General features: G+C 38.9%; 2 protein-coding genes across 28 annotated transcripts; one reads left to right on the top strand and one right to left on the bottom strand.

Moving 5' to 3' along the window:
• Positions 1-5,611: 5,611 nt before the first annotated feature.
• Positions 5,612-21,031, top strand: RNF146 (ring finger protein 146). Of its 17 annotated transcripts, XM_081141192.1 has the most exons (7): positions 5,653-5,715; positions 7,691-7,801; positions 8,550-8,731; positions 10,879-10,980; positions 14,355-14,555; positions 17,167-17,294; positions 19,292-21,031. In XM_081141192.1, the coding sequence occupies exon 7, from the start codon at positions 19,293-19,295 to the stop codon at positions 20,367-20,369; it is 1,077 nt and encodes a 358-aa protein (XP_080997318.1). In that variant the 5' UTR covers positions 5,653-5,715; positions 7,691-7,801; positions 8,550-8,731; positions 10,879-10,980; positions 14,355-14,555; positions 17,167-17,294; position 19,292; the 3' UTR covers positions 20,370-21,031. The 17 variants fall into 17 exon arrangements, with proteins under 17 accessions (XP_080997315.1, XP_080997330.1, XP_080997324.1 ...); XM_081141193.1 differs by lacking the exon at positions 7,691-7,801 and having other exon boundaries at positions 5,630-5,715; positions 10,874-10,980; XM_081141202.1 differs by lacking the exon at positions 14,355-14,555 and having other exon boundaries at positions 5,651-5,715; positions 10,874-10,980.
• Positions 14,329-41,770, bottom strand: ECHDC1 (ethylmalonyl-CoA decarboxylase 1). 11 transcript variants are annotated; one of them, XM_081141211.1, is made up of 8 exons: positions 41,633-41,770; positions 36,551-36,772; positions 33,387-33,529; positions 28,451-28,503; positions 26,050-26,130; positions 22,787-23,178; positions 22,046-22,097; positions 14,329-15,085 (listed from the first exon to the last, which is right to left on the bottom strand). In XM_081141211.1, the coding sequence occupies exons 2-7, from the start codon at positions 36,768-36,770 to the stop codon at positions 22,087-22,089; spliced, it is 900 nt and encodes a 299-aa protein (XP_080997337.1). In that variant the 5' UTR covers positions 36,771-36,772; positions 41,633-41,770; the 3' UTR covers positions 14,329-15,085; positions 22,046-22,086. The 11 variants fall into 11 exon arrangements, with proteins under 11 accessions (XP_080997337.1, XP_080997339.1, XP_080997336.1 ...); XM_081141212.1 differs by lacking the exons at positions 14,329-15,085; positions 41,633-41,770 and adding exons at positions 36,869-36,931; positions 40,423-40,511 and having other exon boundaries at positions 22,072-22,097; XM_081141214.1 differs by lacking the exons at positions 14,329-15,085; positions 22,046-22,097 and adding exons at positions 40,423-40,513; positions 41,187-41,273 and having other exon boundaries at positions 22,303-23,178; positions 41,633-41,733.
• Positions 41,771-68,868: the final 27,098 nt, after the last annotated feature.

The following is a 68,868-nucleotide window of genomic DNA, read 5'->3' on the forward strand; positions in this document are numbered from 1 at the left end:
CCAGCAGCCTGTGAGTAGGCTTCTGGGCACCCCAGCAAACCTTGCTCCTCATAGGAGAGCTCGTGACTTTCTGCAGTTACTGACATCAGGGCACACCTAGCTTCCCTTTTTTGGCTCCTCCATTTTCTAACACTGTTGCAACCAATTCACTGCAGTAAATTCCTTTTGTTTTAAATACTTAAGGTGGTTTCTGTCTTCTTAAATAGGGCTTGAAAAATATTTCAAGTTTCTAGGTTATAATTGCATTAAACTGGGATAATTAATATGCATATAAGTCCATAAATAAATAAGCCCAAACACGTGTGATTATAAAATCATTTAACATTGTTTTGCTAAATCCTAGCCACTTTGAGGAAAACGTGGCATTGAAGACGTATTTGCTGCCTGTACAACTTTAAGCTTTTTTCTTTATGTACTAGGGTGCACTTTTATTAAAATAATAAAAATAGTAAATTATTGTTAAAAAATAAAATACAGCATTTATTCTTATCTTTCAATATTATGCTCAATGAGAGGTCATATGTAATGAAATAAGCATGGACTTTGAAGATAATACAATAGATAATATTGTCAATATAAGACATCTAAAAATCAAACATATATCATGTATACATATAAAATCAGGGTTAGGAAAGGCATGCTTGACTCTACAGTCAAACTGTAAAATTTGACTCAATGACTATTTTGTGTTGGGCTATTTCCCAGGCATACAATTCTCATAACTCAGTTGTAACTTCTGGGGCTGCAGTAGGACTACTAAGAACTAGTGAAAGAGAGCATTAATTATCACATTAGGTTAAGGAAAAACACAAGGAAAATTACTACACTTATTTACAAATGAATTCTACTAGAAAAGTATATATTACTTGATTACTGTAAGTAGAACAATATCAAATGATAGGACACAGACTCAGCTATATATCAGCTCTTAGAGCAGAATCTTCAACTGAAATGGAAAACTTTGCCTTCCAAACTCCACCTTGGCTTTATTTCTATTCATCTGCTAGCTGTAATGACTGGTACATTCCTGAATCTGGTTTGTTCTGTTTCCAGACATATGAGAAAGTTGTGTCCACAGTTATCAGATGATTGTTGGCATATGGGAAGAAATCTAGCTTAGGGTTGGTACACAAAATAGTCTCAGACCAATGTTCTCCAACTTTTTGGTCTTGGGACTACTTTAAACTCTTAAAAATTATAGAAGAGTCAAAAGAAGTGTTGTTTATATGTGTTAACCTATCAATACTTATCAAAATAGAAGCTAAAACTGGAAATTGTTTAAAATGTTAATTCATTTTAAAATATTAAGCATATTAAGTGTTCACATAAATATTTTCTAAAAAATAACTATATTTTCCAAAACAAAGAGAGGGTGCATTATTTTATGCTTTGTAAAACTCTTTAATGCCTGACAAATTCTAATATCTGCATCTATATTCAGTTTGTTGCTATATCACACATCACATCAGCTGTAGAAAACTCGACTGTACACTGGAGAGAGAGAGTGAGTGAGTGAACAAGGCAGCAAGAGTCTTAATATTATTACTGAAATAATTTTTAAGTGTGGGTCCTTCTGAAAGGATCTCAAGGACCCCAGGGAACAGTAGAAAGCCGTCTGAAAACCTCTGCCCTAGACTAGTTACACCAATAGTTTTCAATACAGTTTCCATCACTATAAAACACATAATTTTCTCATGCATGTTTTCATGGATATCTTCAGATATTAAGAAAACAAAAAGAATATTTTGATCATTAAGCAAAAAAAATAACATCAAACATTTTGGGGTGTTGAGAGGTAGTGGGGGATTGGGGGGGCTGGAGATGTGTGGTATTCAAGAAAGCATTTTATATGCTTGTGGGAAACACATAGTGACTTATGAAACATGAGCAATTCCTAGCAGTCTGTTGGAACTCCTTTATCTTTGATTCGATGAAGCAAAACAGAATGCCAGTGACAGTAGCATTTTTGCAGAGATACCTTAAATCTGCTAGAACTGACTTATTTCTTTAAGTAAATCATTTGAAAGTTTGGGCATATTAACAATTACTGGAAACCAATTACTTTAAAAACACTTCTGACAATGTTGAGAGGTGCTGTCCTGTAATATTCACAGATAGAAACTCATCACTACTCCATACTACTCCATACATCCAAGTCTCCTCTTTACATACAATTGCTGACAAATAACAAGAAGTTTTCATTCACTTATATATTATTTGGTATATAAATGCGTGTGCACATATTCATTGATGTATTCAATGCATAGTTACTGAGAGCCTCTCTAAATGTGTCAGGCAATTTTCTTGGCAGTTGGGATACAAAATCGATTACAAATTCCTGTCCTTGAAAGATTTATGTTCTAGTGTGGAAAGATACACAATAAAGATGAATAAGCAAACTAAATGATCCTTTACGTCATGAAAAGGATTAGAGATAAAAAGTAAAGGAGGAGAATAAGAAATATCGGTAATGGGAGAGGTCATGATTTAAAATAGGGCAGCAGGCAGAGGACTGGCCGAAAATATGGCACTTGAGCGCAGATGCGGGGGGGGGGGGGGGGGCGACATTATGCAAAGAGGGTTCTAAGCAGAGGCAAAGCAACTGCCACGACTAGACGGAGCCTGAGAGCTTGTGTAGAGTCATCTTGAAACACTAAGCTGAGTGTGCAGTTTGCGAGGTCAGAGAGGTAAGGAGCGGAGTCTTAGAGCCGTTAAAGACTTTGGTTTTTCCTTTGTTTTGGGAAACCCGGGAAGACTCTGAACAGAGGGGTGGTAGGATCTGACTTCCTTTTTAATAAGTTTAGTTTGACCTCTGTGTAGGGAACAGACTCAAAAGAAAGCAGGACAGAAGCAAGAAAATCTGTCCCTGGGCTACGGCAATAATCCAAACAAGAGACACAGTAGGTTTTAGCAGAGGTGGTAAGCAGTTGGATTCTGGGTGTGTTTTAAAGGAAGAACCAATAGATTATTTGCAAAATGGATATGAGACATAAAAGAAAGAAGTAAAGATGGGTTTGGACAAGGAAAGATTGACCTAATTAATTGAAATGACTAAGATTATGGGCATGGCTGAGAGGGAGTTGGAAACCTGGACGGGTGTTTTACTGGAATTCCTACTGATTAATTAATTCCTTTCTTGCTTGCAGATGGATAAAGAGACAGAATATAAATTACAATGGTGAGAAATGGTAGGTTTACAGTTGTGAGTACTTGAAATATGGAGCTTATCCTTGTATGATTTTTTAAACAATTATTGTGTTATGTATTTGTATTACAACTGTAAACCTACTTTTCCAACCCTGTTCTAAATATGTGCCTAGAGGAACTGAGGAACTTTGAATAACTTTTCCTAAATTTAAAATATTATGGATCAGGAAACACACTTGTATTCTGATTCTGGTCCTATCTTCAACAAGAAAGTCTTTAATTTTTTTTTTTTTTTAATATATCTTTATTGATTTCAGAGAGAGGAAAGGAGAGGGAGAGAGAGAGATAGAAACATCAATGATGAGAAAGTCATTGATCAAGCCGACAGCCCGGGCATGTGCCCTGACGGGGAATCGAACCCCGATCACCTGGATCCTAGGTGGACGCTCAACAGCTGAGCCACACCCGGCCAGGCAAGAAAGTCTTTAAGCAAGTTATCTTATTATAGCATAGTAAGAAGCTAGGAAAATTCCAGGACAAGCAGAATGGGTAAACTGAGATGGATAAACAGTTTGCAGCTACCTAGTAAATCCTATCTCCCCTAAACCAAGGACACTTAAGGGTAAATGGTTTGCATTTCTCCTCCCAGCCAGAGGGTAGATAGCTTAAATACTCTATTCATAGAGACAGATAACAGAAATCCAATTAGTGCCATTTGCCAACCACGCCCAAGGACAAATTAAGAATAAACCTCATTTTGGAACACCAGCATAAAACTGATGAATATTCAATTGATCCACCTCTAATACCTCCCCTAAATGTCCAGCCTTTAAAACCCCTGAAAATGAACGAACGTCCCAATGTGCCCCCCCAGCACACCAATCAATCTCTAGCATCTTCTCACCTCTGAAGGGACTCCCCACAAGACTTGCAACCAGGGGAGCAACGGGCAGTGGCAGCTCATCTGGGGCTTACCACCTTAACCCGTCTCCAAGGCCCCATTCTCTCTGACTCCCCAGTGAGCCAAAGCACCCAGCCTACGCTCTCCTGTTGCATCTTCTATGCCCGCCCTTGTTTCACTGTCCTAAGTATATTTTTGGTGCAGCCAATAAATTCTTGCTTTCTTTTCTACACTTTGTCTCTTGATTTAAATCTTTCCCTAAAGAAGACAAGAACCGAGTTCTCCTCATTGTCTCCCCAGTAACAATTTAACTGTTATATTTATTTCTTAATAGAAATATGAAGAATTGGACTAGGTGAACTCTTACAGTTGCCGTCTGGATTCAAGTCTAGCTGTGCTGTCTTCTGTAAACTGGGAATAACAATAGCCCCTACATTATAGTTTAATGTGAGCTAATATGCCTAAAGCGCTTAGAACAAGCATATTTCTTCAAGCTGGAATCAAATTTTTGCTTTTATGTGTTCATGGGGTATGTACGGTAAAAAGGTAAAACTGGATGGTTAAGGAAAGCATAAAGAAGGGATTAAGTTTAAAGCTGGAGAACTTGCAACTCAACATCGCTACACTTAAAGAAGTTATAAAAATATTGGTTTGACTTACCTTAGTAAGCATCCCTGAGCTAGATGGCACTCTTCAGGAATTGGTTACATATTGATGTATATGAATAAGAACCTTGAATACATTCATTTCAGAGGAACATAAGAAAATGTACACTACTATATAGTTAAGAACACTGAAAATTTCTCACCTTGAATAAACAGTTAATGAGATCTCAAATGCAACAGCCTTGTAAGAAGGTACTGACACAGAATGTTTCTTTCAAAAGACAAGAAGCATGCTCTTCCACCCTCTTCATTTCACTACCTATTAAAATACCGTCATTTCCATAAAAGATAAAGTATATACTAAAATGAAATGGAGGATACTGCCTACATTTTGATGTTTAAAACCACACGCGTGCAACAAAATAAGCCATTTGTCTAGTTTTTAGATTCTCATGCTACTTCACCTCTTCCTCCAGCTTCCTATGCTCTAGGCTAAGAAAAATGGGTCCAAAAAGATCCTTCCCCCCCCCCCCCCGATTAAATTGCTCAACCTTTCAGAAAAATGAATACATTGGAACGTCCTAGGCGACTTTTTTTTTTAAACGAGAATAAGCAGCATTTCGCCACCGGCTCCCGTCCCCGCGTCCCAGGGCTCCCTCTGGTCCGGACGCGGGGTTTCTGCGCAGCGCCACCTGCTGGTCCTACGAGCGTCTCGCGTCCTCGGGCCCAAATCTCTCCGCGGGACCTGCCCTCTCGCGGAGTCCGCGGCGCCCGGTTACAACTAAAGCAAAATCTAAAGCGGCGAGAAGGCCCCGGGAAGTGAAACGGCGGCTCCGCACGGGCAGGAGAAGGGGTGCCGCCGGCCGCGCGCTGCACGCCACAGGGAACCCGGCGGCGAGGGGCGGGCGCGAACCCCCGGGCGCGCGGCGCGGTTTCCGCCGGGTACGGCCCGCCCCCCGCGACGCGACGGGCGGTCACGTGACGGCCGCGCGCGTCCCCGGCCGCTGCGGGCTCAGGCCGAGGAGAAAAGACTGCGAGGCGGCCGCGGCTGTGGCCGGAGAGGTGGGCGTCGGGCCTAGGTCCTCGCGGGGGCAGGGGGAAAGGGAGCCCCTCGGGGTCCTAACTGGGGGCGAGGCGTGATGGCCCGCGGCGTCCCCTCGGCCGCGACGCGCTGCGGGTCGGCCCTGCGGAGGCGCCGGGCCTGAGAGGGCCGGCGGCGGGGTCAGGGGCCGGTACGTAGCGGGGGACGCCCTTGGGCCGCGGCTGTCCACCGCGAGGCGGGATGGGACGCGGCAGAGCAGCCCTTCCCGCCGCCCCCGCCGTGGCTGCTGCCGCAGGCGACGGGACCGCGAGGACTCCGCGTTGCCGGCCACCGCCGCAGCCCCCGTCCTGGGCGACGGTCGGAGCCGGTCACGGCCGGGGTGCGAAAGGCGGAGCCGCGGCCATTACTGCACAGCCTCTTCCGCCGGGTCCTCGTCGCCGCGCTTGGTGCCAGCCGGGTCCCTCTCGTCTCCCCTCGGCGGTGGTGTCAGGCCTCTGCCCGGGGTCCTTCTGACCTCTAGATACAGGGGCGGCGATGGCTTGGGGGGTGTCCTGCTGCCCGAGTCCCGTGCGGAGGCCTCTGCCCGGGCCTTGGGTCAGATCGCAGCCAGGGCGTCCAGTCCCTGCATTTTGCCTTTTTCCGGAGCGTCTCTGGCTGCTGCTTTCTCCTTCCCCGCCTCCCCCTGCTCAGTGTCGGGGTCTTCCCAGCGCGGAGGGCAGGCCCTCCACCTCGGCCTGCTCAAACCCAGCGCTGCAGAGTCTAAGTTGTTTTGATGATTCTTAAAGCATCGGGACGACGAAGAGCGATCTCAGTACCGGCTGAGCCTCCGAAAAACCTCAGTGCATCTTAAAAGCGGAGGCTGTTGCTTTGTTCTTGTGGTTGCTGGGTGCGGGGTTCTCTCCCCTACCCCCCATCCCGGCCGAAAGGGTTCGGGTCTCCCATTGTTGTCGCTGTTTTATTTTCCATAGGCGTCTAGAGGCAGGCTGCGAAACCGTATTGAGTTTACACACACATTCTGGCAACTAGATCTTTTTTCCCCCTCGGTATCCGTTTTCGTATTTTCTTTTCCCTAAATGCCATTTTAGGGAGCGTTATTTCGCAAGTTTTCGAAAGTACATACATTGTGTTTAATATTTTTGTAATGAAACGAATTGAGGGGACAAGAAGGCCAAGAAATGTTAGAAAACGCTTTGTCTTTGTATGATTGACATTTCAGTTGCTCCCATCCCAGTGTGTTTACTTTTTAAATAGCATGTGAAAGTATAAATTGGCGTTGAAAGTAGTATATAATTACAGAATTTGGAGACTTGAGACTTTTTAATAAATGAATCTATATTTAGATTTTTTTTTTTAAAGACGTGGTGTATATATGTATAGGACACATGAAAAAAATGGCCCGCACAAATAAGACTTAAGATGTTGGCTTTGATGTTTTTGTGACCAGCAAATATTGTTTGTGATGAGTGCCTGGGTGTTCTAAAAACACATGAAAATAGGTCAAGTCAGTCTCATTTTAAAGAGAAAACGGAAGAGTGAAAGCCACTTAGAAATAGGTTTTGGATGTGTTTGGTTTAGCCTTGTGTGTCTTAAATTGGAGCATTTTATTAAGCCCAGTCTTTGATTTAGAACTGTAAGTTGTGGGCAAAATGAAAATAATGGTAGACACTTGAAGGTTTTTGTTGTGTATTGGTTGTTAAAATGGTGGTGGTGGTCTAATCAGGAAAATTATGCTTTAAAAAGCTGGTCATTAGAGAAGATGAAGTAATAAAGAAATGGAGATGTGTCATCTGTCCACCAACTTGAATTCTCAGAAGAATGGGGCAAATTTTTTTTAATAATTCAAAAGTGATTTCCTGACTCATTAGGGGAAAAAGATAGTATTAAATCTTTACTTTTCACGATATTGATGTGTTTAGGCAATAGTATGTATTAGCCATTTACTAGCATGAAACATCTGACACAGGGTTAGTTGGAATTTGAATGTTTTTTTCCCAGTGTAGTAACAGAAGATGGTGAACCTTTTCCATTCTCTTGTCTGGCTTCTGACTGTGCCCAAGTAACCTGAATTTGTGAAACAACATGCTGAATTAGGAGCAATATTTGTGGGTATGAAAACCATCTTGTTAACATTGCAACCACTTGTGCTTATTGTGGACTATTTAGTGTTCATAGCTTATTACCTTTTGGGTTAATTAAAACAAAACCTGTTGTTAAATGACTGTTAATTAAAGTATTTAGAATTTAGAATTACAGAAGTATAGAGTAGGGTGAAATAAGACACGAGAGTTATTACTTGACCAGTGTCTCACAGATAATTAGCAGCAGAGCCTTTATTATTTACAAAATAATTGCAGGCTGTGAAACTTCTGTTTGATATGATTAAAAGACAATATTTGTTCACATTCACATTTCATGTTTTGTTAAAATGCAAAGTTCACATTTTTGGGGTGAAAATGTAAAGGTTTAATGCTTGAGTATGAAGATTGTGAAAGCTGTAGATAGCTATCTAGTAATGTTTTTTAAGGGAATTGCTATGCAATAAGGGAAATAATTCTTTACAATAAAGTATTGGATCCCCATGTAGTTGAAATGAGTTTTCATGCGCCTTCTGTAAGCTGAGTTTTAAGGGGATGAGAGGGAAAGCTAAAAATGGAAACATTAGGGCATTTAGTTACATCTCAGTTTGGGACTCTTAAGAAATACAAAGATGTGTATGCTAAATTACAGCCCATCTTATTCCTTCTTTTACTGGTCCTTGTATTTTTTTGAGTTTGAAGGTTTGAAGTATTTTTCTTTTCTGTCATTGATAGCTTTTATACAGAATATTTCCTGTTTTGTTTTTGTTTTTTTGTAGAAAAGCAAGCAAGAATTTATTGGCCGCAGCAAAAATATACTCAGACAATGAAACAAGGAAGGGCATAGAAGAAGCAACAGGAGAGCCTAGGCTGGGCTGCTCTGGCTCACTGGGAAGTCAGAGAAAAGGGGGGAATGGTGGAGTGTTGGAGACAAGATTCCGGGACCTTGGAGGTTCAGGGGGTAAGCCCGGGCAAGCTGCCGCTGCCCATTGCTCCCCTGTTTGCAGGTCTCATGGGGTCCCCTTGGAGGGGAGAAGGAAAGGGCACTGGCGTGCTCCGGGAGGGAGGGAGTGGGGGAGCGCACATGCATTGGAGGCCTTTATTTTCAGGGGTTTTATAGCCTGGGCATTTAGGGGGAGGCCTTAGGGGAGGATCAGTAGAATATTCATCAGCTTTATGCTGACATATCAAAATGAGGTTTATTCTCTTAACTTCACTTGTCTTTGGGTGTGGTTAGCAAATGGCACTAATTGGATTTCTGCTGTCTCCCTGAGTAGGGTGGTTGAAGCTATCTACCTTCTGGCTGGGGAGGAGAATTGCAAACCCTTCAGTGTCCTTGGTTTAGGGAAGATAGCATTTACTAGGTGGCCACAAACTGCTGTTTAACTATTTGTCTCAGTTTCCCTATTCTGCTTGTTCTGGAGTTTTCCTAGCTTTTACTATGCTGTAACATTCCTTCCTCAGAGACTTCCACCCTTAAAAATCTTTTAGGGTTGAGGGAGGATGGTCTGTCTTCAGTATCTTTTATGTATTTTGAGTAATCAAAGAGTAAAAACTATTTTGTTAAACATTAGCTGTTAGTAATTGGAAAATTGGAGTTCTTTATGTATTCTGGAGATTAAGCCCTTTTCAGAGGCTTGATTGATAAAAATTGTCTCCCATTCTGTAGGTTGTCATTTTACTTGCTTGACAATGTCCTTTGATGCCCAAAAGTTTTAATTCTGATGAAGTTCAATTTATCTATTTTTTCTTTTGTTGCTCATGCTTTTGGTATCACAACTAGAAATCCATTGCCAAATAGAAGATTATGGAGATTTACCCCTATGTTTTCTACTAAGACTTGTATGGTTTTACCTCTTATATTAGGGTTATTGATCCATTTTGAGTTAATTTTGTATATGGTGTGAAGTCTCTTTTTTTTTTTTTTTTGCATGTGGAAATTCACTTGTCCCAGCATTTGTTGAGACAATTCTTTCCCCATTGAAAGTACTTGGCACGCTTTTTGAAAATCAGTTGGCCATAGATAAATGGGTTTGTTTCTGGATTCTCTTTTATTGCTGCATTTGTCTATTGTTAAGCCAATACCACATTGTCTTGATTACTGTAGCTTTGTAGTAAATTTTGAAATCCAGAAATGTGAGTTCTCCAGCTTTGTTGTTCTTTTTCAAGATTGTTTGGCTATTTAGGGCCCCTCACAATTCCATTTGTTTTTTGTTTTGTTTTTTTTTTAAATATGTCTTTATTGATTTCAGAGAGAGGAAAGGAGAGGGAGAGAGAGAGATAGAAACATCAATGATGAGAGAGTCATTGATCGGCTGCAGCCCGCAACCCGGGCATGTGCCCTGACCCGGAATCGAACCGCAATCGCCTGGATCCCAGGTAGACGCTCAACCGCTGAGCCACGCCCGGCCAGGCACAATTCCATTTGAATTTGAAAATTGGCTTTTCCATTTCTGCAAAAAAAAAAGGCTGCTGGAATTTCTATAAGAAAATGTTGAATCTAGACATCATTTTGAGTAGTATTGTCATCTTCATAGTCTTCCAATTCATGAATGCAGGTTATCAGTCCATTTATTAGCTCTTTCATTTCTTCCAGCAGTGTTTTATAGTTGTCATTGTACAAGTCTTTCATCTCCTTGGTGAAGTTGATTCCTGGGTATTTTATTCTTTTGGATATTATTATAAATGGAATTGCTTTCTTGAATTCCTTTTTGAATTGTTGACTGCTAGATATAGAAAGAAAACTTTTTTGTGCCCTGAACTTACAACCTGCTGCTGAATTTGTTTACTAGTTCTAGTAGCTTTCTTGCAGATTCTTTGGGATTTTCTATATAGAGGATAGAGATAGTTTTACTATCTCTGCAAAATAGAAGTAGTTTAACATCTTTCTTAGCAATTTGTATGCCTTTTAATGTCTTTTCAATTCTAATTGCTCCGGCTAGAGCTTCTAGTATGATGTTGAATAGCAGTGGTGAAATCAGGCATCCTTGTCTTGAAATTTTTTCACTTGTAAGATGAAATTTGCCACTGAATTATGTTAAATGAAAGGATCATACGTAATTTAATAATTTGTTGATCGATGTTGAAATTTTTTCTTTTGCAGCACAGGATGAAGCAGCCTTAAAGAGAAAATACTACAAACTGGCTGACCAGTAGTGAAGATGATGTTTCATTTTTGTGGCAAGCATCTGTGAGATCTGTAATAGAAATGTAAGTATGGCATCATGGTTTTTCCAGAGGTACAGTAAATTAAGCATACTGGTGTAGAATGCAATAAATCAAATATCTGTCATTTCTAATTAATACAATATGAGCATTTTATATTGATTTTTAGATGTTTTCTTGAGTTAGTAATTTTATTTACATTAAATTATTGCTAATGTAGATTTCCAAAAATCTCATAGAGGAAAGTCTCCCTAAAAAAGTGAAAGTGAAGAGAAATAATTTGCTCTTAGAAGTCTGAGATCTTGGAAAGATCTTCAGTTTCTTCTAGGTTCTACTTTCTCTTTACATAGCAATTTATTTATTTAAATAACCAAGCTAGGTAGACAGTATCAGCTTTTATAAATAAGAGGGACTTATGAGTCATAAAACATTAGTTACTAAAAACTTGTTTCACTAAATTGAATTTTTTTAAAAGTTGTACATTAATTCATTTTAATTCATATTGAATTCACTCTAATCCCCAGTTTTATAGTTATTTTCCTATCATTTAGTCTCTTCCAATATGATGCTTTGATTATGTATACTCATGAAAAGTGTGACCATATCATTCTTAGTGTTGAGAATTTCATAAAAAATGAAACCAGTAAGCATTTTTTTCTTTATAATTTGGGCAAATATAGTCTTTTATTTAATTCTATTCATATGTTATCTGTCTATTTTTTAATCCTATAATTCAGATAGTCTAGGTGCCGGCTGTCAAGGAACTAGACTATGGTCTAGTAAGTGAGATGCATATAAAATTAAGTATTAAATAGTAGAAGAAATGCCATATTGAGGTAGCAATGAAATGTTTTTGGAACTGAGAGGATTTATTCCATCTGAAGGGTTCAGAGTGAATAGAAGAACTTTTGTCTTGATCTTAAACAATGAATAGAATTTTAACAATTAGAAAATTAGCAAATATTTTTCAAGCCAAGGGAATGAGGAGGGGCACAGTGGCCTAAACATCAAAGCATCTTAGGGAAGTCAGGAAGCAATCCTAAGTGGGAAAGTGGGGTGGAAGAAAAAGACTCTTAAAGTTAGTAAGGGGTATGAGTGTTTGTTTAGTACACTACTATATCGCCAGGTTCGTGCTTGGTATTTTACTTGGATTATTGAATTTGGTCATTGTGAAAGATAGCCTCGTTCACTAATGAAGAAACAGAATTAGGTTATTTGTCAGTGTTTACCAAATTTCTGAGTTAATCCTGTTGGGGCACTTATTAAACAAAACACAGGTTTGTAGACTAACCCAGATGAGTCCAAATTTCCAAATAATTCTTACCTTTAGAGAAGTTTGGGAAATGCTGTTTTGGTCAACATAGTGAGAATAAATGCAGAACCACGATTTTAAGTCAGTCTGTTTTACTCTAAAGGCTGTGTCAGTGTACTTAAGCCAGTGCTTAGGAATTTGGATTAGATTATGTAGGCAATAGAAAACTATTAAAGATTGAGTAGGGAGAAGACATAATTGGAAATTATTGAACTGAGAAAAGATGAGAGGGAGAAAAGGCTGAAGTTAGGGAGGTTAGTATTTTGTACAAGTGTGTGTCCAGGAGCAAAATTTGGGTCACAGGCTTTGGCAGTGAGAAAAACACATTATAAAGAAGTTTCAGTCATAGAAGAGAGAAGTGGCCAAGAAATAAGAAACAATGAGGATGGTTCCAAGTTTTACATAAGGTAAAGATCAAAGGAAGAAGATACAGTATAAGGGAGCAAATCATTTCGTTCTTAGTTACGTTCGATTTCACATGGCTAGAAAATATTGAGGTAGACTTTGAATACAGAATTGAAAATATAGGTCTTAGGTGGAATGGTTCTGCATATTAGATTTTGGGAGTAGTGTAAATATATATATAAGTTTGAAATATACAGTAGATTGCCTGAAATATACAGTAGAATGTAGTGTGAAAACAGGGCCGCCCACAAACCCTTTGTGAGGAATACTGGTATTTAAGGGAAGCTAGAGAAGCTAGAAAAAAATGAAAGAAAGGAGAATTGGGAGAGAGCACCATCATGAAAATGAAGAGTAAAACTTTTAGAAAAAGATTCCATGGTTAATAATATTCACAGCAATATGATCATATAGATTCAGACTGAAAGAGGTCATTAGACTTATCATGTTAGTTGATTTTGAAATATAGGGATAGAGAATATTGCTCAAAATTTTGGAGGAATTGGGATGGTTCTAACACCAGAAATTGAGAGGTTATCTTGGAAAACAACTAGCAGTGCCCTGTCCTGAGCCAAGAGGAATGATGATAAATTAGAGTGAAAATAAAGATAAACTTGAGAATTCATTCTCATCTAATTTCTTAATGATAAGGGAATCCAGGATATCTCTTAACTAAGAAGTTAGAGGAGTTTTGTAATAGCCTGTGTGGGAATAGTTAAAATAATATGTCTTGGCTGAGTAAAAAGTTACTGATAGTAGGCTTCATTGTCTCTGGGAAATCAAAATAGCTAATCAGTATATGGTACTCACAACTTATGCGCCCTATATTTCACTACAGGAGTAGAAATTTTCATGAGTTGAAGAGTAACTTTCATAAGTCCTCTCCTTACTTGATCCTTGTTTGCAAGAGTCTCCCCTGGTGGCGGTGGTCTTTATTCCTGTCCCTCTGTAGCCATCTCTTACATCCTTTGCATTCCGCTTTGCCTCTCACAGATGCTGGGGTGATCCAAGGTTCTGTGATTGGCCCTTTTGTCTACTCTCTACAGGTTTAATTTGGGCATTCATCCATATCCATATCTTCAAGAACCATATATGTATTGGTGACTCATCAGACTTCTTTCAGCTTAGATTTCTTTGGAGTATGTCCAGTAAATTCAGCTTTCATCTTCCTATCTTCATCTGGTGGCTTTATAATTATCTCAGTCATTATATCTAAGACAGAACTCTCTTCAAATTCTGTATCTTAATGGATAGTACTACCACCCATCAGTAACCAAAGGTTTTATTTCCATTTCCTTCGTATTGTTCGTATTCTATGGTTGGAACCTTACATCTGCAACCTCCCTCCCATTATCTTCTACTTGGATTACTATAAGGAATGAGTAATCCAGGTATTTGCACCATGCCACCAACTCTTTCTCCAAACTGCTATCCAAGTGACCTTGATAAATTACTAAAATGACTATCAGTTATAACAGAAAACCTTTCAGTGAATTCCTCTTGCCTCCTTAGGGGTTCTAGTGGACCAGCTTTTATAGATATTCTGGAAACCCTTGAAATTATATGTAAGATTTCATCAAATTCATAATAAGGCTGTGACCTAAAAATGTTTAAGAACCATTGGTATTTAGAATGTTTAAGATATCATAATGTACAAGGTCTTTGCAGCACCTTTTTTTAAAAAATATGTCTTTATTGATTTCAGAGAGAGGAAAGGAGAGGGAGAGAGAGAGAGAGAAACATCAGTGATGAGAGAATCATCGATCAGCTGCCTCCTGCACACTCCCCACTGGGGATCGAGCCCACAACCCAGGCATGTGCCCCGACAGGGAATCGAACGGCAGTCTCCTGGATCATCGGTAGATGCTCAACCGCGGAGCCATGCCGGCTAGGCATGCAGCACTTGGTGCATAGTACACTTCATCCATTCAGAATGTATTTATCCCCTCCCTGCTAGTTACCATTCCTCCTTTTGTGCTGCCTGGTATCTGTTATGCCTGTCATAAAACTAATAAGTAATGCATGTATTCATTAACTTATCTGCCCCTACACTTTAATGGCAAGTGTTATGCATCTCCTTCCTAGTGCCATGGGCATTTTCGATGCTCAAGTACTTTCTCTGTTCAAAATTGTAAGGGAATAAAGAGAAATACTTACAGTGACAGAAGAGCTCTTGAAGCAGGTAATATAAATTTCACTCTTTTATCAGTCTGTGAAATTTCTTAATAACTTTTTGAAGCTTTACCTTTCCTAAAATTATCGATGGTGGTTCTTCTGTTTGGGTAGTCATAATTATTTTGGAGGCCATCTCCGTAGCAGTTAAGAGTGCAGACTGTGAAGTCAGACCACCTGGATTTGAAACTGGCTTGATCATTTAGGAACTGAGTCTGTGGCTTTGAGCTATCACCTGAGCTTTCTGTGTCTCAGTTGCCTTATCTGAAAAATAAGGAAAATATTAGATCCATTTTATAGGAGGGTTAGATGTAAGGTGTTTTAAAAAGTACCTGGCACATATTATACAATAAATGTTAGTAGTTGTACCTTAATAAAAATATGCATCAACAAACACAAAAGATTAAACACAGCATTCCGAGACACTCAACAATATTAAAGTTTTATGTTTAACTTAAACTTCAGACTCTTTATTCTAGGAGGGCTAAAGATTTGAGGAATTTTTTTCTTTGAAAAATAGTCAAAGTTTAGGAAACAATGATAACATTCTTTTTTGATAGCATTGTACTTACCGAAAGGTAGTATGTTAACTTATTCTTTGTTCCCTTTTTGTGTTTATAATTAGATTCTGAGTCCAGACTTTAAAAGTACGGTTTTTAATATTTGAAATTTTTATTGCTGTCTAAAAAGTTCTTCAATACTGTGAAAGCTAAAGACCTTTTTCATTTATAGTTTTACCTTTCTTTTGACTAGATGTCTTCAAGATTGAACAAAATCTGAGTGTTTAGACATTTCCCCTAACTGTCCACATTCCTTTATGTCTTCTTTGGGAAAAAGAAGAATGGGATTTATGCTTAAGTTGTCTCATTATAAATTCAGTTAGTAAAAAAGTCTTTGAAAATGAGTGATGTATTTATTCTGTTCTTTAGCAGAGTTGGATTAACTTTACTCCAATTTCTACATAGTAAATTATTCTTAATTGAGTAACCAGGAAGTAGATTCCCTTTATTGAACAACCTCTCGAGTTTCCTAAGACACTTATTTGTTAGGGAATACCTCTATTTGATTAGCATTAACTCTACCAAACCCTTGCTCTCCAAAAGAGGGGGGCAAAGCATTTATTTACATATTGGTATGACCCTCTGTGCACGGGATCCTCTGACCTATTTGAAGATCATTCAAACTATGTGAAGTAGAGACTTTGTAGGGTAGGTTAAAATGGTAATACGAAGAACTTTGGTATGTCTTATGTTTTATAGGCTGCCTTGTGGTTTGGGTTGCTTTGTCTTGATCTTGTCCTATATCTTAGTTTTATCTTGTCCACTGTTACGTGTCTCATCCAGAATTATGTAAGTGGTATTTACTAAGTTTTCTCTCCATTTCTTAGTTAGATTAACAGTATACTTAGTGGACTAAACAGAATCAGAATTTAAAACCTGCTATGGCAAATTGGTAGCTGCAAGTACTTCAGGTGAAATAATGAAGCTTCAGCTGTCTGCTGTTCGTTTGAAATTTGTCCAACTTAACTTCATTCTAATAAGAATATCTGCCCAAACAGAATTGTTGTGCCTTTCCAAATGTGGTACTTTTACAGTTCATGCCTTCCCCTGGGATGGTTGAAATTGCTTTTTTTAGTTTTTACATGATTATCCATACATATAAGAATAAGGGTCATATAAGACATTGAACATACTAAGCAGAGTAGAGGGTAATGTTTTTAGGTTGAAAACTTTCCTTTTTGTTGATAAGCTAACTATATCTGATAGAAAATTGATTTTGGTGGGTCAATTTTACTTAAAACAAATACAGCAGAGTTTGGGATTATGTATTTTTTAAAAGTATGGCATTTGTCCAAGTTACATGTTAGATGTTTCGTTTACATTTTGCTAGGCTTTACTTTTTTAAATTTTTCAGTCTGGCTTCTGATTACCTTGCAGGTTCATCTCCTGCTGTTGCATTGGTTATTTGACTCAGTGCATTGCACGTGTCCCTGCTTTGAATCTCCTCTACTCCCAGCCTCCTCTGCACCCATCCTGTCATCTTTCTTCTTTCATCATTATTACTTTTAATAAGTATCTAACACATTTTGATTATTGCAAGAATCAAATCATATTGGGAATATCTGCTTGCTTGCATGTATGTTTGCTTATTTTATAGAATGTGTCTTACTCATCTTTAGATCTATCAATACTCAGCATTGTACACAATACGTAGTCGTTGTGTAATAAGTGTTTATCTGAATCAATAAGGCAGAAGTTCCAACTTTCATGCCAGTATTTAAGCTTCATACATCTAGTTTGACAAACCTTGTATTTTTTTTTTTTTTCTCTCTCTTTCCTCTTCAGGGCAACTTCAATATTCATGTCATTTTCTCCCTTGGTCTTACATGATTGTAACATTTGTGGAGCATTAGTGATTACAAAGCATTTTTTTTGGCCACTCTCACCTATGTTTTATAAACTCTGATATGCAGGTAAGGAAATTTAGACGAAGGGTTTGACTGAGTGCCTAAGAGTATATAAGTAATAGACTAACACACTCCGGTTTTTAGATTTATTATCTAGTATTGGTTTCACTGTATAACAGCTGCCTTGATTCAAGTTATCCTTTCTCCCTTGGTCTTCTGCAATTTTTCATTGTATAGTCGTCAGTATGCTGCTTCAGGGCACTGACAGAATTTTTACACATTAAGATATGTATAAGTAAATGCTTTAAAAAGTATTTATCAGTCAACTGGTTTAAATTAATATTTAAAATAAAATAAAACCTCCAAACCTATTTTATAATATGACGTATTCATATTCTTCTTTGGAAAAACATCCTTTTTTCTTAGCAAATATTTGAGCGTTCTGTATCCACCATCTCCTGTGCCAAAAGTGACCTATTCTCTGCCCTTATAAAGCTCACGTACCTATGGGGAAAACTGACGTTAAAAAAATTACAATTCTGGTAAGTGCTAGAATGAGAAGCACATGGGAGTAAGTTAGGATGGTTTGAACTAGTCATGGGGGCTTTGTCAAAAGGGATACAAGATGGGTAGTAGTTTGCCCATGGAGGGCATGAGGCAGGAAGTGAGGAAATGTTCCATATAGAGAAAAGTGATTAGGGAAAGTAGCCAGTGTGGCTGGAAGGCTGGTCCAGCAGAAGTTTCATGTGAAATGAGGCTGGCATGGGAGGTGGGGGCCAGGCCATACAGGGCATATAGATCCTGGTCTTTATCCTAACAACTTGTTAAACAAGGGGCAAGGTTGACCATATTAAAAGACATACACAGTAAAAGAACAGTGTTTACTTGGTAGCTAGGGAAGTGTAGGGATGGATAGTAGATGATTTAGGAGATAAAATTGGTAAGACTTATGTTTTGGATGGGAGAAGGGCAGTTTCAGTTGTGGATTTCTAACTTGAAAAAGCAGGTGGATGGTGGTATTACTGTGGGGGTGTTTTGTTTTTTAAACCTTTATTTTTCAAAGAAAAACGGCAGCAGCCAATTGGAAACCTTATCCTTCAACTCCAATTTTGTTCTCTTTAAATTTAGAAATGACTTACTGATTTACTATTTTAAACAAACCTCCCTCCTTTTGGGGGTGCTTTTAAGGAGTAAATAAGGAGGAAACAGATCTTGAGTTTAGTTTTTGTGCCTTCAAGACTTCCACGAAGAGATCTAAAATTGGCAATTAGGAATATAGATCTAGGCTGAAAAGAGACGTGGGCTGATGATACCAATTTTTGCATCATTTGTATATAGGTAGCCGTTGAAGCCATGAGAATACATGAGGACATCTTGAAAGAGTACAGCAAGAAGAGCATGTAGCTTAGGAAAGGGTCACAAGAACAGAAAGAGGTCATTAAAAGAGTGTTTCATGGATAGGGAATGGAATGACTGGTTTAACCAGTGTCTCCAGATTACAGCAGGGATAGGGAACTTCTGGGATTTCAGCCTTAGTCTTAATTTCATATGGTTTATTTGCCAAGTACCGAAAGTATATTGTCATGGTAGTATTTGCAAAATTGACAGTAACTAAAAGGTTACAAAGTCAACATTTTCTGTAATTGTCATCTGAATTACTTCCAGCCATTTTCTGGTTCTCTACTTTCCAGATTGATTGTCAGTCAGTCTAGAATGGATGGTACATTTTAAAATCTTTGCATGTAGTTCTATCTTACAACGGCTGTGACTGAATAGAATATTTATTTAAAACCTATCTGTACCTTAGTTGTATTTATTTATTTTGGGCTTAATTGTGTGCCTGATTGCCCCACCTCCCCTCCACAAGTAAAAGTCAGTGATGTACAAACCAAAGATTTTTCTACACGTTAGTTTTTTCCTATATTTTCATATTTGTATTCCCATTCATTGTCTAGTATACAACTTGCATATAATAGGTGCTTAATAAGTTTTTTCTGAATTGTTGAATTCAGATAAGACTTAAAACATAATCTTAATGTATGTATTTTCTTTCATTTTCTTAGGATGGCTGGCTGTGGTGAAATTGATCACTCAATAAACATGCTTCCTACAAACAGGAAAGCAAATGAGTCCTGTTCTAATACTGCACCTTCTCTAACTGTCCCTGAATGTGCCATTTGTCTGCAGACGTGTGTTCACCCAGTCAGTCTGCCTTGTAAGCATGTTTTCTGCTATCTGTGTGTAAAGGGAGCTTCGTGGCTTGGAAAGCGATGTGCCCTCTGTCGACAAGAAATTCCTGAGGATTTCCTTGACAAGCCAACCTTACTGTCACCAGAAGAGCTCAAGGCAGCGAGTAGAGGAAATGGTGACTATGCATGGTATTATGAAGGAAGAAACGGGTGGTGGCAGTATGATGAACGCACCAGTAGGGAACTGGAAGATGCTTTTTCCAAAGGTAAAAAGAGCACTGAGATGTTAATTGCCGGGTTTCTGTATGTTGCTGATCTTGAAAATATGGTTCAATATAGGCGAAATGAACATGGACGTCGCAGGAAGATTAAGCGGGATATAATAGATATACCAAAGAAGGGAGTAGCCGGGCTTAGGCTGGACTGTGATGCTAGTACCGTAAACCTAGCGAGAGAGAGCTCTGCTGATGGTGCGGACAATGGATCAGCACAGAGTGGAGCTGCCGTTCAGCCTGTAGTGTCTTCGTCTGTAAGGCCCCTGACGTCAGTGGATGTTCAGTTAACAAGCCCTGCAACACCATCCCCGGATGCAAACACTTCTCTGGAAGACTCTTTTGCTCATTTACAACTCAGTGGAGACAGCCTGACTGAAAGGAGTCATAGGGGGGAAGGAGAAGATCGTGAGTTACCATCTTTAGGCAGGGTACCAGCACCAGACACCTCCACTGAAGAAACTGAATCAGACGCCAGTAGTGAGAGTGAGGATGTATCAGCGCTTGTTGCACAACAGTCCTTGACCCAACAGAGACTTTTGGTTCCCAGTGCAAACCAGACAGTATCTGATCAATCAGATCAGTCAGGAACTGGTGGATCACTAGCAGGGGGTGGAACAGTGAGTGCCAGTGTCAGATCTAGAAGGCCTGATGGACAGTGCACAGTAACTGAAGTTTAAATCAAGTCTTCAGTTCCATGCTCAAGGTTAAAATGGTTATCTGTAAATTTCTGCCCACATAACATACTCATCCCTAGTAGTACATTTTGGGAGTTGGGGTGGGAAAAGGGGTATAGGAAGGATAGACCTGTAATTAAAATGTCTAACATGTCTCTGCTGAGAAATTTATTTAATATAAGGAACTTGGGTGTTAATAGTTGAGAGCTGTTTAATAATAACCCAGTTTTCTTGAGGTCTGTTTATTTTAGAGTTTTAAAAAATTTCTTCTGTTCCTTTGGCCAGCGTGTGTGTATTACCTGTGCATTAATGGTCCCATCTGACTTGGATTTTGTGTTAATTTTCTGCATGGATTGACATAAAACCATTACTAAAATTTGGCACCTATGAGATGTCTGGTATCAATTTTAACAGGAAGCTTAATGTGAGAATACATGTGAATTTGGGATTTTAAAATAAACAAAACTACTTAATAGTAAAGTTACTGAAATGGAAATGTAAAGAAAACACCTAATAACTTATGTTTCATAATCTTGTCTGTAACACATTCATTGCGTTCCCATAGACTTTGCTATGTAGTCCTTGTAGTTTGAAGTTTCTCTTGCTCTGCAGTTTTCTTTGGTTACAAAATTTATAATTTAATAAACACTAGAGTTTATCAAAAATCATTTGTCTCTTGAGTCTGGAAAGGGGAGGGAAACATTTTGACATTTGTAGCCAAAGGTCGCTAAAAGTATGGTTTCAATTGGTGGTATTCAGCTTAATTAAGTCACCTGTTCAAAGGAGTCTGCTTTTTTTCATAGTATTTAAACAGAATCTGCAAGCAGTGTGCATGGAATAAATACATATGGAAATAGAACTAAAGCTGGTGAGATAAATTTCCTCAATAACTGATAGTAGAGACCATAAGTATTTTATATTTGTCTTGCCAGTCTTCATTAGTGGTCTAATACTCATCTGAATTAAATTAAATGGTAGACTTACTTGTAAACAATATTAGTAGACACAAATTTACTTTACAGGAAATGTATAACCTGTGGCAAGGTAGGAAGTAAGTCTATTAGTGGGGTAATCATGAGTTTGAATTGTGTAGTTTCATTAAATTTAGTTTTAAAAGAAAAGAAGAAAGGCTAGCTACTTTTCAGGAAAAAAATAGAAATGTAGGTTACAGAATGCTTCTGAGTCCCTTTAAAGTCTTAGGCAGTTTTGATATAAAGTTAAACTTTGTTTACTACATAAACAGTAAATTCCAGGGCACACAAATAAATGGCCAAAACAGAACTAGTTATTAGATCAAATAAATAGGGCTCCAAGTTTGTAGGGGGGTGAGATGGGGAGCACCTTTATTTTTAAAAGGGGCCATTCCCCATGACTTCTTTACTTGAGCTGCTTAGAGCAGAAGATGATCATACCCTTTCTTGTCTCCACTGCTCTTTAACTTCAAATTTCATTAATTTTTTTAAAGTAAATTATTTCCAGGTAAGAGAATACAGACAAGAAAAATAACACCAAGAATAGGTTTTGTGTAGTTTTTCCTTTTAAAAACCTGGCTTTGGTTATAACCTAAGAACCATTATCGGAATTGGTAATAATTTTTAAATCAAAAGTATTGTATATTTTAGCCAAATGTTCCAGATATACTTGGTAAATACCCACATACAGTAGTTTCCTCCCCTTACCCATATCTGCGCTTTCACTTTCTGAGGTTTCAGTTATCCAGTTAACTGCAGTCTGAAAATATTAAATAGAAAATTCCAGATATAAGCCTTAAGTTTTAAATTGCACGCCGTTCTTAGTATCATGATGAAATCTCGAACTGTCCTGCTCCATCCTGCCCAGGACTTGAGTCCCTTTGTCCAGTGTATCTGTACTGTGTACTCCACCCACCTGTTGGTCACTTAAGAGCCGTCTGTTATCAGACTCATAGGATCAGAGTACTGGTGTTCAAATAAACTTTATTTTACTTAATGGCTCCAAAATGCCAAAATAATGATGCTGGCAATTTGGATATGCCAAAGAGAGGCAATAAAGTGCTTCGTATAAGTGCAAAGGTGAATATAGTACAATAAAATATTTTGAAAAAGAGACTACATTCACATAACTTTTATTACAATATATTATAATTGTTTAAACTTGATCACAGGTATGTAAGTAAAGGAAAACAGTATACAGAGGGTTCAGTACTATCCAGTTTCAGGTATCTACTGGGGGTCATGGAACCTACCCTCTGCAGGTAAGGGGGGGGGACTACAGTATACTGACAACTATGCCAATAAGTTTATGTATTCAAAAAATTATTAAAAACACCCAAATACTACTGGTACCCTTCAACATAATTCTGACATGTTTAATATTTAACTTTTCTATATATTAATCACTGGAGTACATCACACTTAAAAACAACTATTTACAAAATTTACCTTTGCTAGCAATAGCCTCCAAATTTGCAGGTCCACCCCAAAGTGTTCCTACAAGATCTCTTTCCGTCTGTAGTGCCTCCTGGAAACAAAGCTCTTTGCCTGAAGAAACTGATTTTTTCAAAGCTCTAATTACTTCCAGTGGCCCTTCAGTAAACTGTTTTAGCCACTCTTGTGCCTCTTTGAGACATTCAGTTTCATCTGAAGACTTCAAGACCTCATCGACCATTCCTAGGTTTAAAGCTAGTTCTGAATCCAGTTTGAGGGCCCCACTTAACACTTTGAGAGCTTGTCTACTGCCAATAATTCCAGCCAGCCGGGTAGCACCGCCCCAGCTTGGTACTAAACCCATCTTCTTGTGAACAAATCTGATCTCACTTTCTCGAGTCATTAATCTGCAAAAGAGAAAAGAAAAAAACTTAATTGTAACTAAGTACATATGCTTTAATCATAAAGTACTAACCATTCATGACCTGATCTGAAATCTACATAGGTCTTCATAGATAGATGTGTTATATTAAAAACAATGTTCAAAAAATCTGGCTAAGTATAGCATTCAATTTATTCACAGTACTTAACACTTCCCTTTAAAAACAATGTCAACATTTTTGTTGTGCTTGCTTAGAATCTAGTCTTTATTTCTAAAAGCCCAGAGTGTATCTCTAAAGTAAGTAGTAGTCTAATAAGAAAATCTAGGTTAAGTGAACATACAGGAGCATGAAATGTTAGGTGCATACCATAGGGTCGATATGCATAGTTAGGGTCAGTAGTCCTCAGGAAAAGAAAAATTGTTTTTTAACCCAGTATCTATCCAGTCTCCCAGCAAATATTTACTAAGCACTACCAATGTCAGTTTACATTCCTGTTAGAGAAAGACACTGAATATAATGGTGGTGGTATTATTCTTCACAGAAAAATAAAATGGGCCCTGGCTGGTGTGGCTCAGCTGCAGGTGGTTTGGTTCTATTAGCACCAAGAACAGACTCTTAGTCTTTGACCCTTTAATCAGAACAAATATTCCAGTACAGAATTCTCACAAAAGTCTAATTTTTTTTAATTGATTTTTTAGAGAGGGAGGAAGGGAGATGAAGAAGGGAGAAATAGAAACATCCATGAGAGGAACATCGACCAGCTGCCTCCTACGTGCCCTACCCACCCGCAGCTCCCCCAGGAATCGAACCAGCAACCTCTTGGTGCATGGGTCAAAGCTCAACCACTGGGCTGGCCAGGCAAAAGCCTAGTTATTAAACCACTGGGAAAGAATTTCTCTTCACAGCTGTGAATTCCTACAAAGGCAAATTTTCCTTAATTATGAACAATTGCTTTTAGAGACAAATAGCCATGAAAATAGTTTTCAATACATAATTTTTAAATTGGAAGGAAGAAAAAACAAGTCTCCTAAGAATCTGAACCTAGTCCCAAATTTGAGAGGGGTACTGTCTTGTTATAATAAACAGAAAACAATGTCAAAAATGAAGAATAGAAATTACAAAAATAATGCCAAATAGTCTTAGAGATATGAATAGTTAACACTGAACACAATCCTATAAAATAGCTTTTCACAGAATAAACGTAATATATCACAGTTCTAAATTACAACCTGGAATTGAAACAAATGTTAGCTCAGAGCTATTCCTACAATACAGAAAAGGATTATGTCAGAAATAAATTCATTTAGAATCAGCTGAACAAAGAAGTTGATTAAAGCCCTAGATGCTGGGATAGTGGAGATGAACTTATGACAACAAAAGTTATCTCTATAAGCACATTTATATTTGGAATTCTTTGCTTCTAATGAAGAATCCTGATCATCATCTTTATAGCACGTTTTTTTCCTTTGCCACATTTTACAAGGTGAGGTATGTCTTTCTGAATTATATTTTACAACTCTAACAAATCCTGGGGGAACCTTTGTAAAAATACCTGTTGTGATTAAACTGTGACCTCCATTCATTATATATCATATACCTAGGGTGTGTTTGCGTACTGATATACATTTAATATACGTTAGTTAATATGACCAAAAATGTATTAGTGACAAGAGAACACAGGTAGTTTATTCTAACAATGAGAGAAACATGTAACCTTTCACAAAACTCTTTAGTAATCTAAAAATTAATATAACCATACTTTATGAAGAAAATGTCCATCGACAAGATATATCCAAAGATAGAAACTGCTTCCTGATAAACCTTATAGGATTACTTCTAGAGTTTATATGCAGTTACCTGGTACCACCTGTAATGTAAAGGTACATTTATTGCAAAATATAATCTATTAATCTACATAGAAAACTGGAGGGCCTAAATGTTAAAATTTTGAAGACTTACAGCAGACTCAATTTATAAAACCATATTAAACACACTTATTTTGACAAGTAAAAACAATTATAAGTATCTTCTGAATGTTTATTCGTGTAATTACTATTGGCAATGTTTAAAATATCCTGTGACACCTTGTATGAGGGGAAATGAGGAAAGTAATGAAATGTGGATACACTCATTGTTACTACATGGATGTTTCAAGTCAAATAAAAGTGGCAAACTGGGATTGAAACTAAGTCTCTCTGTCTCCAGTGCCTGAGCTCTACCGTTTTTTCCATTTTATTTCCAATTATGTTATATACACTACCTTTCATACTCTAAAGAGGCTCAAGTGTGTAAATCTGTACAGATCGAAAACATTGTACTGGTTCTCCTTAGAGCTAAGCTAGTAGGTCTTAGGAATGGTAACTGAGAACACGGTTTCAGGCACATGTGAAGCATTAGGTTCTACAAGATGCCATTCCTATAAAGCATAGCTATCCCATACTAAAAAGAATTCTAGGGATTCAAGGGTTATTGGTCCCAAATAACTTGATTCCCTAATCAGTCCAGTTACTATAAATCACAGTAAAGATAAGAAAATGTATTTTTACTGGTTAAGAGGATGACTACTACAGCAGTCTCTCTCCATTTTTTTTTTTTTTTTTAGTTTTTTACTTTTCTTTGTATTGCTCCATGTGTTTCCTTGGCTTCTCTCCCCAGGTATTTTGCTAAAATGGATTTGATTTATTTAGTCATTTTGTTAACTTTCTGAATGCTTGGTAATAAAGTAATGGTACAGTTAGCTCAACTGACTAAAATTATCTACTTTAATGATTAACAACAAAATTTGCCCATTGATTTTCCTGTTTATTATTATATAAAATATTTACATTCAGGTGAAAAAAATTTGAGCATATGTTAATTATATCCGTGCAGGAAGGAATGAGATTTTCATCCTACCTGAAATCACAGGCCGTAATAAATTCTGCTCCTCCACCCAATGCCCAGCCTTGAACCAGAGCAACACTTATTAAAGGAAGTCTGTATATTGAAGGAAAAATGAATGTTAACATTTTTAATTTCAATATTAATCTACAAATATTATTTAAAAACTTAACATGCAATATAAACAAAATTATTGAACTATGTTTATACGAAACAAACCTCAAAGGATAGCTTGTGCATCATGAGGAGCAAAACAGCATAATACTGAAGATATACTAATTCATACTAAATGCCATATACATTTATCAAAATACCTCTCTAAATCATTGTACATTTTAAAACTATAGTCAGATTGTAACTTTATTCCAAACAAATGGATGTTTTTGGCTAATATACAGCTCCTGGCACTACTCAACTACTTATTGGCAATCAGGAGTAATTCAATGTAATATTGTCTAAGTTCATTTTTATTGATATCAGGTAATAGCTGGGAAAGTTAAGGCTGTATCCAAAAGGGAGGAAACATGGTAAAGAAGAATGAGCACCGAAACTGTGTTATTAAAAAGGTTCCTATCTTTTCACTACTCACTGAAATGACCTATAGACAATTCCTACATAAAGGAATGGTTCTGTGTTAAAATAAATCTCTTCACCTTTCCTGTTTGCAAAGGCCCACTTTGCAGTGCAAGACTGTGTCCATATAAAAGGTAAGTCTAAAAGGTAAGTCTGAAAGTATGGAACTGCAATGCATAGCTGTAGCTTTAAAGCAACTGAAAATTTCTTAACACACTTCTCCCAACTAAAACTAATTATTTAAAAAAAAACACTTTAAAAAGAGATTTATCTAAGAAAAGTCAAATGCAATAGGGAGACACAGGCAAACAGGAGCCAATACAATGAAAAACGTATTTTAGGATAATAATGCTACCATTCTATTATTCTTTTTAGACTCTCACATACAAAGAACAACAAAAGTACAGTGATGTCCAACTCGTAAGTATGTTATAGCATAGTATGAAGCTAGGAAAATTCTAGGACAAGTGAAATAGGGAAACTAAGACAGTTAAACAGCAGTTTGCAGTCACCTAGTATATCCTATCTTTCCTATACAAAGGACACTTGAGAGTAAATGGTTACATTTCTCCTCCCCAGCCAGAGGGTAAATAGCTTAAATCACCCTACTCAGGGAGACAGACAACAGAAACCCAACTAGTGCTATTTGTCAACCACAGCCAAGGGCAGACAAATTAAGAGAATAAATCTCATTTTGGTACACCAGCATAAAGCTGATGAATATGTTATTGATCCTGCCCTAAGACCTCCCCTAAACACCCAGACTTTAAAATCCCTGAAAATGAAGGTCCCGGTGTGCTCCCCCCCGCAAGGGGAGTACCCCAGAGCCATCTCCTTCCCCCTTCTTCCCTCCCAGGGGACTCCACAAGACAGGCAATGCGCTCTCCCCTCTGCCCCCAGGGGAGCAAGCCAGCACTATCTCCTTCCCCCTTCTTACCTCTAAGGGGCTCCATGAGACTTGCAACCAGGGGAGCAATGGGCAGTGGCAGCTTGTCCTGGCCCTGGACTAACCCCTGAACCTGTCTCCAAGGCCCCCTTTTCTCTGACTTCCCAGTGAGCCAAGGCAGCCCAGCCTAGGCTCTCCTGTTGCATCTTCTATGCCCTTCCTTGTTTCACTGTCCTAAGTATATATTTGCTGCGGCCAATAAATTCTTGCTTTCTTTTCTACACTTTGTCGCTTGATTGAAATCTTTCCCTCAAGAAGACAAGAACCGAGGTCTCCTGCCCGTCTCCCTGGTAACAAGGATACTAAATAAATATGAATTTCCTTAGTTTTTAAGTTGTTTCCAGTTAGAATATAGAAGTAGAGAGCTCAACAGCCCAAATATGTCATCATTTGTAACCCCAAATACAAAGTGAATCCATCTTCCTCACAAACCGGTAGTTCTTGGTTTCTCCAATCCATAGTTCTTTTTCTCTCCTCAGGATACAGACATCACTATACATTCTACTGATTTTGATTAGGTAACCTATATGTGTCATCTCTTGATTGTGTCTTTATCCTGCTCCAATATCAATATTGAACTTTTCCATGTCTATACATATGGCTAGTGTAAGTATAATACATAATTTTCCTAAGTACATATAGCTAGTAATATAAGCTCTTTAGTGAAAAGTGCTATATCTTAAATTCTTTTTCTCTCATGTCTCTTATTTTTTAAAAACCTGCATATATTTCACTAACATTTAATTAATGACTATCCCTGATGGCACAAATAAGTAATTCATCATTAGAATAAATATAATTTGAAGATCAGCTATTACTTTTTTACTGGTGCAACACAGAACAAAGAGCTATTTTTGTCTTTTTAGAAATCATATTTTAAAAAGTAAAATACATTACCTCATCAATCTGGTTAAGGTGTTTTGCATGAACATACATAAGGCCACTCCATCCTTTAAATAAAAATAAACACAAGAGTATAATGCAAACGTACAAGAAATTTTAAAAAACAAAGAAACATGTTCAGGATTTAGAAAGTAATAAAGCCAAAAATACACCTAACTTTTTTTTCATGAGGTTTTCATTTAAAATTCTTTGATGCTATCTACACGCAAATGATGCAGTTTTAGATTTTGTTGATGTTCTAGGACTCACTGAGCTTAGCTTTGCATAAGGTATTAGCAAAGACTTAGAGGTGAGAGTTAGATCGAACACCACAGAAGAGTATGGCGTTCTACTCAGAGTAACATGGAGGGAAGAGACATAGAATACACCCACCTATTTCCCCAAACTCTGCCTGGTCCTCTAAAATATAAACATATAAAAACAATTTCTCAACAGCAATCTGAACACGTTGCCTCTTTTTTGTCATCTCATAGTTTCCTCAGGTCAGTATAACTTCATCTTCAGCCTCTCTCAGGACTCCCCTCAAAGCTTTCTAATAATCTCCTATTTGTTCAGTAATCTGCTCTCTCTCTCTGTAACAAAGGGTATACAAGCACAAAGAGCTAGCGGTTTAAAACTGGAATGATTTATATTCTATTAAAAATCTGTCCAATAGAACCTATTAAATTATCTCAAAGTAATTTTAATAGGCCTATTTTCTATTACTAGATTTACAGTACTAGATTTAAAATTCTGATGAAAGTATCTAGAACTGGTAGAAATGAAAGTGAAGCAGGTGTTAGCCTGTGTACTATTATAATTATCACTCAAAAAATAAGAGTCACAGTAAAAATGTTTAAAAGCAGTATGAAATCATGGTTTATGCCACAGACTCTAGAGCCAAACTGCCTGGGTTTGAATTGGCTCCACTACTAGCTAGTTTGACTTTGGGCAAGATACTTAACCTCTCTGGCCTCTGTCTCCTCATCTGTAAAGTGGTGCTAATAATAGCACCTATTTCATTAGTAATGATTAAATGAGTTACAACACAAAAAGCACTTAGAACAGTGCCTCATGTACGGTAATAGAACAAGAATGTTACCTATTATTACTATCACTAATAGCACTGGCAATCAGATATGCTTTGGCTTTAAATGCATCATAAAGTAGAAATTACATCGTACTAGCCACCACGGCCTGGAAAGAAGAGTTAATTGATTAGATTTGCTCCCAGAGCCATTGAGCAAACAATGCTTAAAGGCTCACGTCTCTTCTTGGAATGAAGAAAATAAGCCAATGAGAGATAAATCCCTACTTGTGACAGAATAAATTAAAAGAAAGGAACCAATGAAAAGCTAGACCCGCACTCTGACAAATGAAAGCTGGAAACTGGGAAATACTAAAAAAAGGTTAGTAGAGATGCTGCAGGAAATGGTATTTTCATCCTTTCTGTATGATTTCCTAAGACCCAACCCTACTTTTCCAGCTTTTCCTTTTATAACAGAAATAAGAAGCACAACACTCAGCCTAAGTGCCAAAGGAACTATTAACATCCTACTTACTCTAAGCCACACTTATCTAAGAGGAAAAATGCCTAATCTGTAAAAGTATCTTATCCTAGAACCGTAAATGAGTCTCTTCTTCTCCCCTAAATGCTTGTTATAAGGACTTATTCCTCAAAATACTTTGAAAGGGCTTAGAGAAAATTATAATAGCTGTATGTAAAATAATAAGTCTAAAATGGGATGTTCGATAGTAGCAAAAGCAAGAAGTTAGACAAGAACTTGGAGGTCACTGTCAAAATTTAAACAACAAGAAATAAGGAGCAATTGATTGGCAGAAAAGTAACAAGGTAGGTCAGGCGGCAGAGGAGGATATTCTTTTTAAACTAGGTTTAAGTTCATAAAGGTTTCCAAAATGTCAGACTTTTCCTTGAGGCATTACACCCATTTAGTGCAAAGTAAGCAGGTTTTTATTTCCCCATATCTTGAAGCTTATAATTGGATTTTGATTATTTTTGCCCTCTGAAAAAAAGACTTACTGTGGTCTACAGAACATCTGTGATATCAAATCCAAGTCTTGTAATTGGGTTAAAACTTACATTAGATTTTTTCCTATTTTATTCTTTTCTCTGTCCCATAATTTTTCAGGGCTAATGCTCATGCTATGCTAATCCATCTCTCTGCTTGGACTTTCTCAACCAAGGATTAATTGCCTAATAGGGACAGCTGAAGTTCTTTTCCTGCTTATTAAACAAAGGACACCAAAATGAAAACAACTTAAGAGACAAGCTACATTAAAAACAAAAGTGGAATGATAAACAGATATAATAAAATGTTGATAATTGCTGATGCTACAATGAGTACATGAGGGTTTCACCGTATTAGTCTCCCTACTTTTGTTCATATTTGTTAATTTTCATTAATAAAATATTTTTTTAAATTGAAAAAATAGAGGCAAAAATATCAACATAACCATCTTTTTTTAAAAAAAAAAAAAAGAAAGCCATTTAATAATCACTTTTGAGTATTTTATTATAATTAGAAAGGAAAGTAATCCAATGCTCAAAAAGCAAATTCATCAAATAAGCAATGCTAATGATGCATCTGCAACAACAAAGAGTAACTGTATTAGATAAAGAAAAGCCTCACGGAGAGAAAGGCTGTTCATAATTAGCCATGTTAAGAGTCTCAGGATATCTTGGCTGTGAGGGGCAGAGGCATTTATATATGCAGCTGCAACTCATACACATATATGAGCCTCAAAAGTCCCCAGGCCATTTTAAATTTCAGTTTTACACATATTTATAGTTATTTATCAGACATATAGAAATGCAGTCTAGCCCTGGCCTGTGTAGTTCAGTGGTTAGAGTGCTGGCCTGCACATGGAAGGGTCTCAGGTTTGATTCCCAGTCAAGAGCATGTACCCGTGTTGCAGGTTTCATTTCCATCCCTGGTCAGGTTACATACAGGAGGCAACCAATCGATGTATCTCTCTCACATCAATGTTTCTCTCTTTCCCCCGCCCCATCACTCTCTCTAAAACTCAAGCGGAAAAATATAACAATAACAAAAAAGAAATAGTCTATATGAGAAACAGGAATATTTATCAGGAACTTTATATATACTGTTTCTAGTGCTTGTTAATTTTAAAATCAAGTGACAAATATACCACATATTTTATATATATTACTGTGTTTCTTAATATTACCCATAAGAGAATTTTACTCAAATAACTTATTTCTATGCTGCACATTTCCTATACTATTAATAGGCAGATTTCATAAAAATCCAAGAAAGGATTCATCTACCCAGGAAAGTGCTTTAAATAAAATAAGGCACGTTAAGTACTGATCTGGGTTCTACACGTGCACATTATAAAGTAACATCACGACTCCAGACTTTCTTGATGGGGCTGGCAGATGTGCACAACTACAAGTGATGAACACTTCCAGTGACATTTTAGCATGGGGCCACACCACCTTAGTTTTTAGCTGCTGATCAAAAGTCAATCTTACTCTACTGCAGGCATTCAAGAGAGCAGATAACCTGGAGAATGTCCACACGAGAAAGGATGGACTTTTTGAAGTGATCCCTTATCTTAAGTCCGTATAAAAACTATACATTTTCCTACACAGCTTAGATCAGACCGACAATATATACATGAAACAATTAGCATGTCTGCACTTCTAGCTTTTATATACATAGGAAGAAAAATCCTGGCTGCATGATCTAAAGAGATAAAAATCACCTTTCATTTTTTTAGGGATGTTTTCCTACTTAACTTATATCAGACCCACAATAATCTATTATCTCATTCTATCTCTACAATGTCTTTTGTGAGCAAGTTAAAGTGTCTAGCAATAAAATCATTCTAGAGATGAAAAATTATAATCAAATGACTTGCAGGTCACATTTAATTATTAGTAGAGCTTGGGCAAGAATCCAATTCAATTCTCTAGCTTAGTGGTCTAACCATTCAGACACATTACAAATTTAACTCTAGTGGTGCTATAAATTATGAATCATCTCATGGATAATATTAATTAATATCAAGACCTTTGAAATAAAAATAGCTACATTTTTCTTACACTGCACTAGGAGGCACTTTAAATACATTATCTTGAATCCTCACAATAGTTTTGTGAAATATATAATTCTCATTTATAGATTAGGAGAATAAGACTTAGAAAGATTGATTGCCCAATAACAGAAGTGTTGAAACCAGCATTCAAATCCAAGTCTATCAAAATTACCCAGAGAGAACTCTTGTCTCACATATTTATGCAAACAGATTATATACTACATAGAGTGGTGTGAGAATTGTGGAATGCTATTAAAATATTATTACCTAAATACAGCCCATATCTATAATTAAATGGCAACAGATACTTTTTTCCTTTTTCTTTTCATTTCTCTGTCTCTCTCTCTCATTTTGTTATTGTCTGTTTTTTGGTTTTGGCCTAGGGGCTATATGTGGAAGCCTTGAATTCAAGAAAAAGAAGTTCCTTGGAAGACTGATGATGGAAGATGATTAGGATTATTTTTCTATCGGGGTAATCATTCAAAGCAAAATTTTAAATTATCATTTGTTGAAGTCTGCTATGTACCAAAGTATCAAAGCTACATTTGATACTTTATATTATACCTCATATAAAATTCCTTATCAGGAGATGCTAAGAGGCTTCCACTTAAAAGAATTCAAATTATTGCTGGGCTTAATAATGTACTTTGGTTATTACTAATCTTCCTGTCCTTCCTTTTTTGCCCCCCTCCAGTTACTTCACACTATTGCAACCTCATCTTTAAGAAGCAAAACAAAAACTCTGATCCTTGGAAAGCTATTAAAGAATAGCTGTCATCATAATAACCATGTAAGTAAAATATAAATATCTCAGCCATAGCTGTCTGATAAACATGTAGAACTAAGAGCATAATTCATATATACTTGCCTCTGGAGTTCCTAGTGCTTTCACAGCATTCAGATCAGATCCTGAGGAGAATGTATTTTTTGCCCCACGAACAATGAGACCTCTCCCCTCTGTCCAATTTTCCAATTCAATCACTTTTTCCAAAAGTTGTAGCATCATAACACCTGCCAGATAGGGAAGGGAGAGTCACAGACAGCTAAGATACTGAAAAAACAGAGATAATTTAGAAAGCATAAGTGGTCAAACTAGACTCTTACATCATATAGTATACAAATATTTACTGAATGTCAAATACCTATTGTGTTGGTACTATGAAGTATATACAAAAAAGGTATACATAACAGCCCTGGCCTTAAAAGTTCACAATTTGTTAGTGATATCCTTCTATATATATATCTTAATTAAGAAATCACACAAACATGTGGTTATGTGGAAAGATGAGAATTATCATACATGTCCTAGGAATAGGGACATTGGGATCAATACTGTGGGATATGGTTTTAAGAAAATATTGTTTGCTTAGGGTAAAAATGAAATATAGGCTTGACTTCACAGCAGTACACATTAAGTGTCTTAGTCAACAAGCTCACAACAAGAGGTATGCCTATATCCCTAATTCAAATATAGTATTTGCCTACCAGAAGACTATGAGATCTTATGATATATTGGGCACATGGTATACAAAACAAAGGTGACATTCCTACCCTACTCACATCAAAACTAGTATAACAGGATGCCAGTGCAGGAAAGGGGAGCTAAATATCTTATTCCATGGCTGACAAATTGTGCTGAGGCCAAAGCATACAATGGAAGCGCTTCACAGAATGTCAATAAAATGCCTACCAACCATCAATTCTATGATTTATAGGTTAGATTGTTAGCTTGATATCATTCCAAAATTCTACTGGAGCTTCTTTATAATGGACAAATTTAAAATGGAAACAGCAGAGACTGTCATTCTTTTAATACGCTTATCTGCGTAAATCTTCCAAGTTCATAAAGTTCAAAATGCTTTCTGCATGATTAAATTTACATTTTTCTCAGATTAAGAAGATGGTTCAGAAGCCAATATGAAGATCATAACAGAAGGTTAAAATTGGCAAAATCTGTACCACAAGGTTTCAAAACTTACTATATATAGCCCACTAAACTACGTTCATTTCTTTGAAATATAAACCCCATTGCATCAAGAAGTATTATTTTCTTTGCCAATTTCTGAAGTAACCAGGAGTGAAGAGGTCCAACAGTGAATGTTAAACTAATGTTATTGATTCACAAATGACTAAACTATCCTAATTGCTAATTATGACTTAGTTGAATCGGCAGACCTTCCAAGGATGTCGTAAGTGCTTTAGAAATATAGTTCTTGCTCACAAAAGATTTATAGTCTAACAGGTTTTTTTTAACAGAAAAACACACACTTATAGTGAGAATAAATCTACATAGGTAAATATGAATCTCCAGTCATCCCTAATATTTAAGCTTCAAAAAAGAAAATAATGCTGGTCTTGAGTATGAGAAATCTATACCAGCAGTTAATCTTGAACTCATCTTTTTGACTTTGTAAAATACATGTTAAGAGTTGAGAGGGACCTTAAAGAGTATCTGGTTGGGTGATTTTCAAACAAGGGCCTTAGTGGTTGTGTGGTATGGGGCTCATTGATCATCTCCCGACCCCCACCAAAAACACCATTATACATTAATGTAGCTCTTTTTGTATCAGTTTTAAATATTGGGTGTCAAATTAACATGTTTCCATTTGAATAAAAAGTTTTACTAGGATAAGTTATTTGTATCTACTCAGTAGTAAATTAAAACTATTAATCTAATCTAATTCTTTACAGCAGTTTACCTTTCTATTTTTCCCAGGCTATTATTAATTTCCTAGGTTTTTATTCTCTGAACTCATTGAAGGTACAAAACTTCACTGTCCACTAAAGTAGATACCACCACATATAGGTACTAGTGAGCATGTGAAATGTAGCTAGTCCAAATTGAGGCATGCAGTAAGGGTATAATACACACCAGATTTCAAAGACTTGGTATTTAAAAAAAGGAAAATACCTGTTAATTTTTTATATCAGTCACGTGTTAAAATATTTTGAATATACTAGGTTAAGTAAAATATATTATTAACATTAACTTTACCTGTTTCTTCTACTTTTTAAATTATGGCTACTACAAAATTTTAAATTACATACGTGGCTCATATTTGTGTCTTGTCTTATATTGCTATTGGTTCACACTGAGACATCTCTGAATTCTGAGTGGAAAGAAAAGGCATCTCTAGTTTAAAGACCCCACCATTAATAATTTATAGTTTACAGTCTCCTGAATTATGTCTATAGGTATGATTATATATAGATACATGAAAATGTATTCAGATATTTCTGAGTCCAATATTTCAAATGTTACTACAAAATATAATTCCCCCCATGAAGTATATAACTGACAAATAGAAAAATTGCCAAAATCACCTTGAAATACAAGGGCTGGGTAGTCAGCAAGGTTATACATTAGTTCTTGCATAACATCATGGTAGCATAATTCAAATTTGAGCTTTGGAAAAAAATTACAAATTACCATTATCCTGGACCTTCAGGTCTCTTAAATATAAAATTTCTTATATACTAAGAGTTGCTGCCAGGCAAACACAAGGTATTTACCAGTATCTGAGTTAGGGAAGGAGAAACAAATAGGCAAGTGCAGTGTTTTCATTGATTATTGGAATTGCATAGTTAAAATCACAGTCATTTCAATTCACAAAAAAAGAAAATTTAAGCTAAAGAGTCATTTCTTTTTTCATTTATAGGTTTTTCCCTTTAGTTTTTAAAAATCTCTGAAACCACTTTTCCTTTGTCTCCCAGTGACATTAGCTGAACACAAACAAATGAAGTGATTAAGCAGGTAATAAATTTCAATGGAAAAAATAATCAAGATTAATTTGACAGTTTCCTTCACAGCAGCATCTGCATTCCCAGATTTTTTTTTTAAAGAAAAACATTAAATTTCCATCATTAGTAAAAATGTTCCCGGTTCACGTTATAAGTTTTGTTTTGTTTTCATGTTCTACAAAGAGTACCATGACTTTCAAGAATTATGTCACCAGAGTAAGGATAAGAGTCATGTAACAGCAGATAAGATTTAGTGTCATTCTTCAACAAGCAAAAGAAAGCTCTCTTTACCTGAGAAGGCATTCCTTTTACTTGGATTGTTCAGAGTAAGAATGCCAATGCCATTGTCTTCCTTCTGAAGGTCAACGGATCCACCAGGAAACTGCTGAAGTTTTTTTTTTACTTCTTCCTCATGGAAGCCATGAGATGTATTATAAAGTGACAATCCCGTTTGATGTAGCAATTTTGTCCTTATAGGCATAGATGATGTCTTCAAAAGACTTGCTGCCATTTCTGGAAAAGACATAAGCATACAGTAGTCCAGATGAACAGACACTGTTGTAATACTTTTTTGTTAATAGACCTTTCTGTTTAATTGGGAGTACTTACCCACTTCTAAAAGCACTCTTTGAAGAGATGGTGAGTATGGAATTCCTTTCCTTTTCCCCCTTTCTCAAACCAAATAATTCACAAAGTATATTATTTCAGTATACCACCAAGGTATGATGACATAGTTACAATGCATTTACTAGGACCTAATACACTAGGAAGGTTTAGAAGAACGTTGCTGCTCCGTATTTAGCACCATCTCCTGACTTCATGCAATCTTTCTGACAGTAGTTCTTTTTCCAACTCTTTAACTTTTCCAAAATTTAAGAATTCAGTCCAAATGTCCACTTAGAAACAGTCTCAATGCAAAAATGTTACAAGAACAATCCGGTTCTCTAACAGAAATTTGATTCTTAGCATTATCCTTACTTTATGTAATATTTTCAATGAAAAAGCTGGAAGGGGTCCTGAGGAAAGCAGCGAAAGAAATAGAAATGTGTCTGTGCTTTCTGTATTCCCCAGGGTCCTGTCACCCTTCTTTCTATCTTGGGTAATCTCAAGTCTGCCCACAAGCTTAGCTTTTCTTTTTTCTTTTCTTTTCTTTTCTTTCTTTTCTTTTCTTTCCTTTTCTTTTCTCTTTTCTTTTCTTTCTTTTCTTTTTTTCTTTTCTTTCCTTTTCTTTTCTAAATATATCTTTATTAATTTCAGAGAGACAAAAGGAGAGAGAGAGAAAGAGATAGAAGCATCAATGATGAGAGAGTCGTTGATTGGCTGCCTCCTGCACGCTCCTGACTGGGGATCAAGCCCGCAACCTGGGCATGTGCCCTGACCAGGAATTGAACCCCGATCGCCTAGATCCTAGGTCGATGCTCAACCGCAGAGCCACGCCCGGCCAGGCACAAGCTTTTCTTATGTAAGCATTGCCGTTGAAATAAAACACATTCAGAAAAGTATACAGCTCCATGAACTTCCACGAGATGAATACATTTAAATAATGGCACTCAGCAGATAACATGAATCTCAGGTTTATTGTGCCACCTTCCAAGCACCACTCCAAATAAGGATGACAACTATCTTGACTTCTAATATCCAAGAATGTTTGCCTGCTTTGAATTTTATATAAATTGAATATGGTATACTTTTGTGTCTGATTTCAACTATGTTTGTGACATCCATTACTGTTATTGTGTGGACTTATAGTCAAAAGATTCTCCCTCCCTCCTTCTCTCTCTCTAATATGTCCACACTTGCTTTTACCTGGAGTATGCTCTATGCATGTTTTGCCCCTGGGGACATGTCAGATGTACAAAAGACAACTCAACTAAAAATTAAATTGAGGCAGAGGTCTTGATGTTTTTCACAATGACCATGACTTCAGTATAAAAGAAATGTGCCAAAGAAACCCAGTAAGGAGTTGGATGGCTATTTTAAAAAAATTAACTTGCCTAAGTTTCCACAATATTCTGTTTGAGGAAAAGAACAAAGAATTAAACAAGAAAATAATGGCCCGGCCGGGTGTGGCTCAGCGGTTCAGCATCGACTAGGATCCAGGCGATCGGGTTCGATTCCTGGTCAGGGCACACGCCTAGGTTGCGGGCTCGATCCCCAGTCAGGGGCGAGCAGGAGGCAGCCAATCAATGACCTTCTCATCATTGATGTTTCTATCTCTCTCTCTTCCTCTCCTTTCCTCTATCTGAAATCAATAAAGATATATTTAAAAAAATAAAATAATGGAATATGATTCATAAAATCATTAGCATTTTAAATTATTAATGTGGGATAATAGAATCAATAAACAATATATCTTCTCTCATTGTAATGAGTCTCTTCTGTCTTCATACGTTATCCCTCCTTCCTATCCAGCACCACAAAGACAACTGGTATAGATGTCATCAGATCTATTTCTCCTTATCTTTAAATCATTACTATAAGGTCCCTGGCAACCCGAGTCCAAAACTCCCACCTTGGTATGAGCAGTCACAGAGGCAGGAACTTGGTGACACACACGGATGCCAGAACTTGGCAACCTACAAACCACAAAGTGACCACAAGCCCTTGCCAAACCATAGAGTCCGACTAAGCGCTATAAAAAAGTCTCTACCTCCTCAAGGGGATGACTGCCCATTGAGCCTCACCCCACCTGAAACGGGGGTGGGGGGGTGGGGGTGGGGGGTGGGTCAATAAATCTGTTTTTAACTCTCAACAAGCCTCGCATCTCTCTCCTTTGGCAAATCCCCCTAATGATTACAAATTTAAATATTCATGTAACTAATATTATACCTCATTAGACATCTTTGATATGCTGATTTTTCCAAGTAAGCCTTATAAGTACTTCATGTAGCCCTCTCTCTATTAATTCCACATGTTCTCTCCTCTCCCCTCACTTAATCCCCCTTCGCTAACTCTCCCTTCTTTTCTCTCCTCTTTTCATATTCCCTTGTCTGTGCCACAAAATAATACCATGAAAACTCAAGGGTCCTGCTTAAGCCTACCAGATTTGCTGACCTCTGTTTAGGAAACCAATTCCAGAAATTTGATAATAGCCTATATGTACACTTTCATCCCAATTCTAATTTCAGAGACAAAGACTTCAGTGCTGAGGAGATGACAAGATGTTAGCTACTACAGTACCTGAAAGTACAAGTGAAGGAACAAGTGTTAAGATTCAAATTTTGTATAAACATGGAGTTAAGCCATCCGAATTGTGAATTAGTTTTAGAATACATGAACAGGTTCTAAGGCATTTACAACTTTTATAAACTTTCTTCAGGGCAAAGTGAAAGTTTAAAACTTATGCAGAATGCTTTGCTGTCCAGCCTCAAGTGGATTCGGTCCAGCAGAATGAGCTCACAACCACACCACAGGAAAAGGGAAAGAGAAGGGAGCCCCATGAACATCTGAGATCAAAGGTGTCTCTCCTTTTTTTTAACAGTTCTGCAAAAGTGATCAAAGAGTTCCCCTCTCTGCACAGGGTATAAGCTAGCTATTCTCTTAAAACCCATTTTACACGTTCTGAAATTTAGTAAACCCAAAAATTAACATAAATGTATATTCAATAAGAAAACAATTAGCCTAAGGTAGGTAGCAAACAACAAAAAATCAGAAATATTCTATTTCAGTCAATATATGACGTCTTTTTCAAGTTTTGATTTGGTTTTAGGCTGTCATTATATAATGTACCGTGCAAGTTTCATTGCACGCCACACACATCCCTCTTTATCATACAGCCAAAAGTAACTTCCTTCAGTTCCTAAAATCCTTTAGGTTTTCTCTTCATTCCAAGCCCCTTGGAATGTGATTCCTCACCTGTTACACTTTTCTCTTCCTCAGAGTAACTCCAGATCATCTCCTTTAATACTCTAGACTACAATAAAATACTTAAACGTCTGTTCTCATTTATATTCTTTATTAGCACTCACTCACACTTTCCCATAATTAACCAAATCTAGATTTAACTGCAGGAAGTCATTTACATGTCTAGAATAGTGCTTGACAAACATCTACCAATAATAAATTGGCATACAAGGCTTAAGAATCCATAATGCCAAGGAGGCTTAAAAATCTGTCCACAAACCAACTCTCCACCTACCCTGTTTATTACTCCCACCACTCACCCTGTTTAGACTCCATTCCTCTTTGCAAGCTGGTTTCTCTTAGTGGAATGATGATCACTGCCTGTGCTCCACCTGAGGGTTACACACTCATCTTTCAAGTCAGACAGGGAAAAATTTAAAGCGAAGGTCAGCTGTTTGATCTAGTAACTATGCTTCTCCCTCCCCCAGCAGATTTCACAATTTCTCTTTCCCCTAAAGCTTATTTCTTCCAAGAGAGTTACAAGTCTTCACAGAAGGGGGTCCTTTGTTATTACAGTCCATGTCGCTCATCTCTATAGTCTAGCACCTAGAGCACTAGTTGGTAAACAGTAGGCTGTCAGATGTTTCCGAAGTGAGGGGAAAAGGGGGGGGGGGGGGGTAAGTAATTTAGGTAATCTGTGGTTTTGATCCCCTACATTTGTGACCTTGTATGTGTGCAACAATAAAAGGATTCTTGAAGCTCAAAAAAAAAACTCTAGAACACATTCCAAAAATGAGTTGGACAGACTTTTTTGTTGTTGGAAAGTTGGCTGCACGAAACAAATGACGCAGTTTTGGTTAAGCAAAGTAACTTAATAGCTAGGTAGTGAAAAGAACAATTCTAGGGGTCTTTGGGAACATTACCTGCCCAGGATTGCACAGCGGCAAACGAAATCAAAACTCTGCCATTACGTAAATATTCCCTTCAGCCAAAGCCCCAAAGGCCAAGCCAACTCTGGGCCATCCTCCACCTACACAAGGTTGGCTATGTGGCCCCAGCCAATTCGATATTTTCTGTCTCTTACTTTTTCTTGATTCTTTGTTCTATAAAAACTTGGAGCCTTCCGCCCACTCTGCAGTTCTCGGAAAGGAGGCTTTCTTTTCATGACAGTCTGAAAAGAAATACTTTGCATCAACTAGACTTTCTCTAGTCATTTACTATAACACTACTTAGCACAGGGCCTGGAAAGTACTCTTAAAGCAGTGCGTTGAAATGATGCCTCCTAATTCAGCTATTTCTCCACGTTCTCAAGAAAGTTTCTCCCACCCGCTCCCTCACCTGGCAAATCCAGCGGCGGCGCGGGGCGCTGCGCCCCCCGGGCCAGCGGGGGCAGGGGCGGCGCCGCGGCTCACACGCCCCGCGCCGGCGCCCGGGCAAGTCCCGGTCGGGAAGTCACGCGGGAAACGCTAAAGTGGAGCGCACTGCGCCACGCCGGGTGGTCTCAGACCACACTGAAAACACAGCCCCTACCTAAAGTCCCAGAGGCAGCCCGCCGCCGACTTTCCCGCCGCTCTCCTTCGCTACTCCGCCGCTTCGCCCGACCCTCTTCCGCTCCCACACGGCCCGCTTCCGCTTCCGCTGCCTCGCGCCCCTCTTCCGCTCTCGGGCACCCTCCCCCTTCCTTCCCCCCCCCGCCCCCTCCCCCTCCGCCGCCAGCCCAGCTGAGCCGGCCTCCGGGTCCGGAGCGAGTGCGGGACCCGGGACGCCTGTTGCACGTGCTGCGTGTTTTCGGTGGTGCGACAGAGGGTCAGAGCTGGTGCAGGGAAGCTGCCAAACGCCCTTTGTTTTCAGGCTCCGCTGTTAGCTTCGGAAAGATGGAAGTGATGAAGGAAGGGGCTAACTTGCTTGGCCACGGAGAAGATCCACAGCATCCCCACTGGCAGCGAACCTGGGAGGACAGCATGAGCACCCAGAAAATTCGCAGAAAAATTCCTGTGCCCTGAGTGAAATGTGGGATCAGGAAGCCGGGAGAGGCCGCGCACACAAGGTTAATGTCAGGAGCCATCTATGGATTTCTCTCTCAGGCACTAGATTGCCTGCCTTTGCACGATTATATAAACCTCTCAGACTTTTGCCACAACATTAGGCTAAGGAAGAACAACCCTTAAAATCTGGGAATAAGATTGCCCACCATCCATGCAGAACTGGGGCACCAGAAGAGAAATGAAACTGATTGAAAGAAAATTAAATTTATTGCATACCTGTTTTTATTTCCCTTAATGCTTTAGAAATTATACGTTCTGATTTTCATTCTGTTGCTGGGAAACCTCGGTGAGGTTTGGGCTGCCTGTGGCTGTATCCCATTCAGTGGAGGCAGGGTTGAATCACATAAGGCGATTATTGAGAAGGCCCACCAACCAACGAGACAGCATAAGAGCATCCAAAACCTGTCTTAAGGAATGGCCAGAGGAATGGGGCTATATAGGGAAACGGGGTGAACCATGGCTGGGAACTGAATGCAGCTATTGTGCAGCCCAGGAGGTCGGCAGGCACCAGCTATTCTTGGTCATCTCCTATGTCTCAATAAGATATTGGGCTGGCTTGACCATGTCCCTTCAAGGATACATTGTCCACAGTTGTGTCACCTCATTAATTGCTTTGTCCGGAGTCAAGGGGAATATACGGGCGTAAAGGCCTAGGAAAAAGAAACTTAAACTCCTGCTCACATAAGTATATGTGTTCTACAATTCTATAAGTAATATAACTATATTTCAGATTAATTCAGATGCTCAATCTTTGGACATTTTAAGTGCCCCTATCAATTCTATTATGGTTACTTAAATTTCCCAAGAATCTCTATCAAAGTATAATTTGTTTCTACCAACACAAAGTATAAAACTTCTGCTTACTCCTTCCTTTTGTAAAATAATTTAGTATTTTTACTTTTTTCTCATCTTCCTTCCTCTTTTAAAATATAATCTGGTATCTGAGACCTACTTTACATTGCAAGGATTTTATTGTGTACATTATGTATCATTTATTTCAGTAATTTTCCAAAGTTGCATTTTGTTTTTTAGACCATATTTAAATGATTTTAGACTAAATCCTATGTTTAAAACCAATGGTTGTTTTGTAGACCTACTTCAACCTTTCACTTTAGTTCACCTCTTACGTGGTTACAAAGGGGCTTAAAATTATTTTTTGGTTTTTTGTTTATTTTGTACATTTTTCTTAAGAAGTACATATGTTGTGTATTTTCAAAGGCCATGCATATTTGAAACTGTATTTTCCCACATGAACTTCAATTGGCTAATGATCAGTTCTTAGATCACCCCTCCCTTTTCTCTGTATAGATAAAGTTTGTATTTTTCCCTTCAAAAGAACTGTGTGGTATGTTAAAAGCATGTGATTCTACAGACAGGAGACTCCAGACTTCAGCAGTTTGCTTCAAGGGCAACTTCAATACCACCCTTCTCATGGAAAGGACTTTACTCCCCCAGCTTTACTAGGCATAATTGACAAAAATTGTATATATTAAGGTGTCTAACTTGATATACATGTATATTGTGAAATAATCACCACAATCAAGGTAATTAATATATCCATCAACTCATAGTTACTATTTTCTTTTGGGTGTGTGCATGTGTGGTGAAAACATTTAAGATCTACCCCTCTTCACAAATTTCAAGTATACAGTGCAGCACTATTAACTAGAGTCACAATGCTGTACATTAGATCTACAGAATTTATTCATCTTACACAACTGAAATTTTGTACTCCTTGACCAACATCTCCCTATTCCTGCCTCCCCCAGTCCTTAGCAACCACCCATTCTACCTTCTGCCTTGACTATTTTAGATTCCACATATAAGTGAGATCATGCTGTATTTGTCTTTCTGTCTGGCTTATTTCACTTAGCATAATGAACCTCCAGGTTCATCCAAGTTATCTCAAATGGCAGTATTCTTTTTAAAGGCTGAATAATATTCCAAAGGATTTTTCTTAAAGCAATAAAACACCCTTACTTTTCTCTTGTTTATGTAATTAAATGAAGCTTATAGTTCTGCATGTATGATGAGCCTGGGAGTAGACTAAGGCTTGTTGGGCGCTTAGCTTCACATTCAAATTGAGAATGTCCTGACTTATTTTCCCTAGCTTCCTTAGTGCAGGTTCAAAAAATGAATAGAATCGTTGTTCTATCTCTGAGAAAAATGTTTACACTAATATTTGCCCATAGGATTTTAAAACAGAACAAAACACTTTCATGTATATTGGTTCTTGAGAGACTGACCAAAAATAATTTGTTAAAGAATACCTCTTACCATCTTTTGTCTGTGAAAAATGAATTTCACTCGTCTAATAAAGTTTTGCTATTTTTTCAGTATTCTTCAGCACATACTATCTCAAAATGGAGTTCATAATAAAAAATATTTCTGACTAAATAACAAATTTTAGCAGAATAATGCAAAGAACAATAGTACTGTTTTGACTTTCCGCTCTTCACCTTGTAAAAACATACTGCCCCCTAGCGGCAATTTATATATAAAGCATAAGGCTAGAAATTGATTAGGTTAAGAAATATGTATGTGCCTGTTAATATAATTCTTTAACCTGAAATACAATTTTTTTCTAAAATGGATATCCTGGAAAGTAGCATAACATGTCTTTTGGAAACTGATTTCCATAGGTGTATAGTGTTGTTGCTGCTGCTACTGTTGCTGTTTTTTTATAATTGATTTTCGACTTGCAGGGTTCTCTGTGTCTTTGGCTTTATTTCCCTGTTACCTGCCTTCTTCCAGTGAATTACCGTCATTTAAGCCAAAGCAGATTCACAAGGACAATATACTATTCACTGGAATATGATAGGCTTTGTTGTAAAGTAAAAGGTTATTTTGAAAAATAATTCTAAAAAATTTTATTTTGGAGTGATACATATAAACACACTCCAAAAGTTAAATGGTACAAAATAATATACAGTAAAAAATCTTCACTCCCCTTTTCCAGAACTACCTGGTTCTCCAGTTTGTTATAGCAGAGTAAGAAGAAGCTAGGAAAATTCCAGGACAAGTAGAACAGGGAAACTGAGATAGATTGTTAAACAGCAGTTTGCAGCCACCTAGTAAGTCCTGTCTTCCCTAAACCAAGGACACTTGAGAATATATGATTTGTGTTAGATGGGCCAGGTAAAGGATCCCAGGTACAGAAATTTGAATACAAAAACACCAGGGCAGGAAGCCCCGGATGCCTCGCAAGGGGCAAAACTGGGAAAATGGAACTTTGTCCCCAGGGTAACCTATCCTCCCCCAGCATATCACTGGTCATGCAGTTTGGAACCCCTGAGCCAAATCCCCAAGCGCTCCTCCCTAAAGATGAACATCTAGGCCTCAGCTGTATTTCAACTCTAGGCCTAGAAAAGCAGCAAAACCGGACAAGTGGCACACCACACCATGGTGGCCTCAGGACCAGCTACATTGACTAATGACCTCCTACCTTGGCACCGACCAATCAGTGGAGACCACGACCCTGAAAGAGCACACCTGGAAAGCTGATGAGTATTCTATTGAGACCCTCCCCTGAGACCTCCCCTAAGATTTCCACCTGCAAGAAATACCCTCAGGACAAAGGACCCAGCATGTGTGCTCTCCCCCCTCCCCCCTCCCCCCTCTGAGGGGATCCCCCGAGACCTGCAACCAGGGGAGCAATGGGCAGTGGCAGCTTGTTCTGGGCTTACCCGCTGAACCTGTCTCCAAGGCGCCCTTCTCTCTGACTTCTCAGCAATCCAAAGCAGCCCAGCCTGGGCTCTCCTGTTGCATCTTCTATGCCCTTCCTTGTTTCACTATTCCAAGTATATTTTTGCTGTGGCCAATAAATTCTTCCTTTCTTTTCTACACTTTGTCTCTTGATTGACATCTTTCCCTCAAGAAGACAAGAACCGAGGTCTCCTCATCGTCTTATAACAATTTCAGAGACAACTCTTACTAAACTATTTTTTACGTATTTCCAGAGGTTATCTACTCACACATATGTTTATTATACATATATACATGTTTTACATATGGATTTATAAATATATGCATTATAATGCATTATAAATACATCTTTCCCTCAAGAAGACAAGAACCGAGGTCTCCTCATCGTCTTATAACAATTATGAGTATATATACATATATACATACACACACATTGCGCATTCATGCAAAGGAATATTATGCATGAATAAAAGAATAGGGCAATATTTTGTATTGAAATGGAATAATCAATAATGTAAACCTGAAACACATGAAATATTTGTATGTTTACATAAAATATATGTGTGTATATAAGGGTTGGCAAAAGTAGGTTTACAGTTGTGAGTATGCAAAGTACAGACTTCATTCTTGTATTATTTATTAAGTATTGTATTATTTATTATTATTAACCTACTTTTGCCCATCCCTGTACATATATGTGTGTATACATATACATATGTATACACACACACTTTTTCTCACCCAAATGGTATCATTCTATATGCACTGTTCAGCACCATGCCGTTTTCTTTTTTTAATTTGATAATGTATATTGTTGAGGTGCTTCTCCAGAAGAAGCTTTAAGGTGATAAGCCAGCCAGAAGGGCCTACCAGAAAGAGAAAAAAGAGGACACCATTGAGAGCTGGAAAGACACTAGGCAAAGGGTCATGATTTCTAGGAGGCTGAATATGGACCTTACAAGAGCAGTCAATTGTGGGTGGAGGAGATACAATAATCACAAAGGTCATTTTCCAGGGCGAGGCTCACCCACTGTAGTCCAAGTGTGCTGACCCCTGCAATTTCCCCAAATGTGGGAAACTCAACTGCCTAATTTGTGGTAGTGGAGGACTGCAGTCATGCTCTCCCCTGGGGGAAAAAAAAAAAGAGAGAGACTCTACCTAAAAAGACTCCTTGAAGGAATAAACTAACCCAGTAGAGAAGTGGATACTAAAATTCCAGGTCTAAGAGGGGAAGAAAACATCCAGATGAAAGATGTTTTCCATCATACATTGAAGTCTTCTGTAGAATGACCTCTGAGAAATCAGATTGCAGGATTATTCCATGAAAAAAAGGTCAGAGACCACACATATGTTAGCTAAGAGTAATACCACAAGGTTACAGCAGCACCTGACTCTGCCATAAAGAAAATCGGGCTCTTTACCACTAATTATCTCTTCTCAAGCCTGGCTCTCTAAGCAGTTTGTCCCCATGAATGAGGTGGGGCAGAGAAGAGAGAAGTAGGTCCCTGAGTTTAAATCAGGCTTGATCTTGGGAAGGGAAAGTTTCACACGGAAGTGTTAGGGGCAGAGATGTTGATCATGCTCTGTTGCCCATGATTGCTAGCTATAATTATAAGAAATAATAATCATGTTCTGTTAACTGTGACTGTTCTGTTCTAACTAGAAAAAGCACTTTCTAACCTGGCTGGGAGTTGTATGCCCTGGGACATGGGAATTACCCTCCGAGAACTGCCTATCTTCATGGAAAGATTAACAACCTTGTTCCCCAAACAATGGCGTCCTTGCGACCCCCAGCCCACCTTGCCTACCTCTCCATGCCTGTAATTCCTACTCTCCTTTCTACCCAATATAAGCAGCTGGCTTATGCAGGGGCAGGGAGCAGGTTTTTGTGGATGACCATTATTGCTCTCCCATATTGCTGACAGTATTGGAATAAACACTCACATATGATTCAACCCTCTCTGCTTAATTGGCTCAAGAGGTGACAGGCAGCCTGGACCCATTGTTGTCCGGTTTCAGAAGGAGAACTTGGAGTGTTGATATTGCAAAGAAAAAAATTTTGTTTCTTACGTGAGAGTAGCTGGGAACGTGGACTATTTGTCTGACGTTTCTTTTGGGGGTAAAAAACTTATGCACAGCTTAGGTTCTCATAGGGCAATAACTGAGAAGTGTAAAAGTAACATTCTTCTTACATTCTACCTAGTTATAGTTGCACAGATCATATAAATAGCTCTAGTGGCCGCAGAGAGGGCAACATGAGAGGTTCCTTTTTTTTTTTTTTAATATATCTTTATTGATTTCAGAGAGAGGAAAGGAGAGGGAGAGAGAGAGAGAGAAACATCAATGATGGAAGGTCATTGATCGGCTGCCTCCTGCACGTCCCCGGCTGGGGATCGAGCCCACAACCCAGGCATGTACCCTGACCGGGAATCGAACCCTGACCGCCTGGATCCTAGGTTGAAGCTCAACAGCTGAGCCATGCCCGGCCAGGCCATAGGAGTTCTTGAACTTCCTTCCTTCCACAACCTACACATGGACCATTTCCCTCTGAAAGAAAACCAGAAACTCAGAAACCAGCTGTGTGACTTCTACACATCAGGCAAACAAGAAAACACCTACTTTGGGACAGATAGGGAAAGCTGAGACACAGTACCATATGACCAGGAGGGAACCCCAAACTTCCAGCATCTCCCTGACAAATAAAGGGCTTGGACCCCACATCAAGTGCCCCAACATTTACAATTCTTACCTAAGGGGTGGGCCCCCAAAACACCCAATTCTAAAAGCCAATGGGGCTTGCATCCATGAGACCCACAAGACTGGCAAACAAAGAAGCCATTCACAAGACTAGCAAACAAAAAAGAAAGGGAAGAAGTACTTGAACTAGGCAAAAATCACCTAGTCAGCATGAAAAAGCAATGAGCTGAAAATAATCTCTTTGTGTAAAGAAATTGCACAACATTAAACATTCCTCTGGAAGCCAAGTTCTCTTATGTCAGTAACATATCTGAAATGCTCCTCTGGGGTGTTCTTATGATCAACTTAGGATAGGGGACAGATAAATTCCAGCTGTTGTTTTAATTTAAAATATCCACACAAAATTAAAATAGGTGAGCTGCACACAGCCCAGAGAATAGCATATCCTTAGTACGTAGCTACTGTGTTTCCATTTAGAACAGGAGAAATGAAGCGATTGAAGGGCTGTAAAAAATAAATTCTTTCCTAACATATTTTCTAGTATACGGCAGTATGGTTCAAGCAGAGAACTAGAAATACAGCTCTGCAGCTGAAGTGCGGAGGACAACAGGCGCCACAATCCCTACTAAGCTGCCTGCATTCCTCTGTCTTTCTCAATTACAATTGTTGAGGATTTTTGAGTCTGGTAGATTGAACTGTTAACCCTAGTCTTTCTCTCTCCCTGTGCTCACCCCTTTGCCAGGTAAGTGGACGTTTCCTTTCTCTAAAGCGGAGTGTCTTTCCCAGCTTTTACTTTGGCCTCTGGGATGTGAGTAGATGTAAGGCAGGCAGGAAGTTGAAATGCCCTTAAAGGATGTGGGTTTGACCTCTTGCATCTCTAGGGGAGAACTTCTTTTGAGTAGCTACCGCCCCTTTTGCATGGACACCGGAATGAACACATGGAACAGAGCCACGCCAGCTGACCAAGGGATCCAGGAGTGAAATGAATGCTCATCGCTTTTATGTCGCTAAGATTTTGTGGTTCTTTTGGGAGGCAGTGCTGTTGCAACGGTTAGCTGACACGTCAGGGACTGACACATAACACCTCTTTTAACTGCCTAATTGCAGAATCAGTTGAAAGAGAGAGAGGGAGAGGGAAGAGGAATTGGGAAGAGAGAGAGCAAATGTTATCTTTATTATGAAAATCCTTTGGAGCGCTGGGCTTAGGTGTATTTGAACACTGGCTTTATACGTCCACTCCTGAATCACACAGCCCTCCTGACCCAGCTATGACAGAATTGGCTCGCAGAGGAGGCCAGCAGAACGGCTGTATTTAGCGGGCACATCCAAAGGCAGGGGCATGAGAAGAGGTGAGCTATGCATATGTAGTTCCCACTCTCAGGTTTACCTGTAAGATCATTTCCATCTCTAAAACTGACTAATTAATGTCTACTTTTCAGGGTTCTCTGAGGGTTAAATTAAAACACAAACAAAGCACCAGATACAGACCAAGCTCCACAAACATCCTTGCCCTTGTTCTTTCCCTGCCTTAACCTGCCTTGGTTTTGTGCCTTTGTTTATCTTTTCTTTCTGTTTCTTCTCCTCTTGATTTTTCTCCTGTCCCTCCATCTTTCTAATTCAACTCTAAATTAATGATAACATATATGATGCTGTTGTATTTTACCAATTTTATGCTCCTTTTCAAAATTTACAAATCCAGTGCATTAACTATGCATACCCTCTATAAACACCACTCAAATTAAATCTCTTTATAATATCAATTTGGGTGTTCAATTGATTTTCACTTTTTTAAGTCATTGACTCATCAGTATTTCCTTCCATCCCTTCAGCGTGTTTCTGTCAAATTTTCCAACAGTTCTCTATTTGTACTTGTGATTTTCTATAGAGAACTTACTCATTTTAATTTAGTATGTTTTCGAGCTGATTGTATGTTTGATTTCAAATATTTTTAGATAGTTACAAATCAAAGTGATGTGTAGGTCACTAAACAGCACTGCTGTATTTCAGTGTTCACTGCTTCTCTCTTTCTTTGGTGGACTTAAAAAGTCAATGTTGAGGGATCGACACAAGAGAAAGCACAAGGCCTAGGTGAAATGGCTGGATGAGAGGAGGGAGGGAGGGAGGGAGGGAGGGAGGGAGGGAGGGAGGGAGGGAGGGAGGGAGGGAGGGAGGGAGGGAGGGAGGGAGGGAGGGAGGGAGGGATTAAAAGAATAAATTCAAGAGCTGATACTTGGCTGGGTGACATAAACATAAAAGGGGTGTATAAAGACTACTTGTTCTGGGAAAACAAAGGGACACCCAGTCCCACTTGCATCAGAGCCTGCACACGAGCAGAGGCAAGGGCATCCCTGGTAATGTGATGGGGGTCTGGGCACAAACATCATGAGTCCACCTACAAGACAGTCCATGTGAAGGTGCTAAATATCAAACTTCTGAATCCATCTAAGTAATATGTAGGTCACTAAACAACACTGTCGTTTTTCAGTTTTCATTGCTTCTCTCTTTTTTTTTTTGGTGGATTTAAAAAATCAGTGTTGAGGGATTGACACAAGAGAAAGCATAGGCCCTACACTTGTCATTTCCAAATTATTTATGACATAAAAAACAATGATGAGAAGGAAAACTAAGACAGCTTAAAAACTTTATATTCCAAAATACTTTAGAAAGGCAAACAATAGTCACAGTTAACCAGTATGAAAATTTCAACCTACCATTAACATGTATTCTGGAAGCTCTTTATCAGGGTTAGGTATTTCCTAAGATGTGAGGAAAATACATTTTTTGTTCTGTAGCTCATTTTTGTTAGCCTTTAATGGACTGGACTCCATTTTCTCTCTTTTGCACACACTCCTCTCTGGAAGGTCTGCAGCACCCGAAGCATTGGGAAAGGGAAAGGCAGAACCGTCATCCCTGGACAGCAATAATATTTGCTTCTTGTAAGGACCTGCTTCTCTGATCTTCCCATATTTAGTAAAGCAAGGGATAACAGAGTGAGAGGCATTAATAACACTGGCAGGTTTATATAGCAGCTCCTGGAGGTAAGAAAGGAGGAAAAATTTGGATATAGCATACATTTTAGCCAGATCAGAAGAATTTTTGAAACTCTTTATCTGTATTTAGGCATTTTGTGTGTGTGTGTGTTTGAAAAGCACTCCTGACAGTAGCAAATATTAATTTCCAGCTTGTGGGAGTTGTGATTTGATCTGTCTCTTCTGTGTGGCAGGTTTGGGTTCATTCTGGTATTCTCAACTGGCCTAGAATTATGGGTTAAATATATATGTATATATATTTGCCTCTCTCCTGAGCACAGCAAGTGGAGGGAGGTGGGCTCTGCTTTATTTCAATGAAGCCTTTCATTTCCTCTTGTCTAAGGAGGTAGCCTTGTACACACAGACTATCCAGGAGGGGAGCAGAAGCAAACTAAAATGAGTTTATCCACAGCCCAGAGCCAACTCACTCAGCAATATCATTGCAATGCATATCTAATGCAGTTTATATTTTTATCCAGCTTTTTCTAGTTCTTGGTAAGAGATCCAGTCTATAATTAAGGACTTTGCTGATACTCAAAGTGGAAACACCATGTAGATATTAGTTAACATGTGGAGAAAATATCTTTTTTATTTTATTTTTCAGGAACAATAAATACTGAATTTTGTTTGGCTCCTAGTGAGATAATTATAAAGTTTTGGCTTTGATTTCTTGATTGAATTAATTATATGAATAAACTTTCAAATATGAAACCATTTTAGTATTTCTTGATTAGAGCTATCTAAAGTGTATTACTTCTAGCATATGAATGAATTCATTTTGCTTAATTTTTATTTAGAAGTTTAAGAATATATTTTATAAGAAAATTATTGTTTTAATTTTTAAGTGCAGGTTAATTTCTTAGAAAAAACCTCTGACTTTTAAGTTTTTAAGTGATTTACTTTTTCTGTTCATGCTTTTATTTTTACATTGGTTTTATTGCATTATATTCAGAGAATGTGTTCTATATCATTTATATGTTTTTGTAATTTGAAACTTACTTTGTGGCCTCATAAATAATCAATTTTTATAAATTTTCCATGATTATTAAGAAATAAGTTGTATTGTTTGTAGGGCACAAATTTGGAAAAATTAATAAATCTTATAATTATATTATCAGATTACTTACATTATACCTTCTGCCTGCTTTATCAGGGACTCTTATATTTCCTATTACTATTTTGTTTTGGGCAGTTTTCCGTTTCAATGAAAAGAGTCTTGATATCATTATATTATGACATAATATTTTTTAGTACATATAGATTACTCCATAACTGATAAACACACATACTCACATACACAACAACCTCCCCACATTTATGTATACACACTATTATAAATTTTATCAATTAATGTCTTGATCCCATTAAATGCAATTCTCTTGAATTCATTTTTTATTGCAAATTGTAATATCATTATTTCTGTTTTTAACATTATATTACTCTATTATGTTGTGTATGAAAAACACATCTGTTGAAGTGTTTATAAATTTAAACTGATAGTATATTTTGTAATGGGAAGAGGCTTAATGTATTGGCATTTATTGTTATTCCTGAGGTATTTTGATTTTATTTAAATTATCTTTAAATATATATATATATATACCTTTATTGATTTCAGAGAGAGGAAGGGCGAGGGAGAGAGAGAGATAGAAACATCAGTGATGAAGGAGTCATTAATCAGCTGCCTCCTGCACGCCCCCTGCTGGGGATCAAGCCCGAAACCAGGGCATGTGCCCTGACTGGGAACAGAACCCCTATCTCCTGGATTCTAGGCGGATGCTCAACTGCTGAGCCACGCCCAGCCAGGCTAAATTATCTTGTTTTATGCTTTCATATCAGGCTTATTTCCTTTGCTTTCTTTGTTTTACATTATATTTATTCCTGTATTTTTTTCTGTAAAATATATTTTCTAACGCCTATAATGTCTGGACTTCTGTTTGCTCCTTACTTTTTATTAAAAGCTAGCTAATTACAATGTATCATTCATATAGATTTTTGCCCCATTTATCATTTTACAGAAGGCATAGCCCTTCCAAGATCATAGTTTTGTGCAGGTGTGGGAGGGCATGACTCAGTTTCAACTCTCCACCTGGAATGGTCCCAATGCCTTCTTTCTTTTTTCTGTCCTGTCCTTAAAACACAGATATAGATAACCTAGATCAGCAAATAGTCTGAAGGCTACTTTAACTCACCATGTAAAGCACTCAGAACAGTAACCAGCAGATAGAAAGCATTATATATAACAACACATTAAATAAACAAACAAACAAACAAACAAATAAATAAATAGTTACAGGAAGTGGTTGATGGGACCAGGAGTGTTTAAGTTAGAGAAACTGTGACATTTTGTTAGGGTTGGGGATGAGTAGACAGATCATACGGTAGTTCTTTCTACCCAGCTTCAAAAATTTGAAAGGTGAGGAAGTTGAAATGGGTTCACTCTATATGACCTAAATGAACAGGGTTTAGATAGATTCATCAATAACCGTTGCAGCCATTGTTTTCTGGCAATATAAAGAATTCAAAGACCATCATTTATTTATTTACAAACTTTGATGGTCACATATGCAAAATTCTACCCATTTTTCAAAAGTTTAACATTAAATTATAAAACTTTAAAAATAATATTGAAAGTTTTCATAACATGATTGTTGGCGTCACAATATTTCATAATGTGGAAATGGTATGGTTTATTTAAGCATTCTTTTGTGGTGGAGCTAATTTTTGCTCTTAAGAAGAGTGTTGTAAAAAACATCCATACAAAAATTTTTAAAAGATCTCTGATAAATTCCTTAGATAATTGCTAGAAGTGCTGCCAAAGGTCATGAATAAGTTTTAAAGGTATTTGATATTTGCTTTCAACTTGTTTTCTCAAAAGGTTAGACCAATTTACACTTCCATCAGCAGTACCTAATTATGTTTGTCTCATTTCTGTAATTTATTTCTTGGCTATATTTACTACAATTTTTAAAACAGGAATCTCTAATCGTTAAAATACAGGTGTTGCTCATAAAATATACACTAGATTTATCTTGTAACAGATATTTCGATGCCAAATTGTTGCTTCTGTTGAGTGGCCCTTTTGATTCTTTGGCCTAAAGGAGACTGGTTTTAGATGCCTACTGCTACTTCCTTTTGCAACAATAGACATAGAATCTAAAAGTATATCCATTTTAGATTCCTTGTCATATGACACTTTATCTTCCTAAAATAGCATGAAATCCTTTATATTTAAGAAATGGTGCTTATTAAAGATAGGAGACTATATTCTTTGGAATGAATTTTTTTTTTTTTACTTTTTAAAATTTGAAGGTTTTGGCATTGGAATTTCAATTTTACTCAATACACACATTATAATGTTATGGGTGGTAGAAAAAACTGAAACTGTATTTGCTAATATATTTCAGAAAGTTACTTAAATAAGTAAATCAGTGATCCAGAATATTTGTTGCTATTCCACACTGAGATATACTGTGCAAATTTTCCCTGGGCTGAATTGTGGTATGTGATCAAGTTATCTCAGATCAAAAGTGAGTTTCCTACTTTATGACTGAATCACCCTCATTCATTTATACCTTGAAGTAATTTTAAACCAACTCCTTATGTTGCACAGAGTATCTTGGTTTTGTTAGAGTAGGTAACTAGTGTTGACATAAGAAATCATTCAAACCTGAGAAGAATTTTTGTGAGTTCATTTGAGCCAAACTGTCGACAATTGCCAGGAAGCCAAAACCTCAACATATTGAGATAATACTCTGAAGAATGGCAGTTTTGCACCTTGTTTTATAGATTACAATCAAAGGGGGGGACGTAAGTGGGTTACATGAAATCCATTGGTGATAGATCAGGGAGGTGGGAGAAAGCAAAGGGGGGGAGGGTGCGACACGACACGGACTTCTGGGATTGCATAAAAAGTAAAATGATAGACATATTTCTTTTACATAGGTGGGTACAGGATAGTTAACAGTCAACGGTTAACAAGATATCAATAAGAATGAGAAGATTTCTGGTCTCTGCCCTGGTGGTCGAGGGCCGGAAAAAGGGGAAATTACTTTGTTTTGCAAAGGTAAGTGTTAATCAGATATGTTACCTCAGATGCAAAAGACAACTGACAGGCTTAATTAAGGTGAAAATTAACCTCTGTGAAGGAAAAATACTGCCTTAGGTCGTGACTACCCCCCATAGACTGCTTTTAGTAAAATGTTTTAATTTCAGACCATCATTTGTGGTTATTTTAGGTCTCTGAGTTTGCAAGGCCACCATGCAGGCCTGTCCTGAGCTTTTCAGGTTTAGTGTGTGGCCCCTTTTTGTCCACACTAGTTAGGTATTAGCTAAAGAGAAGGGAGCCAGACATCTAATTAAGCCTGATTAACTAGGAAGGGGCAGCTCCACAGACATCCCATGGGAAAGGCACATTCCCTGCGAAAGGGATGTTAATCCTGAGCAGGCAGGAAAGACCAGTTTTCCAACAACCCCGCACAACCTGCCCATTCTTCCGAGTTGCCCGGGGGGGGGGGGGGGGGGGGGGGGGGGGGGAGGGATATACAGCCAGGGGGCAATTCCCTTGCTAGGCGCATGCAGAGTGGAAGCCTGGTGACCTGCAGAGCTTTGAGGCGTGCAAGTAGGAGTCAAAATGGTGACCACAAAGGGGAGGAGCCTAGCCTAGGAAAATCTGGGGAAAGGATCAGATAGGATCAAGGCAGGACACCCCAGAAGATCCAGGAAGGGGATTGGATAGAGGGAGGGCCCAGCACAGCTCTGGGAAGAACCATGAAAGAGGTTGGATAGTTTGAAAGACAACCTGCTTGTTCCTGAAACCAAGAAAATATATGGTGAATTAGCAAGAACTTTCGGGCAGCCGCTACTAGAGCCTGCCCACTCTTTACATCCCTGAGGGCATATTATTTCTTTTTACCCCAATAAATCTTGCCACTATGCTTAAACTTCTCCCACCTATGTGTCCATGAACTTCTGGTCATTGGCCAGAACGGGCATGGCCACTGCAAGGGTGTGGAATTTGGGATACTTAATTCCCTGAACAAAAGAATTTGTGCTCTTGGTTCCTCTTACTTCCCTTGGGGCTCTTATTGCTTGGGGTGTGCTCTCCTGCACTCTCCTCTGTGGCCCACAGCCATGTGGACCCCACATAAAATGGATTAATGGACTGCAGCTAGCCTGAGGCTGTACTGGACCTGGCTGCAACATGGAAAGGAAACTCTGGATATTGGCTCTGATTTTAGCTCTACTGAAACCCCAGCTATATGTCTTCTATGACTGGACTAAGGGAAATGAGGCTTTGGAAACCCAGGGATGTAATTCCACAGAAATAAAAATCACTCATCCTCCCTTGGGAGTCTCAGAAAATTCTTGAGATACTGTAAGGACTCCAGCCTCAGGACTTAGTCAGAAAGGGGTCACCCCACTTCGTCCGATAACATTGAGAGGCCAAATTAGCACAGGAAAGCCACTGTAAAGGTCGTTCCTTCTTCAGTGCAATTCAGCATATAAACTGCAGACTATTTACTATGGCCGATCTGGATGGAACAGATATGCCAGGCAAAAAGCACCTGTAGCTCTGTAATCGGTACATGAAACCTCTCCTGGATCTTCATGTGTTTCTTAGTTAATGCTGCCAGTCAACATTTGCAAGGAGTTCTGCACAGGGTCAGGCTTGCCTCTGGTGTCTATGTGAAGAGAGGAATGGGCTACAGACCCATTGTTATTCTTTCTATTCCAAACTATGTAAGAATAAGTTTAGGACAGGCTTTTCAACAGCAACAATGAAACCTAGGAGAGGTTACTATTGAGAAGAAAGAACTCTGAACTTAGAATTGTATGTTTCGCAAAACCTTTTAAGAATGAGGGATAAAAATACTATTTACAAATAAAAAATCGAGTTTACCACCTACCCACTGCCCAGCTTAAAGCAGCATTTAAAGATGCGCTTCAGAGGAAGTAAGATTATCTCAGGGGCGTTGGGATGCAAAAGGATTGCTGAACAAATAGAATGGTAAATTTTGTTATGCTATTACGTGAACCATATATGAATTAATATGACTTTTTTTAAAAGCAAAGGAAGCCCGGTCGGGCATGGCTCAGCGGTTGAGCGTCGACCTAGGATCCAGGCGACTGGGGTTCGATTCCCAGTCAGGGCACATGCCCGAGTTGCGGGCTTGATCCCCAGTGGGGGGTGTGTAGGAGGCAGCCGATCAATGGCTCTCTCATCATTGATGTTTCTGTCTCTCTCTCCCCCTCTCCTTTCCTCTCTCTGAAATCAATAAAGATATACTTAAAAAAATAAAGCAAAGGAAAGAAGAAAGTCTGACAGAAAGATGGACAAAGACTGCTCTAGTGTGCTTCCCTTCAGAAAGGTTATATGGAGATATTCAGAACTACTTGGCCCAGGATTTAGTGGCAGGGGACTGGCAGGCGTTTTAGAGGAGCTTCGAGATGGTCAGTTACATTGGAGGCTAGGCTACATGGTGTGGCAAAAATGAGGCTAGAGGGATATGAAGGGTCCCTGTGACTGGGGGTCTGGTCAGCTGTGCTAAGCAGCGTGAATGTCATGCTTTTCACAGGCCATCGCTGTTTCTACACTGTTTCTAACATCCACATCTATAACTGTACTTACACTAGATTATGATCATTTACTCACTTATCTTTCCTACTATAGTGTGAAACCCTTTATAGAAATATCTAATTTGGTTTTGTATTATCAACTACTTAACAGTCCCTGGTACATAGTCATTGCTAAAGGCATGCTCATTAAATGACCACATATTTAACATGATGTTCCTTGGCTGCTTCAGATAGATTGAAGTACTTTGTGGTCCCACATATCCTGTAAATACCTCTAATACGACATGTACTTGTTAAAAAACGTGTCTCTGTTAGACTACTCACCCTCAGAGAATAGGGTTAATCTTTTTATCTCCCATTTCTGTCACAAGGCACAAATGTTAGTTTGATTAATGAACAGAAGTCTGCATGTGTTAGTCGATGAAACTAGACTCCAAGATGGGCTGAGTCATGTGACAAACACCATTGAGGGGAGTCTGTGGTGCCCTGGAGTTTACTGACACGAGTTCATGAGTCAACTGCAAAATTCTCAGGGATTCTGTGAGCTAGTTGGTAGCACATTGGTATCTGGAAATTGACCGTGATAGAAACAATGCACACCGTGTAAATCAGCAAATGCTGCAACAGGGTGTTTTTTGTTTTTGTTTCCCCAGAAAGCCATGTAAAACATTTACCAGCCCCCACATTCAGATCCCTCATCCTTAGGTCAGATGTTTAGGCATGTTATATCAAGGAAGGAAGGAAGGAAGGGAGGGAGGGAGGGAGGGAGGGAGGGAGGGAGGGAGGGAGGGAGGAAGGAAGGAAGGAAGGAAGGAAGGAAGGAAGGAAGGAAGGAAGGAAGGAAGGAAGGAAGGAAGGAAGGAAGGAAGGAAGGAAGGAACTGTGAATAGGCATGGCAGGATCCAGTTTCTCCACAGCTATTTTAATACAGACCCAGATCCCTCACTAGACAATCACCTCCCTCACTCCTTTCCACCAAGCCCAGGCTGTGAGATCACCGATTCTGAAGCTTGGCAAACTGGATTAGCCACACTAGATGCCTACCAACAGGTGGCTGATTTTCCACAGCCCGAGAGGTTCCTATGCAAAGGGTTCTCCCCTCTTTCTCACATGGAGGAATGGACCAGAAAAAGTAATTTGTTAGGCCAGCTGTTTGTGGTTCCTTGCAAATTACATTATTTGTTATTTTTTGCCAGCCTGTTTTTCATGTTTGAAACTCAGTTTCTGAGTAAAGTCATGATCTTATGCTTATAACATGGGCTCAGAATGAATTTAGCTGTACAAAATGAAGGAGTTGACTTAGGTTTAAGATTTAGAAGAAGAAAAAATTGTAAGGCAATGCAAATGGAAGCCCTAAAATAAGTAAAAAGAAAATAGTAATAGTAGTTATATTGTGAAAATACAAAATGAATTTAGTCATTTGGCCAAATGTACCATGGTGAGGATGACAAGGTATCTAGATCATTAACTCCTCACTCAGCAAACAATATTGGCATAGCTACTGCATGTCAGGCCCTGTGCTAAGTGCATGGGATTCATTGGTGTGCAAGTCAGTAGTGTTCCATTTCTCCATGAAGCATACAGTCTAGCGGGGAATCTGACAATGAAACAGACAAGTAAAACACATATAGATGTAGTTGGGTGTTCTGATGAAGCAGTGCACAATCACTGTCTCAAGCTTCCACCATAAAACAGAGAATGCTGATTCTACCACACACCCTATAAGGAACGTGTCTTTCTTTAACTTCAAGTCATCTCAATTGTAATATGATTCATTAAAATCTCTTGGTTGGGAAGAGTAAGAACCAATTCTGACTACCCTAAGCCATATGAGGGAATTTGTTGAAAGACTATAGACATCTCACAAAATCGAAAGAAAAATCAGAATAGAGGAAGGGAAGGAAGAAGGCAGGTCCAGGAATCCAATGGCAGGAGACTATGACCATTTTTGTCCAGATTCTTCCAGCCATTTAAAGAACTGAGCTCAACTAACTCCTAGGCTCCCTATCTTTTGATTGATAAGTTTGGCTGTGAAGTCCAGTTCTTGGGTCAAATAGCTAATGGCTATGTTGACAATGTCATTTTCTACAGATACAGCTATTAGGAACCCTTACTTCCTACTGTTGTGGGTTGGCTCCCAGGAAGAGGTGACTTGTGGGTCTGTTAGTCACCTCAGAAGGTGCTGTAAATAGCAAAACTACTACTAATGTACATTGCTAAGGGGCAGATAAGCAGATAAGCTAATAGGGATTGAAGCAGCCAGAGTAAAAGGAGAGCTCTTGAGTAGCATCATCACTCCAGATCCACCCAGAAGGATCTTTCATTGTCTGTATTCAAGGACAGTGCCACTCAGGACTGACTTCTGAAGGCATTTTTCTGGAGCAGGAAGCGGCACAAGCTTGTAGAGTTCACAGAGTCCTCTTCTCAATAGCAGTTGTATTCTTCAAACCAGCTCAGTTCAGTCAGTCAGGTTTTTTTTATATACACTACTGTAATTCACATCAAAAAATGAATACTTGAGGAGAAAAGAAAAAAGACAACCTTGTGTAAAACACAGGACTCAAACCAGTTAATAGTGTTAAACTGGTGGACCCTGGAGTGTGAAAACTTTGAATCTGCAGTAAATTGCCTGTGATGTCACTCAGGGGTGGGGAACCTTTTGTTTTGCCAAGGACCATTTGGATATTTATAATGTCTTTCTCAGGCCATACAAAAATATCACCTTAAAAATTAGCTATAAAAAAAACTCCTAGATTTATTGAATTTTGAGTCCTGCCTGTGGTTGCCTTGGCAGGGCCAGAGCAAATGATTTTGTGGGCCATATATGGCTCCCAGGCCAGACATCCCCCACCCCTGCTTAGATAGTGCAGTAGGTCAACTAATGACCAGTTAACTAGCACTCAACTCCTTTCCTCCACATTGTGCTAAGGGTCAGAAAAATTCCCCAGACAACCAGGGATAGTGTCAAAGTTTATCTCTTCTTTCTTTCAGAACTGCTTATTGCCTAATACTATTTCTTATATTTTTCCAGTAGAAGTTAGGTTCTATTTTCTCTGTTGAAACTGTCCTTGCTTATTGCTAAATTTTCTTTGGGTGCAACTTTTCCCCAAGGCTCCATTACCAGCTTTTAGAAAGAAATGCCAGCCCGGCCGTGGCTCAGCTGTTGAGTGTCGACCTTGGATCCAGGCGACCGGGGGTCAATTCCTGGTCAGGGCACATGCCGGGGTTGTGGGCTTGATCCCCAGTTGGGGGCATGCAGGAGGCAGCTGATCAATGACTCTCTTATCACTGATGTTTCTCTCTCTCTCTCCCCTCTCCTTTCCTCTCTCTGAAATCAATAAAGATATATATTTTTTTTAAATAGAAAGAAATGCCATCATTTTCTTAGGCTGTTTTATCTATTACCTTAGTTTTAATATTTATAGATTATTTATAGGCATTCTCACTTCTATACCTGTAGTTCAGATATCTGTTAGCTCTAAAAAGTCAACTAAATATGTCTCACTGTCTATTCTTCCTAAACTTTAAATTCAATATTTCCAGGTGAAATTACATCTTGCTTTGAAATTTCACTTTTTTTTTTTTTTTTGCTATTGAGTGGACATTCATCATATGTAGTTGGCCAACTCCTTTGAATACTTCCCTCTATTTTCATAATTTTCACACTATAAGCCCTGCCTTCCTAAGGTGGAAGCCAGAAAACTCACACCCACACACTCTTTTGCATCTATAGTACAAGCATAAGAACTAGATTGTAGACATTATACATAATAATAAAAGAAACTTTAGAAACTTCTATAGCACTGATTATTCCTTGTTGAAATAGTCAGATATTAGCTCTGACTGTGGGGTCAGATGTACACTGTGGCATTTAGTTGGGTCTCCAAAGTCTCTCCATTTCCCTCAGGATAATATATGGAGCCCTGAACATGGTCCTTGATAATTGGTCCTTACTAGTATCTATAACTTGTCGTCACATCAGTTCCATTACCTAGCAGTAGGGAGCTACTATCTTGCATATAATGCTCACAAATTAACATCTCAAGGTACATGACTCAAAGGCAATCACCTTTTCAACCTTTTTACACTTCTTAAATTAAATATTAATAGTTACCTTGACTTGTTAGCATGCCCTGTCCCTTGGGTACAAATTAGCTATGATTTGACAAAAAACAAAAACAAAACAAAACAAAACCCCTGTGAAATGACCATATTTCCATATATATTTTATATCACATATAATATTTTTGGATTTATGGAATTTTATTTTCTATGCTCATTCAGTGGATATAAATACATCTTAAAGGGAATTTGTTTAAGAGTCAAGTTAGTGTTCTCCCTGTTGGTCAGGAGGTAATCAGAAAGTTTGGGAGTTTAACTGTTGTGAAGACTGAGACAGAGCTCTTGCGTCCTGGATTGACTAGATGATTATTATTACTACATCAGCTGGGCCTGCCTTGCTCCGTGACTTGCATTGAGAATAGTGGTAACAGCAGGAGTTAACAACTGCTTCCTCCACACACTGTCCAAATGGTCACTACTGGTTCCCTGTAGATCTGAGCATATCTGTTTTGGACAACCAACATCCCTTTCACAATCTGTCTTCCCCAGGTCAAAGCTGAATTGCAGGCAAACTTGTATAAAGAACACATTGTATGGAATGCTGAATGAACAGCTTTTGAAGGAGATTCTCACTTAATAAGGTGATTAAGTAATAAAACACTGGCTTTGTTGTGTTCTTGGCTAGAAACCAGAGGAGCAACAACTTTGCAGGGAAAGCTTCTGAGAATATTCCCAGCAGAGATTCAAACCCACACTCATTCTTCTTATTGCACAGCTATATATACATCAGGACTGTGCAAGTCCGAGAAAGCCTGGCTGCAGTTCCATTTGTGAACTGGTACAGGGCAGGTCCTCGACAGAATGGTGACCCAATTCTCTAGGCTCAACTGCTTGGCACCCTGCTCCAAACCAGTTTCTTTTGTAAAGCACTTTGGAGCAGAACAAAATAATGGGTAAAGTCTAGAAATAGTTATTAGTATACTGGATACAGAAATTAAAAGGGACAGAGAGATTTCTTTTACAAAGTCTAAGGCTACTAAGAAGTAGAAAGGTAGAGTAGATGGGGAATTAACACTCACTGACGCCTCGTCTGTAGCTCACTGTGCCGGGAGCTTGACAGTTACCACGTTAAATCTTAAAAAGATATTTTCTAGAAGAAACAAGTTGGCGGCGTAGGTAATGACTGTACCCACTGCCTCCCACAACCACATCAAAATTACAACTAAAACACAGAACCACCATCACTCAGAGCCTCCTGAAATCTGGCTGCACAGAAGCCCCACAACCAGGGAGCTGAAGAAGCACCGAGACCGGGAGGAGGGGCGGAGACGTGGGCGGATTGGGGCCAAATCACAGAGACCTGGCCGTTGGCCCACACCCGGGGCCCCAGGGTAAACCCAGGAGGGAATCTCGGCGGTGGGGGTTTCCCGGAGGAGGGAGGAGGGAGGGGTCGCAGTCCCACAGCAGGCCCCCAGCCCAGGGCTCCAGGGCCGGGAAGAGACGTCCCCACAACTCCGGGCTGTGAAACCAGCGGGGACTGTCCCTGAGGGTTGCGGAGGCCGCGGGAGCCCCAGCAGCTCCTCTCAAGGGCCCGGCACGGACTCACTCGGACGCTCCCTCTGAGCCCAGCGCCGGGCAGCAGCCTGAAAGGACCCGGGACACTCGGGAGGAACTAACCTGCCTGAGATCCGGGCGAGAGGCGGAGGGCGGCTTCCTCCCGGGCAGAAGGGCTGGCGGAGGCCATGGCTCCTGTGGCGAGTCCTCCCCGCTCACAGCCCGCAGGCAGGCGCCATATTTGAATCGCCAGCACCTGACTCATGCCTTTGGCCCCGCCCCGAGATTCCCAGAGGCCCCGCCCCCCCCACCTGCAGGCTCATCCGGGCCATTTCCAGGGGCTTTTCTGTGCAAGGGGCCTCTCGAGCCTCATGCTTAGGACTTTCCTAAAATCTCTCAAACAAGCAGCAGCAGGCCCCATGCGGCTTGATAAGCGGCCCAGGCCTGGCACTAGCGGCAGCTGCACTGGCTCATAGCTGGGCCTCACCTGGACACCACCAAGCCCAGCACAAGTAGCAGCCAACTATGGTTTGCTGAGTAGCTCATGCTGGGTGGCCCTGGGCAAGGCACTGGCACAGGCTGACTTTGCACCTCCCTGGAGGCCCCAGAGACAGTGCACCTGGTGGTCAGACTCGACCACGCTGGATTACAACCCCACCACATCCACCAGTGACACACTCAAGGGGCGCACTTGGTGAACACCAAAGCCCCACTGAAGTAAATCCTGCTCTATAGGGGTGTCTCCAGCACAGCAGCTCTCTGGCTGTAGTTGCAGCTGGTCCTCACAGCTGATTGGCCTGGGGGTCAATTCCTCCCAGTGATGCCAACAGCAACCAAGGCTCAACTACAACAGGACAGTGCACACAGCCCACACAGGGGGGCACCTAGAAGGCCCGCACAGGTGACTGGGGAGGCTGAGCCACTGGACCCTACAGGACACCTACTACACAAAGCCACTCTACCAATTCCAGGAGACACAGCAGCTCTACCTAATACATAGAAACAAACACCTGGAAGCAGCCAAAATGTGGAGGCAAAGAAACATGTCACAAAGGAAAGAACAGAAGAAATCTCTAGAAGAGGAACTAAATGAAATATACCCAAGCAAGCTAACAGATACAGAGTTCAGAGTTTTGTTTATAAGGATGGTTAAGCATACTATTAGGGAAATAACTGAGAAAATCGATAACATAATAAGTACCAATTTGAAATGAAGGCTACAGGAACTGAAATGAAAAATAATTTACAGGGAATCAACAGTAAAGTAGAGGATGCTGAGAATCAAATCAGCAATTTAGAACATGAGGAAATAAAAAATACCCAACCAGAAGAGCAAAAAGAGAAAAGAATCTAGAAATATGAAGATAGTATAAGGAGCCTTTGGGACAATTTTGAGAAGCTCAACATTCGTATTATTGGGGTGCCAGAAGGGGAAGAAACAGCAAGAAATTGAAAAACTATTTGAAAAAAATAATTACAGAAAACTTCCCCTACTTGGGGAAAGAAATAGACTTACAGGCCCAGGAAGCACAGTGGGTCCCAAAGAAGAGGAACCCAAAGAGGCCCACAGCAAGACACATCATAATTAAAATGCCAAAGGTTAAAGACAAAGAGAGAATCTTAAAAGCAGCAAGAGAAAAGCAGTTAGTTCCCTACGACGGAGCACCCATACGACTGTCAGCTGACTTCTCAACAGAAACCTTGCAGGCCGGAAGGGAGTAGCAAGAAATATTCAAAGTGATGAAAAACATCGAACTACAGCCAAGATTGCTCTACCCAGCAAAGGTATCATTTAGAATTGAAGGTCAGATAAAGAGCTTCTCAGATAAGAAAAAGCTAAAGGAGTTCACCACCACCAGACCAGCACTACAGGAAAAGTTGAAGGGTCTTCCTTAAGAAGAAGCTAATGAACAAAAAAATCTGATGAACTACATAGATCCAGACACATTGACGCATGCAACCCACGATCATATTTCAGAGAGAAGAGGGAAGGGGGTGGAGGGTGGGAAGAGATCAACCAAAGAAGTTATGTGCATATATGCATAACCCATGGACACAGTCAATAATGGGGTGAAGGCCTGGGGAGGAGGTGGGAATGAAGTGGAGGGGGTCAATTTGGGGGAAAATGGAACATCTGTAATACTCTCACCAATAAAGATAAAGATAAATTTTAAAAAAGTAATTAAAGAAAGATATTTTCTATACAAAATATGTTCCTGTTTCTAAGATGACAAAACAGGTTCGTAGAAGTGGTCATTTTTCCCATTGCACAGAGCTACTAAGGAGCAAACTGAGCGGAGTTAGGATTCAGTTCTAGAGATGACTGATCTAAAAATCATGCTCTTTCTACTATGTGCCTTTCTTACAAGATTTGTCTTAGTTTTTGGTTTTAGTTTCTTTCAAAAACTAAAAAGCTCACTTAAAATTAACCCCCAAGGTTCGTCAATCACCAATTAACTAGTAACTCCCTTCTGAGACAAATACAAATTAATAAAATAATATTTATAGTAGCTGCATGCTGATGTCACCAGTAGGAAAAATTGTTTAAAATGGAGAGAAAAACTTGAACATGTCAATTTTTTTAAGATGTTGAAGAGATACATGGCAGAATGTATTCCTAACTTATTAAATATTTCCATTATATAGAAATGTAGCAACAGCACTCCCCTTCTAATTTAATTCAACATCTCAGACAGATTTTAAATATTTTATTCTCTACTAGAACTAATGAAATAAGTGAACTTAAAATACCTTTTGTGAAAAGAGGCCAGAGACAAGCCAAAAATTTTCTTTGAATGAGAACACACACTTGATAGGGCCAAGAAATCCCTGGACACTTTAACATGACTGAATGAGGAACAGGAGGCGCTGACTATAGAGGGCTAGAGAGCATACACATTCCTGCAATGCTGTAGCTATTTCCAAGACTAAGAACATGGTGTCTCGGAGCCATCACACAGCCAGGAACCCCTCACGTACAGACTAATTGGCAGGACAAGTGTGCACCTCATTGCTCTGGCTGCGTGCTAGCAAGCGCGGTGGCAATGTTACAGCAGTAGGGTCAGCGCAGCTCACGGACAACCCGGTTACCCCTCTGTCTGCAGAGCTCATACGCCCCCTTGAGTGGTTCACTGCTAACAAAACCTGAGACCACATCTGTGTAATGTCAAGAATGACCTGTGTGAATGCGTAACATTCCATCAAATATAAAGCTTCTTGCTTGTAGAAAGTCAGGTTGATAGGCATTCATTTACCTTCCCATTCATTGACCACATCGGTTTTTTCTCTCTCTCATTTGGATGCTTGGCATCATTTAAGAACGATCCAGGATTTATTCAGAAATTAAAAACACAAAGTTCAAATTACCAGCATCATGTCACCACCTGGATATAAATAACAGGCATATCAATTCTCCTGCTCCTTCCCTCGCACAAGGCAGATGAGAAGCTCTGACCTCTTCTTTCTAGTGGAGGCTTGTGTTTTGGTATTTCCAGTTTATGGTTCATAAAAGACCTAACCCAACATGGTTCTTCTATTTTTACTTTGGCAAAAACTGAGCCTCAGGGACATAAGAGCCGTCTAGGATATTTTAGGTCTGCCGGGCCACACTGAGAGGCCTAGTCTTCTGTGGTAAAGCCCAGCACGCTGTTTCTGACACAGCTTTCTACTTGGGCCAGGTGGCTCACTAAGTGTGGCTTCTCTCAGCTCCACCACTGCAAAAGTCACCGTGAGTTATTACGTAACTATCAACCTCAGAAACCTTTATCCATGGTACAGACTAGTGATTTTTAGCTGGCAACCCACCAGATAACCTGTTATTGTTATAACCTGATATTACCTTTATTAACATTAGAATCACACAATTTTATAGGTAGAAGTAAGCTTCTGGATCTCCGATGTTCCTCTCCTTTAGATGAGATAGGAGGAATCAGAGGCCAGGCCAGGTGTTGGTGGAGATACAAGTCTGTCCCATGACCCAAGGAGAAGTTGTAGGGTTTTATACAGAACAAGGCCATGCAATTTTTAGATACACGATTCAGGCGAGGGATGATCAAAGACAGAGAGAGATGGTCTGTACCATAAAAGTGCAAGAAAAGTAAGATTTGTCACATGCCAAAAGGCAGCTTCCAGAGCTGCTGTGTGGGAGAGGTGTCATTTTCAGAGGCAGGCCTTTCCTGTCAGGACCTGGCTGGCTGGTTTTTACCTGGTAAACTGAGACTCCGAGGCCTTCTTTCTGGCATTGAGTTCAGTTGTTCCTAAGTTTAGTCTAAGGACTCCTCTTCTGAACTCCAGAGAATTTTCATTTAAAAAAAAAGAAGACAGTACACAGACATATGTTGACATTTGATAATTCCCAGTGGGTAAAAATGTCTAACTCTTATTTTCTAAAAAGTCTTACTCTCTCCTCTCTCTTTAGCTCTTTAATTTTATTCTACTGTTTACTCATCCACTTTTTTATTATTATTACATTCATTCACTTCACATTTATTAAATACATGCCTTATATGATGTACATTCCACATTCTGGATCATATATAAAGATGTATATGCTCCCTATTCTGAAGGATTTCACAGTCTCCTATGTCAGATAAGTACATAAACAGACAAATTACAATAGCATCATACCACAAAAATGATAAGAATTGCTGTTGGAGCACAGGAGAGAGTATTGCCTACTATGCTTGGGGACATCTGAGACAGAACTTGAAGAACGAGAAAACTTGGCCAGACAGAAAGAAGAGAAATTTTTTCTTGCAAGTAATAGCATGTCCAAAAGCACAAAGTTATAAAAGGGGCCTGTGATGTTTGAGAAATGATAAGCTGTTTCGTGTGGGCAGAATAAAGAGATACTTTTGATATAACATCACCAGAAGTTGTTTGACTGGAGGGATGTTGGAAAAAAGAAGCTCCAAACTTTCTAGCTTAGAAAATAGAATAAATAGTGCATATTGTAGATACATCTTTAAACAAGTCCAGGAATATAGCATAGAGTTTAGTTTGGAACATTTAACAATGTACAAAATCCAGAGGTCGTTTGTAAACAATTATTATTCTGCCTCTTCAGCAGTTATAAAAATGGTTTTCACCAAAATAG

This window comes from Miniopterus schreibersii (genome assembly GCF_964146895.1).
Source record: "Miniopterus schreibersii genome assembly, chromosome: 6".
Classification (NCBI taxonomy): domain Eukaryota; kingdom Metazoa; phylum Chordata; class Mammalia; order Chiroptera; family Miniopteridae; genus Miniopterus; species Miniopterus schreibersii.

Coding starts and splice junctions, on each gene's coding strand:
- ECHDC1 (XM_081141209.1), bottom strand. Junction 33,530..36,550: donor TAAAAGGAATGCCTTCTCAG/GTAAAGAGAGCT, acceptor CCTATCTGGCAG/GTGTTATGATGCTACAACTT. Junction 28,504..33,386: donor AAGCACTAGGAACTCCAGAG/GCAAGTATATAT, acceptor TTTTATTTAAAG/GATGGAGTGGCCTTATGTAT.